We start from the raw sequence: 71,629 nt of genomic DNA, 5'->3' as shown, positions 1-71,629 counted from the left end.
TATAGAAGGAATTTTCTGAATTATTTTAGGAACCGAAATAGCTACCACCCCAAAGAGACATTGAACACCAAATTCCTCTCAAAGATGGCACTGAACCCATCAATGTCCAACCATACTATTATGTGTATTTCCAGAAGGCAGAGATAGAGACACAAGTGAATGAAATGCTCTGCTTTAGGCTCATTCGCCTAAGCACCAGCCTCTTCTCCTCTCATGTTTTCTTGGTTAGAAAAAAAGATGGGGCATGGTGGTTTTGCACAAATTCCCGCGCCCTCAATGATGTCACCATCAAGGATCGTTTCTCCATTCCCATGGTAGAAGATATGTTGCATGAATTGAACGAAGCAACTTACTTTACAAAACTAAACCTCATTACAGGCTACCATCAAGTCTGAGTGCAACCATCAGACATCCACAAGATAGCCTTCCGAACACACAATGGCCACTCCGAATATCTAGTAATTCCCTTTGAACTATATAATGCACCCTCTATATTCCAAGTTATAATGAATTCTATTTTTTGTCCATACTTATGAAAATTTGTTTTAATATTCTTTGACAACATTTTGGTGTATAGCCTCGATTGGGAGACTCACTTATCACATGTCAGAAAGTCTTTGATATATTGAGGCAACCTCAGTTCTTTATCAAGCAAAAAAAAATTATGTCTTCGGTAGCCAAGAACTGAAATATCTAGGTCATATTGTGACACCTGAGGGAGTAAAAGTGAATCAAGGGAAAATTTAAGCAACGCTCAAATGGCCAAAACCCCACAACATCACCAAACTACGGGGATTCATGGGCCTTACCGGTTATTACCGTAAGTTTGTGTGAAACTACCAGCTCATAACCGGGCCCTTGACAAACCTGCTCAAGAAAGGATCCTTTCAATGGGACGAGGAGCTGAGACAACATTCACATAACTCAAAAAAGCCATGACCTCCACACCTACTTTGGCACTTTCAAATTTCAATGAGCCATTCACCATTAAGGCCGATGCCTCCAGGAATGAAATTGGGGTCGTGCTCACCCAACATGGCAAGTCTATTGCTTATATGAGCTGAGCCTTAGGCACCTCCAAACTATCTTGGTCTACCTATGCGAGGGAAATGTTGGTCATGGTCGTGGCCATTCAAAACTGGTGGCCCTACCTCTTGGGACAGAAATTCTTCATCAAGACCGATCAACAAAGCCTTAAGTACCTAATGGATCAGAAAATCACCATTTTAGAATAGCAGAAATGAGTCTCCAAACTATTTGGATACGATTATGAGATATTATACAAGCTAGAAAAAAATAACTTGGCCACCGACGCACTATCACGACAAGCTGACGGGCTTGCACTTGATGCCTTGTTTACAACCAACACATCATTATAGGATCAGATAAAGGAAATAACTAAGAGTAACCCATCATGCAAAAATTAGAGAAACTTGCCCGAGATCACCGTGGTGTCCATATACCGAGAAAAAGGGCCTAGTATACTACAAACAACGAATTGTCCTTCCACCTAAGTTCGACATTATTCAACAATTGTTACAAGCCTACCACAACTCCCAAATGGGAGGCCACTCAAGGGTACTCCGCACTTACAAGCGATTGGTTCAATAGTTCTTTTAGCCTGCCATGTGCCAATCTTTTCAAGAATATATATCCACTTGTGATGTGTGCCAACGAGTCAAGTCAGAAACATTATCACCAATAGGATTGCTACAACCGCTCCTTATCCCATGCCAAGTTTGAGAGGACATAACAATGGATTTCATCAAAAGGTTGCCACCATATCAGGTTAAAAATATGATCTTAGTAGTTGTAGATTGTCTCAGTAAGCTTGCTCATTTTTTGGCTCTTACACATCCCTATATCGCCAAGGTAATTGCCAAAAAATTTGTAGAAGGCATAGTCAAGCTCCACGGTATGCCATGATCTATCGTAAGTGACCAAGATCCTATCTTCATTAGTCATTTTTGGAAGGAGTTCTTCAAAATGTCAGGCACCGAATTAAAAATTAGTCCTGCATATCACCCACAAACCAACGGGCAATCGGAAGTCGTCAATCGATGTGTGGAACAATATTTATGGTGCCTCACTCACTAACGACCAAATAGATGACAACTCCTTCTATCATGGGCAGAATTCTGGTACAACATCACTTACCACTCCTCAATCGGCATGACTCCCTTTTAAGATTTATATAGATTACCCCCACCCACTATGCCACGCTACATTGAAGGAACAACGACAGTAAATAAAGTTGATCAATAGCTCACAGCTAGAAATGATCTACTTAATCAACTAAAAGCTAATTTATAAGTAGCCAATAACCAGATGTAACAAACGGCAAACACCTTTAGGCATCATATAGAGTTCCAAGAAGGTGAGTGGGTATTTCTCTGGTTACAACCATATAGGCAATAAACCATTTTCAAACGAGCACTGTAGAAACTTGCATGTCATTTTTTTTCCCATATCAGATTGAGGAAAAAATCAGTCAAGTCACCTATCAACTCAAGCTCCCTTCCACATCTCGCATCTACCCGGTATTCCATGTGTCCCAGCTAAAAAAGAAAATTGGCGAGTCCACCCCTGCCACCACCGACCTACCCCTAACTAATGAAGAAAGTAATATCATTCTCCACCCAAAGGTAATTTTGGACACTCACTGGATCAAAAAGGGATCCTAATTTATTGAAGAAAACTTAGTGAAATGGAAGGCCTTAGCCATTGAAGACGCCACCTGGGAAAATGCTAAGGAATTGAGGGACCAATTCATCAACCTTGAGGACAAGGTTCCTCTTTAGGCAAGGAGTGATGATAGACCCCGATCAAGTCAAAGAATCGTTGTAAACAACCCAAATTATTTGGGTTGTTATACATAAGTAAAGCAGTTGAAGAAATAATCTGTAGAACAGTCCGCAACCAACAAAATAGACCCATAAGCAATCTAGGAAGATCCTGTGATCTGCTCATTCTCTTATCCACTTGCATTTCTGAATTTCTTTATAATTATCTACATCTTTTATGTTAATCCAGTACCTTAAAATTATGAAGATATTCATTGTAGCAAGCTCTATTTAAAGCGCTTCAATTCAGCAATAAAGACATGAACAATTTCCAAAAAAATCTTGGTATTTTATCACCATAAGCAGAAACTATCTCAGGTTATTTTACAGTTTTTATTGAGACCTATCATAAATATATATATGTTTGCACTCATTATTAGCACACACAGCACCCATTGAAAACTTATATACACCTATACACATCCAAACACTCATATATATATATATATATACATATTAAAACACCCATGCAGTTCTCTCTCTTTCACATATGCATATATGTCTATATAATAGTATCCTTATGTATTTGTGTTTATAAATATATATTTACTTGTGCTTGCACAATTAAGTTATATACGCACACACCCTACCACACGATTTTCATTACATATAAGTCAACACCACACACAAATGCATATGCACCTAATTTATGCATATGTCATCCTACACACATGCATTCATCTTACCTATATACTACATATATCACATATATCCATATGAAATCATATACTGCTCATTCAAAATAATTACCCACATAATCATATGTATATGTATATCAAGGCATACAGTTTGTAAACATACACTCTCACCCATTATCTCTTATATGTGTATCTATCGGCACACATACATATATTCGAATACACTCAGCATACACCTTCAACATTATTTTTAATTACACAAACACAATCGTCGGGAGTCATTCACACATTTTCACATACAGATGATAATTTGTAAAAAAACACATTCTAAAATCATCCATTAAACTTGGGTCCATTATTTTGAAATCAATAAATTATTTTACGAAAACATAAAATTTTCGAATGAAAATTAACTTAATTCTTACCAGAATCTCCAATGAAAGAAGAAATTGAAAAGCTTTCGAACAACTTTGTTCCATACGGTTGACTTTCTTTTCAATTTTCTATTCCCAATTTTCTGAAAAATTTCATATACATGATTAAGAATTTAATTTAAAAAAATAACTAAATATAAGGTGGACGAAGATTTACCAAAATCGGTATCGAATTCGAGCTTCTGATTTGAAAGAGTGCAGTTTTGATCTCTATCTCCGGTTCCCCAATTTTTAGCCTCGCATGGATCTTTGAACAGATTCGAAACGCCATGCCGTGGTCTGCCTCATGCTGATTAGGTCCACCCAACACGCTATTGCTTTTTCTTCTTTAGCAACGTGCCTCGCGCGTCACGAGCCTGACATTGCACACCACACACCGCGCACCCATCACTATGCACCACGCACAACTCTTCTCTTCCAGCCGTGCGTGTTGCAGGGCTTGGCATTGTGCACAACGCGCTAGGCACTGCGCACCGCGTGCAGCTCTTCTCTTCCAGCCGCGAGCATTGTGCGCCATGCTTCCTTCCTCCTCCTCCTTCTTCTTCCTATTATTATTATTCTTCTTCTTCTTCAGCGGCAGCGCACGCCTCGCGCCCGAGACCGCCCGCAGCTCCTTTTTTCTAGTCGTGTGTGCCGCTCGCCATGCTTCTTTTTCTTTTTTTTTTTAATCTTTTTTATTTTTATTTATTTATTTATTTTTATTTCTCGGCCTGTACCTAGGCTTCCTCCTCTCCCTTGGGCCTGGTTATTACATTTAATATAATAATTTTTTAAAACATTTTTCCTTAAATAGAGGAATATAGTCGAGAAAGCAAGTGTATAATTAGTGTTTCAAATAATAGCACAAGAGGTATGTGAACTAATATACATACAACCTTAAAATTAAGTAGGAAAATCTTTTTATTTTAGTTAATTTAATTGATCATATGTAATAATAGATAAGACATATATTAATAGAATGCATTATATAAATATAAAATAACAAGTTGCATTAGAAGAAATTTCACTACCAAACCTGAACCTAACCTTTATTAGTGAGAGAAATAAGCAAAACTCGATTACACATGTACCAGTTCAATTTCAATTAAAAAATAAAATAACTTGTTGAATCTTTATTATTGTATTTCTATTAAAAATTAAATTTTCTGTTGAAAGTTAAATACAAAATGAATATCTGTTAACTTAAAACATTTTGAAATAATCCATTTAAACAATTGGTTTAAGTAAATAAAACAGTGAATTTAATGGTTGAATAAATAATTTAAAATAAAGTAAGATTAATTAAGAGGTGAAAATTTTAGACAGGGTTTGATTCATTCAAACTGGTAATATATATATGTGTGTGTGTGTGTGTAGGTGGGCTGGACTAGAGAGACTGGACATGAGAGCTAGTGTAGATAGCTGGAAAGATATAAAGCAATAGCCCTGATTGAGTGCTTAGCTAAATTATATCAAATTTGAGGTGTCTGCTTCTTCCACTTTTATATTCTGCCACTCCACTTCTGCCATTCTCAATTTTCATCCACTCATTATCATAATTATTGACCCTATCTACTCTTTTTTCCTGCCTCTCCAATTAATTTGACTCTATATACATATATATATATATATATATATAATCATGCCCTGAATGTTTTCTACTTTATAGAATACATGGATATTTAAGTATGTTTTACATTAAATTAATCTTTCTATTTTTTTAAAAAATAATTAAGTTAAGTTAATCTTTCCGTTTCATTTTTTTTTATATCATATATTACGTATTAGACTTATTATTTGATCTGATATAAAATTTTAAATAATATTTATATTATTTTCTTTCTCTTTCTCACAATTTTTCTTTAATTTTTCCCTCATAAAAATACAAATATAATAATATAACGAAATTTACAAAAAATATCTTTGTATTCATCTTGGATTTCTCTTATCCCGCAAGAAACCTCTGCAGATAAGTATAAATTTGGAGACATATAACAATATTTAATTCAAACATCAAAAAAGGCCTTTGAGCCTAAATCGATAGATGCATGGAGGCAAATGCAAGCTTCGGCCTGTACTTTCATGGGAAGAAGAAGCTGCTGCAGCTCAATCGCATCTGCAACAAAACCAGAAACCCAACCCGTTTGGATGAAATTAGCTCCGACAAAGCTGTTTGAGTTTGATAGGTTAAGATGATGGTGGAGGCCGTCCCCAAGATCACGGCTGGAGTGATGGCAGGAGGCCGGTGCTACATGAGACGTTATGTCAAATGATATGTAATATTGGTGTTAAAAGTTAATTAATTACATAATAACACCATTGTTAATACTATTTGTGACTATTGATAAATTGATTCGAATATTTATAAAAAAAGTTATATTAATTTAACATAAAATCAAAGTTAAAACTAAATTAATATTAAAAAGAATACAAGAACCAAAAATATATTTAGAACTTTTGAAGATTACACTATTTTATCATCATTCAAATATTCTAGTCTTATTCAAATTAATTTGGTCTTGGTACCCTCCCAAAAATAAAAAGAGAAGGATTGAAAGAGAGCAGTCAGAATGTAAATGATCATTTAGACAGCCCCTGAGAACAGTAACATAATAACACTTGTTTTGTTTGGAAGGTCACAACACAGTGGTGCAGAAATAGATTGAATATAACAGCACATATGAAGGTGTCCATAGTCAAGTTAACGTCAAATATATTCTCATTGCTTCACGGTTGTGTATGTGTGTGTGTGTGTATATAAGTTTTATTGAAAACAACAAAAGAAATTTTCCACACAAGATATCTCTCTCTGCTAATCATGGTGTATATGTCTGTGTGTACATTTATATATATGTATGCATGTATGCCAAGACTACCCAAAACCCAGAAACAGAGACTATTCCTCTGCGCTTATAATTGGTGGACGAAACAAATGTGTACTGTGTGGTATGTGTTTTAAGTAAAATGGGCATGATGTGGAAATACCACCATCCCCATCTGTCTAGTTCTTTTCATAAAAGTCGGATGTCTCATTTTAAGCTTCTTTTCTCAAGTCCTTTTCACACCACTTCTCAATCTCTCCCCAGCCAGCTTGCTCCTGGAAAGCCCCCGCCATTATATACATATATATATATATGTATATTTACTTGAAATAGTTTTTTCTTCTTCCCCATTTGCACACAATTATAAGCTGCACTATAGCTGCTTGAGAGAGAAAATTATTGCGTCTTATAATTCATCCGAGTTTGTTAAGCTTTTAGGAAACATCTTTTTGTTTTTCTCTGAATAGAGTACTTAATACACATATATAAATATAGGCATAATTATATGGAAAATTGTGTATGCATACCTTGATTCTAAACATTTGGAAATATGGGAACATATTTTAGCCTTGGATTCTTAAGGCTTCTTCGTCACAGTTACATGAATGATTGATGGTTCTACCATAAACACAGTTGTGTTATAAGGCTTCTTTTTTTTTCTTAATTTCTTGTGTGTACCAAAAGAATTCATAATTATTATCTCAAAAAGATATTGGATAAGCGACAATATCACAAGCAATCTCTTTTGTTGCTTGCCTACTTATAATATTCAATATAATAAAATAAATATTTATTACCGTTATATTTTAGTTGTCAGTTTGTCACGAAATTATTGAATCAATCGAAAATTGAAAAATAATCAACTAAATGCATTGACGAATCTAAAATTTCAAATGATCTACATTTTGTTCTTATTTAATCTTTATAGATAACTAGATCATGGACGAGGAGATAATTCATCAACTTAAAACTAAACTCCCTTCAAAAAGAAAACAGAAAAAAAATATCAAATTGCATCCTCATGCTTTCTTCTGTTCAATAAACGAATTGACATTTTGATTATGTAAGTTTTTGTTCAAGAGTATTGTAACACACAAATATGAAATTTAAGCACATTATAACACTATATATTTATGAGAAAGTCTTATAAATATACAAGACTCATTAATCAAACAACTTCTAACAGTTCACACTTAGAGTTCCCTATGCATAGTTTTTTATTCAAAATCTAAAAAAAAAAGATATAATAATTTATGAACTTAACAACACGAAAATAACCAATCATTACTTGATAGTTAGTTCTATTATATAAAGAACAATAATGCATATACTTATATAATTATTAATTTTCAAAATAAATTTGTCTTATTCTTAATTTACACTTTTCTTATGAAAGCTCATCAGAAATTTGATTCAGGACATTTATACATTAAAAAAATCTTGTCTCCAGTATAAATTAAGATCATATCTAACCCTAATGGCACAATTCATAAAGTTATAAATGGTAAGTTATTTTGTCACAAACAACATAGTGCCAAAACTAGCTCTTACCATACTAATATAATGTTTAATCCTTATTGATTGTATTATAAATTATCTATTAATGTTTTACCTTTATTCGCAGGATCACAATGCACAATGTTTAATCTTCATTGATATGATCACGAATTTCACATAATAATATTAAGATACTGTAATTTTTTATCATTCATAAACTAAATTTTTTATCATTTATTTAAAATAACTTGAAATATTATGTTCTCATTATATACTTTTCAAATTTATGAAAAATATTATAATTCAAAAAATTATAGTGCTTTCAGTTATCAAAATAATTAACTTCAAGAAAGTAAATAAAGAAATATTTTCATTTTTGAATTGTAATTTAATAAAGTGTAAAATATTTATATATTCTATGACAACCTTTTTAAGTTCTTGAGTATTTATTCATATAATAATAGAATTTGAAATTTATAATTGCTAATGTATGTATATAAAAAATATATATTTATATGTTAGTCAAAACTAAAAAGATACTAAAGAAGCTACTTACTTCACTAGTAATTCTAATGCAATTAAAAAAAATATTTCAATTAAGCCAAATTATCAACTAAATCATATAATTTTCTCATTCATCTATATAAATCTAAGTCTATGCTTACTTATGTTACATGCTCAATCTTAATATTGTCTCAGAATCTCTAAGAGGTGGCTAACCTAGGTTTTTATGGATATATCAAAAAATTTTCAAAAATAATAATTTTAAATTTAACTTAATAATATTAAGAGCACGTAAAAAATATTTTCTATAATTTTTTAAAGTTCTAAACCCTTAGAAACTAAGCACACTCTTTATGATAATAAAATTATAAAATTTACAAAAAAATTAAAAAATATTTTATTACAAAAAAAAAATTACAAAAATATATAGAAAAATATAAGATAATTTTTTAAAAAATATATAAAACTTTGAAGTTCAAATTCATTCAGAAAGATCATGGTGAATCACACTCTTCACAACTTGAGAGTAAGATTCATTAAAATATCGAGAAAAATTGTTCAAATTAAGATGATCAAAACTTTAATTCATGTCACGATATCTCTTAATCCCGAATGAACTAGAACGTGAACTTGTTTAAAGATTTATCAAATCCATGTAGGAATCAACCAAAATAATGACTAGATATATACCTTTCAACATTGTCAATTGGACAAAAATCATGTGAGAATCCCTCAATTTGTTGTCTTTAACTTCAATTTTATTTTACCAATAGCTTGACTAATTGCGATTTTGGCATGGATTAAATATTTTCGATTGAGAGCTTTCCCATTATATAAAATTCACTATATAAATTTGCAAAAAACTAAAAAAAGAATCCTATGAAAATGTAAAAAAATACTTAAACTCTTATATATTATCTATCAATACAGAAAATTAGTTAATACTAATATTCATTTTTACTTCTTATTGTTGATGCCTTCCTCCTTTCGTGTTTATCAAAAGTCTCATCTAAAACTTATGTAAGAAAATAAATTTAAGTTCTAGGAGATTAATACTTATATTGGTTTACTAAAAGATAGTCTACGAAAATTTTAACACCTTAATATTTAATTAAATAATCTATGTCTTATTTTATTTATATATTACATATTATTTTTCTCTTTTGTTGATGATCCTTAAATGTATAAAACAAATTAGAATATTACATTTTTAAAAAAAGTAATTAATATTCAATTTATTAGTTAGAACTAGCTAATGTATTTAAAAAAAAGATTTACACTTTTGACTCATTATTTTAAAATTAGTTAATTTACACTAGAAGCTATTTTTAGAAAATATGATTTGTTATCAAATGATTAAAAAAAAGTACATTTACTCAAACGGAGCAAGAGTTAAAGAAGTTTAGAAATAGACAACATGCATAATAGGATTAAGAAATAGTAAATTGAATTATACTTTTTTAGAAAAATAAATTATGACAAAATCAAAATATTTTATCGTTATTGTGAAAGAATATACATCAAGAATTTGAATGGTAAAAATTATGTTATCTAAACTTTACATAAAAAATTATGTTATTGTTAAAACTTTATATAAATACTTAAATTATTATTTTATTAAAAAGTACAAAATACTTATTTGAGTTGAGGAAATGTACAAATACCATTGACATTTATCTAAGATCCATATAAGGTACAATCAAGACTAAAAATATTGCGATATAAAATAAAAATTACACATCTAACCAATAATACGAACAATAACATAAGAAGTAGCTTCTCACGTTTATAACTTAAGTCCATTACTAATAATTTAACTTTAAATTTTTTAGAATTAGGAGTTTAGTCAAAGACTTGTTAGACTTAATGGTTGTTGGTTTTAATATATTTTATCACAAGTTATGATGGATGGAGACTATAAACACAATAGAGATAATCATATAACCAAAAAAAATTTATGATATCTTGAAAAATAAATTGAAACAATTACTTCAAAATTTTAAACTAATAGGAAAGAATTTAATTAAATATTATTATAACACGTCCTATCATGCACAAGTCTAACAAACTAAAATCATGCATCAAGCGCATACCCAGCTTACTCTACGGGAGTCTTTTTGAATAGAAATGAGATTGTTAGTGTTTAAATAGTATACATATGTCCTTAATATCATATTAAACAGTAAATTGAAGTGATCATTCAAAATTTAAGACAATAGAAAATGATTAAAAAACAATTATTGTAACACGATCAATAAATTGATTTTTTTCTTGCCTACCTTAACTCGGCCTTGCTCGCATTGCCCTCCTCTCATACCCGCGCTCTCACTACCTCTCCATGAGCTTTCTAACAAGCCACTTTGATGATCAGTTAACAATTGGTTTAATCATTATTTTTTTTATTTTCTTAATTGTTAAATTATTTGAGATACAAAGTAAGGCAAAAGTTAGAGTTCTGTTAAAGAAGGGAAGAAGAAAATTCTTGAATTCAGGGTATTGATAGAGGGACAAGAGGTGTCTTACATAGAAGAAGTAATTGGGGGGCTATGAACAAAGTGGAAGTTAATTAGGATTGAGACAGTAAGTATTGGTGGAGATGAGTCACTATTGTATGAATTAACCCAAAGTATGCAACTGGTCAGAAAGAGGAAAGTGACATTTTGGTCACACACGGTCAAAGAAAGCATTACCTGCTGTACATAATCGATAAGAGTGCAAAAGTAGAGTCTAAATTGATATACGAATATGTATATGCATATAGAGATTGATAAATGTATATATATATATATGTATGTTGTACAACTGGTCCTCTTATCTCTCCCTAGCTAGGTTTTGTAGAGGTGGCCATCTCCCTTATAATATCGTTAGCCTTCTTACAGTCATTCCTGTTCACTCACACACACTCTCTCTCCTTTGTAGATGAAAAGAGAAGAAAGAAAGAAATTAAGAAAGTAAAAGAAATTAGGAAGGGTTGCTGTCAAGCAACTACCTGCACCCACGTGAAGTAGGGGCTTAATTCATATCATCTATTACCCTTCTTTCTCTTGTTTCCCACAGTATCCTCTGTTTCCTTCTCTCTCTCTCTCTCTCTCTCTCTCTCTCTCTCTCTCTCTCTCTCTCTCTCTCCCTCCCTCCTCTGGACACTTCATTTAACTTTTTATTTTTCTGTTAATTAAAATGATGAAGCAAAAGCTTTGTCTCCCAATAAATACCACCTTCTGGGTCAAACATTTTCCTCCTCTTCATTTTCTTCTACTAGTATTACTACTCAATAGCTAGGTTTTCATCAATTAGACCCTTAATTAGGAGCCATGTTTCCTTCTTCAGGCAACAACAGTACTTACAGTCCTTTTCCCTTCACCATCTCTGCGTCTTTTGCAGCCAATCAAAACCCTAACTCCACTCACGAGGAAAACTATCCCTCTCCATTCTTCCACTTCCCTTCCTCATTTCTTGACGATGATAATGAATTCCTCATGAATCAGTTGCTGCCACAACAACGGATCTTGAGCTCTGCACCTTGCAATCTTGTTTCAGATTATAACAGTACCCATGAGGTCAACAACAACAACAGTACTACCGTTGCCTCGACAGGGAGGAAGAGTACAAAGAACGTAACCAGCAGCGGCAAGAAGAGATCAAGTAAGGGTGGTAATGGGAATGGAGCTGCAAAACAGATGGTTCCTCGAAAGCGAAATGGGAAGAAGGACAGGCATAGCAAGATCTACACAGCTCAGGGCCCGAGAGACCGCCGAATGAGGTTGTCCCTTCAAATTGCTCGCAAGTTCTTTGATCTTCAGGACATGTTAGGCTTTGACAAGGCCAGCAAAACCATAGAGTGGCTCTTCTCCAAATCCAAGTCAGCAATCAAGGAGCTGACTGAGATCAGTATGCCCAGAGGAAAGAACACTACTGCTTACAGTGGGGGTGGAAAGAGTGCTTCCTCTACCTCCGAGAGTGAAGTGGTATCGGGAGGAATAATATTCAAGGACAGTACTTATAAGGAAATTAATGGACAAGACGAGGGAGATATTGCAGTGAATGAATCTTTTATGGGTGTAATTAATCCAAAAGGCGCAAAGAACAAAAAGTCCTGTCATAAAGCACCCGGATCCAATAATCTTGCCAGAGAATCCAGGGACAAGGCGAGAGCAAGGGCAAGGGAGAGAACAATGGAGAAGATGAAAATGAAAGGTGCCCTTGACCCAAACTACATTAAACAGTGTTCTGATCATGAAGCTGGAAACCCTAATGAATTTGAACACTTAGCTTCCAGCAAAGAACTGAAATCTTCTGGGAAGGCAGTCATTGAAGAAGAAGATCAAGAAGTGCAAGAACCCAGTCTTCACTTGCTGCAGCATCAAATGGATTCTGTTGGCATCATTGAGAAATTCCTTGGCATCATGAATTCAGACAGCAGTACTGTAGATTCTAGAGAGGCTAATTATCCAGATTATACAGGAAATTGGATGATTAACCGTGATGTTTCAACTTTGTGCGAAAGCATAAAGAGATCAAGTTCAACAGGTAACGTCGTCCAAGTGCAAAACCCTAGTTCCATTTTTATGATAAACCCAGATGCTCAGGAGGAAAACACCACTTCATTTTTCATGACCAACTCGGCTATGAAGGGAAGAAACCAGCATTCGTCTATTTTCTCAAATGCCCATGATCAGAGAAACCCTAGTTCAATCTTCATCTCCACCTCAAGTATAGGTTTGATGGGAAGCCATTTATCCTGCAGTTCCGACGCTGGTAATAAATATTGCAACTTATATTAATTAATTTCAGATTTTTAAGTACATGAACCAGAAGAATTTATTTGGATTATCAGCTTCCTTGTCAGGTGCATCCCTTGTTTGAATGGTGGAATTTTATGAGAATTGATGTATCACTTCTTTTTATAAGGAATTGATTGTGTTCTGTCCCTATCCTTTTTGTTTTATGAGTTGACCATTAATTTCCTTACTTTAATCATCATAATTAGATTAAATAATTTTTTATTTCAAATAACCAATCATCATGAGATCACCCAAATATAGGTTTTGCTTTCTTTCTTCTTTTTTCCTGGGGGAACAACACAGATATACATGTAGATTTAGTAGTTGCACTAAAATCTAAAAAGAAATTAATAAGAGAGAAGCTAGTTGCATGAAAGGCCAACGCAAATATATACATTTATGCCGCCTGTGTGTGCATATAAGTCTTAATAGTAGGCCTCTTATAATTCTTTGATTAATAACGTATAACAAGTACCAACTTAAAATTAACATGGAAATTACTAATCTCTTCATTCACTTACTTGGAAATTTCAAGTCATGTTATATGGCGATTCCTTCCAAGAAAACCATAAGTAGATTAAGAATGATGAATTAAATTATTTACAAGCAGAATTGAATAGCATAATCAGGTAATTTCCATTCAGCAAACTACTCCTGTCCTTCGCTCTAAAGTCTTTTCCATAATAGGCCTGCCTATTGGGGCACAGGACTGCATAGAACACGCATTGCTGTTTTTCGTTTCTCTTTTTTTGCCTGATATAGGAGAATCACTCTGCTGCTTCATGTTTCTTTTTTTCTTTGCATATATAATATATATATAAATGATCTTATTCTAACTCATGAGTCAACTATGTATTTATCAATATTGCAGTCTCTGATGTTGGTTTTGCAGCAACAATATTACTGATTAAACAAAAGCCAGTATTATTCAGCGTTAATTCCAGGTAAAACAAAAATATAATATTTTAGCACCTTTAATTATTAGCTTATCTACAATCGTCATCTTGAATTTCAATTTTTTAATGTAACTGCTTTAGTAGTAATTGATTTTTTTCAGTAGTAATTTCAATATTATTAAGGATGAAACCGTTAAATCAGTTGTCTAATGTATTCGGGAGATTCATGTTTGAAGTTTCAAGACGTAGGGTCCTGCATATATATATATAGTGCGTGTGTGTATATACAATTCTGTGAGCGTATATGATTCTGCAATGATAAATGATGACTAGTCATAGAAAAAGTTTGTGTGCAATCAAAAGAAATGCTACCAGATTAACCTAGATAATTAAACAACTGCAGTAATAATGTCAACCAGCATGCACAGACACACAAAGAAATATATATATATATATATATATATATGTATTTCAGTCATGAATATGTATAATATATGATTACAGCTATGTTTGAAACAGAAGGAAGATTTTTTTGACCTTACTTTCAAGAAGAAGATCTTTTTTTTAATTTATTTTGAAATATTCATGCTTGTTAGAATGGACAAAAATTGCATTGAAAAATACTAAAAAAAATTAACTTATTAAATGTAAATTTCTAACCGAATTCATAAAAATCATTTATTTATTTTGATATTTATATATATAATGACCCGATTTTCTCTTCTTCTCAACAACTAAGAAAAAAAAGGAAAAAAATAACCTTGAGTATGACCTTTACCTGCATGGTCCTGTGTATCACGAACCCTGCAGTACTTTGTGAATTGATGATAATCTAACTAATAATCTACTGGATATGATTCTAAGATCTGATGCATGTATACTGAAGTACAAAATTAATTAATGCTTGTCAAGAAATGAATTCAATCGTTTTTGTAATGTACAATGTATGCTTTTTGTACACATCCACATAAATACAAGTGTATCATGTATGCATGCACTCACCACTGTCCACTCCCCATACATGCATGACTCATGTACAACGAATCACAAAATACAGTGAGATTAATTAGATACTAACTGCTTAATTTCCTTCATGCAATCAACTTCTTTTGGGCTAACCAGAGCAATATAAGTACTTATATATGAGTTTAAGATATAAATTACTTTAGTTCTGAATTTGTCATTTTTCATCTGATGATTTGATCAGCTTTAGATCTTTCATAGGCTGAAATGTTTTTGGGATGCTGTGCTTTAGATTTTTACAGGGCAATCTTGATCTTTTCTAATCATATTCTTGAGCTTGTGCTACTGCCCTGTCCTTACTTGTCGATTAGCCTCAACTTTCCAGCTCCTTTTTGTTACCTTGCTATTGTATGCTTCAGGTATATCACCTAATATTCTGAATATTATTCTTGCAATGATAAATAAGTATTCTCTAATAATTCTTCATTTCTCTTCTTATCTAATCTATTTTCCTAACTGAAAATATCTGTATATGATTATGTATTTATATATTATATATACTCCTAACCCAGATAACAATATATATATATATCACCGTGCATCTATAATTTCCAAGAATACTGATTATTGTTAAGTATTAATTTAACTAACTGAGCATTAACCCAACTATCTCAATTAACCTAATTGTGTTAACCACATCTTATAGTTGATCTTGTAACCTAGCAAATCTTGTAATCATGAGTTTATTACATGTATATAAACTTTATACAAATTATATTAAGCACTTAATACAAAAAATAAAGAATTTATTTTAAAATTCTGAACTCTCTTCGGTCACAATATGATATTATAGTGGAATAGATAAATCTGTTGAAATCTAGAGCTTTTCTTGTTTGTTCATTTTTGCATTCCCTGTAGCCTTTTCTTTGATGATTTCTTTGTTTTTCTCCTTTTGACATCTTGACTATAAATTTTGAACTTTTTTATTCATTCTCATAACTTGGTAAATAAGTTATTGATGGTCTATTTTTCATGATCACTTGGGTAGCCCTTGTTTGATGTTAGTATCTCGGCCATTAAGGGAAGATAATTACACATCATGAACTCCGGGATGTCAATAGCACTCTTTGTAAAGAAGAAACTAAGGTTCATTAACAAAGAAATACCAAAGCCTTGTGACAATGATTAAAATCTTGTGAGTATATGGATGACGAACAACAATATGCTAATTTTATGAATTCTAAACCTAGTATTAAGAAAGATTTCTACAAGCATCATTTTCTTGGATTCTACTATGGATATATGGGATTATCTCAAAGATCGATTTCAATAAAAACAGCAAACCTATGATTTTTCAACTCAAGAAGGAGCTCGTGAATCTTGTTCAAGGTCAAGATACTGTAAGTATTTACTTTAATAATTGAAAATATTTTGGAAGAGCTAAGTAATTTACTAGTTTACATTTGTAGAAAGTGTACTTTTGTTGGTGTGCATAGATGGAATATGTTATGTCTTTTTTAGTAAGAATCAAATAAATTATTTGCACAAATTAGGAATTAAATGTTGTTTTTTGATCCTATATCCTCTATTAATAAAGTGTTTTTATTAGTTTTTAAAACGAGAAAATAGAAAAATATAAGTACAGAATTCACTAAGCCAAATGTTGCCTTGGTGATGAGAACCAGAAATGTAATAAGCAAGTGAATGATTAAATAAAAATCATAAGAGAGATCATTCATATTCCACCAATGTAATTTTTTTAGACATATAGTAGATATGTGTTATATATTGCATATTACTCTTTAGGTTATACACCCAAATAAAAATAATAGAATGTTGCTTAATTTAACCAAGTAAATACTTCTACTTTGAGTTTGCCTTATATCACAGATAGAAGAGATACTCAAGTTGTGAACTTCATCCAAAATCAACTTTAGGCAATGTCAATAACTTATGTCTATCTTATTTGTATTTGGCATCATCTACAAATATAGATACTAATGTCAAGGAAACTTCAATATCATATATAGGTACTTGTTTTTTTATGACTTTGAATCCGGTTTTCAATTCAACAAATAAGTGGATTATGGATTATGGAGCATTTAGATGTGTATTCACATTTATCTCTACTGAAAAATATAAGAGTAGTTCATAATATTGTGGTAATATTCCCTAATAATAGTATAGTTCCAATATAATTTTCTTGTGATGTCTTTATTATTCTACATACTTTATTAAAAAATATTCTATATATACTAAACTTTTAAGTACAATCCGAACTCTGCAGTAAAACTTACTAAAGATTCTTCACTTAAGATAATATTTGTACTTAGTCATTTTTGAATAGGACTCTAATTATCTTTTGGGTGAAAATGTAAAAGATATGTATATTTTTCATGTAGATATGTTGGAGAATATACAAGCTACTTTAATTTCTAGTTTTCCTATTCACACTTGGCATAATCGGCTTAGACATCTCTCTTCAAGAAGACATGATGTATTGAGAAGCTAGCCTCAATTGTATAAAGTTGTGACTAATACTCAACCTTGTTATGCTTTTCTCTTAGTTAAACAAAAGAGATTATCTTTTGCTTTTCATAATTATTTAGCTAAAAGATTGTTTATGATATCTAGAATCATTACAATATAAAATATCACAATAAACACGAATTTTCTTAACTATAGTAAATAATTCTACATGTTTAATTGGATCATGAAATATAAGTTTGATGTGATATGAATAAAACTATATTTTATGCCATCTTATAAACATTCTATTATTGCAGATAAATTTACAAAATCAAGTATCATTTAAATGATGTCATTAAATGAATGATGTATATAACAAGAAGAAGTTGACTTATGAGAGACTTCTTCTCCTATTGTAAAAATGATTATTCTTAAAGTGTTATTTTAGTTGGTGGCCTCATAACATTAGCAATAAATACAGTTGGATGTCAATAATGTTTGTCCTATGGTTATCTACATGAAGAAGTATATATGGAGTTGTCATCTAGTTATTGTAGATAGAAGAAGTCATTTAGAAGTAAACTAGTGTATAAATTGTATAAATCATTATGTGGCTTAAGGCAAGTGTCATGTAATGGAATTCAAAATTTTCTCAAGCTCTTTTAAGTAACAATTTTAAGTCATCTAAATCTAACTATTCATTTTTTATCAAATGATCTAATAATTTTTTTGTTGTTATTTTAGTCTATGTTGATAATATTATTATCACTTATCATTCTACTGATACTACCTGATCTTAAGTTGAAGGTTTTGTGAACATTGAAATACTTTTTTGGTCCAAAAATTACGAGATCTTCCAAGGGGATTAGTTTGTCTCAAAAGGATATACTCTTTAACTGCTTGATGAAATAGGAATGTCGGCTTATAAACCTATTTCAGTGCCTATAGATCCTAATATTTCTTTATATGATACTTACATCTCGTTCATCATTAGAAGTAAAATACAGGATTAGGTCATGACTACAAGTGAATCTATAGGAATTAACCAATTGCTACATAATTTTGCTATTCAATCTTCAAACTCAACTCTCTTACTTTGTGATAATCAACTTGCAAGTCACATTACTACTAATTTTATTTTTAATAAAAAAACCAACCATGTAAAGATTGATTGCTATTTTGTGAGAAACATATTGACTCACAAATATTTTACAGAACTATAGCTTTTAATGCTTTCATTAATTTGTTTTCAAAGATGTCTATGATTGAATATGTATAGTCCATCTTGAAGATGAGTGTTAAGTTAGTTAAATTAATAATATTAGTCATTAATTTAAATAATTCAACATTAACCCAATTATCTTGCTAAGTTAGTTAAATTAATAATATTGATCATTAATTTAACTATCCCAACTAACTCAAATGTGGTAACCTAACTAATTTTGTGACCGTAGATCTACTGCATGTATATAAACTTTGTACAAATTGTATTAAAAAATTAATTAAAAAATTGAGTTTCTTTTTTTTTTTTTTTTTTTTTGAAATTCTCATAGTTTCTTCTGTCACAACTATTATAAAGATTTCAAAGCTTAAATTTTTATAATAAGAAATTCATCAATTATTTCACAATATACACCGTGGTTTTTCTCACATTTAAAACTAGGTATACGTATATCATATATTAATTATATATATGACCGCTGGCAATGTCATCCTATTCTTTCTTCATTTGCATTTGTGTGAATGTGTAGCTCAAACTCAATTTCTCTACTTACTTTACTCTTGAATGACAACTAAAACTGGCTGAACATTTGTGTGTGTGTCTGTGTGTACATATATTTGTTCTCAATTATGTCTTATGCTTCTTTTAGTATCGCAAGACAAGAATATGTTTACAGAGATACGTATAGAAGCTCGGTTAAAACAAACACATATACGTATATATATATACATAGCTTCTCCACATGCAAGTAGAATAGGATGCCGAGTTTGTTTTTACACCGAATCATCATTCCAATGGCCGTGTGGGGATATGAGATCATATGAAGCTAAGCTAGCTAATTGATGCACTGCGAATATATTTGAGTTTGAAAATTCTATACAAATAGAAGCTACATGTATATATATTTACTTATATGTTTATATATGTAGGAGGGACTTAAAATAGTGCGAAAGGGACATGGTATACTTGAATATTAATGTATATGTGTATATATGGCTGGAAGAAACTGGGATAGGCATAGCAAATTATTGTATGTAACTAAGTGGGTATATTTTGAATGTGAATGTTAGTGAGGAAATATGTCCAAACTAGTCTGGACCATCATCAGATGTACGTTGAAATTTATATTTGTTTGTATTATTATTATTATTATTATTATTTTTAAATTTTTTTTTTTTTTACAAATTAATGACCTGCAATGGCGACCCACCTAATTAAGATATTGGGCCCACTTATGCTACTTCTGGCCCATATTCAATTATCACCCTTTGTTTCTTTTCCTCTTTATTATTACTATCATAGATTTGTATTTTTCATATTTCTTTTCCTTGTTTGTTTTTTTTTTTTTTTTATTTTAAAGAAATATATATTTTTGTTCTTGTTGAAGTTAGTAAATATAATTTATGATAAAAATATATATGAGATTAATTAATTAATTAATGAAGATGTAGAGAAAGATAGATGGGTACGTAAATACACGTGTGTATAATAAAAGATTGAAAAATGAAGAAGAAGAAAAAGAGAAAAAGGGTGGTGAGAGTTGCAGGTAGAGTAATGAAAGTAAGTGAAGTCTCAGGGTCTGAGCAATTAAGTTATATATAACGTTAAAAGTAATCAATTAGTGTATGCGGCAGGTCAGCAGAGCTCGTACAACGCCCATTCATCAAAAGCCAACAACTTTAGTTTTCCTGCCAACAACTGCTCCTTAATTAATTTTACTTTTCGTCCTTTTAACTTTTTAACTCATACTAATTAAGATTGTTATATATAATTATTAAATTTATATAATTGTTATATACACCTACATTGTTTTCTTTATGCCAACTTGATGTAGGTATATGTATATGTATGTATAAATATATATATATGTAGTATATAAATTGTGGGGAAAAAAAATAATAGAAAATTAGAAAGGGAATCTGGTTGATTCAATCTAATCAATTTAGCTACTCTTTTGGATTTTAAAAATATTTTAATAAAAATATATAACTCATTACCTAAATTTATAGAATATGCATACTTCACACTATAATATTTTAATTTATCAATAACATAATTTTTTAAAGGAAGATATGCAAATTTATGAATTGAATTCAACCAATATTATGAACTCAACTTTAATTTCCTTTCCAAAAACCCATCCTCAATTATTATGAACTTAACCCTACTCGTTCATATACAAATGAACGTGTAATTTTTCGTAAATGATCGATTAAAGTAAACCTAAATCTGCGATCAACAGCGCAAACATATAGATTACGTAACCGGGAAAATATACAAGGACGAATCACATGCAAATTATGTCATCGATGCATTAACATGTTCTTGTAGTGATCATGCACATATATATAAATATAGCACAGCCATATGTATACATGACCATATAAAAACAAAAACAAAGAGAAAAAGGAAATTTCCACTAACCTGAAAAAGGGTTTTGCAAAGATATATGTTCATCTTTTCAATCTCTAAGCTTCTTCCATTGCTGAGCTTGACAATGAAGGAGCACCAGTAAGTACACAAAACAAGTTGGCGTGAGGCCCATATCCCTACAAAACCAACACGGCCAACGATAAAAAAACTAAAATTGGAATACATAGATATAGAATTATATATATATATAATAATTAGCAGAGAAGAGAAGGGGAGAGTACCTGCATGAATGAAAATAAGCCAAAGAGAAAATGTAAATAGAAACAAAAGATAGCTAATGAAAGAGACTGTTCATAGCAAGCTGCACAGTTTGTAGCCACAAACCCGGAAAAGATAGAGATCTGTCAACACCTACATCTTTATCATAAACACAGATCCGCAGAGAGAGAGAGAGAGAAGGAGAAAGTTTGGATCTGAATGATGGGTTTTCTTTTTTCTGTATGCATATATATGCAAACATGTATATTATATACTGGCCGTGAAATTTCTTTAAAGATCAAAACAATAATCACTGACAAAGCGCCTGGCATGCAGTAGATTATAATGATTTTATACATTTCTAAAAAAGGTTCTTAATTACTTGGGATTTTCTCGTTTAATTAGGCAGAGACGTTGCGTGATCTGGTGGCAATATTAGGTTGCTATAGGGTTTTAATTTTATATATGTGTGTGAATATATAGGTTAATGGTGTACGGTCCCTGAAAATAATATATATGTGTTTGTCTGTCAAATTTGTTGGTTCAGCAATCTTTACAGTGCTGCCTACTTGATCTGCCAAAATCCAAGTACAGACACTGCCCAAAAGAAGTGGGTGGTGGCTTATTCTTTTTCCTTTTCTGCTCAATAAGTTCTAGGCTCATATATATATATATATAAACACACACACGCACACACATATATATACATATGCAGCTACAGTTTACAAATAAAGATAAACTAATTTTATCTTTATTTGCTCACGTTATTAAATTATCATACTGTAAACTTTATTAAGTTTTAGGGTTATCGCACTAAAAATTGATTTCATACACACTCAACAATTACTAATAATAATTTTTTTTTTTTTTTTAATTTTAGACTGAAGACTATCTTAAAATTTATTCTGTCTGCTGAATCGAATTGGAATGGTTAAAAAAATAATTCATTTTACACTAATTTATAATTAATTTTTTAAAATAATTTTTTGTAAAATTTTGCTCTGGTAGATTCGTATTCTAGATCCCCTACTTTTCAAACTGAAAACATGTATAATATGGTCTGATTAAGCCTAATTTTTGAGTTTAGATCAAATTATAAGGATTCCTAAATTAAGGAAAATAGTAATTTGTAATATTTTTAATTTGATATAGCTAAACAAATGTATTCACACGCTTCGAATTTAAATAATTTTAAATTTGAAATTGATTTACTTATTTAATTAAATGACCTTGTCTATTTATATATATATATATATATATATATATATATTAAATCATAAAAATAAATAAACAGGACTTGGATACTGACGATGCTCAAATTGAAACGACGTCGTCTTTGGTGATGTTGGTTTGTCTGGTTAATGATCTACGAATAGCGTAGCGATGAGCAACTATCAGCTTGGTGGCTAACTGGGCTCTTGTACCCAAACGGGGGGGTGGGGGGCCCATTTAGAAGCCTGTGAATAATTGCAGTGTGGATTCAAATGGACTTCAATATCTAGATTTTGCAGCCCATTGTTCTCTTCTTTTTGGTTGAATCATATACACTACGTTAATTAATAAAAACAACATACATATAATTAAAATATATTAAATATAATTATTTAAAATTTTGAGAATTTACTGGCCTGGTACACCTAAAAATTCATTATTTTTTTCAAGGATGATCTGTAATATTACCATTTACGGGATCAATAAAAACCATTTGAGTAGTGATCAAGAGATGGCTCTTGTATAATTAAACGACATAAAATGATGCATCTTTCACTTCTAGAATTTGGAAAAAGGATTCATCATTTCTTTTTCTTTTACTACATTTACTGGTAATTCATACATACATTGCTTTGTCCACAGAAAATATGGATTGCCGATTCCCCACACTCACTCAATAGCCTATAATATTTAATGGGCACACATATATACATACATATGTCTCTGGATCTTCCATTGTTGGAACCCACCATGAATCTATATGATGACAAGAGGGTATTACATTTAGACATTATTTACGTATGACTTAGAAGTTATATTGAAAAATATTATTCACAATAATAACCATAATCAACCATATTATAATTCAATATTTGAAATCTTGTTATGATGACTCTTTTTGTTTCTTGATTTCTAAGCAAGTTTCATTATTTTACAAAGGGTCTACCCCTCCAAATTCTCTCTTTCTCTCACATATATAGTTTCAAGGTGTGAATATACAAAAGTATTCTCAAGTCTTATATGAAACCCAAAAACAAAACCAATTTTTCAAACCCTCTCTTGTTGGTATTGTGTATATTTTTGGTTGATTAATTAGGTCAAAAACCCTCTCAAGAGAAATCTGTCAACTATTCAAATCTAAATCTCCCTTGATAATTATTTACTACTTCTCCATGCTTCCTCTTCTCACTCTATTTCTCTTACTCTTCCTCCATGAAAATCTCTCAACTGATCTTCTTCCTCATTCTTTGCCTTTCTCTCTTATTCTTCCTGCTTCATGACTTCTACACTTTCAAGATCAACCCTACAAACCTTACTATCATAACCTTTTCATCATCTCATCATAACCACCGTTTGATTCCCAGAAAAGTTCTATCAACCAAGTTTGACTTCACTCCCTTTCGACAAAACCAACGGCGCCATGATCGGAGACATCCACGGAAGACGTCGGATCACAAGAAGCTGCAACCTCAACCAGTTGACGACGAGATTGATCCCCGCTACGGCGTGGAAAAGCGTCTCGTCCCCACTGGACCAAACCCATTACACCATTGATGGTTTCTTCAAAAGGTCAGTGAAAACAAAAGGAAAAGAAACATAAAGAAATTAAGAAAAAGAAAGAGAAAGCTGAGAAATGGTAAGTACTGAAAGCTTATTTTGTATGGTGTTTCTATCGGGTGATCATCTCTCTCTCTTTCTTTCTTTTATAATACTGATTGATTCGTGAAATCATAATTCAGATTATTATGGATTATGGTATATGATGTTGAGATGGGTTTGAGTTTGTACATGTATTATATCAATTTGTTGTATAATATTTAACCATAAAAAGAAAATACGTATTGAGTTTTCATTCTTTTTTCTCCTGAGAACTTGTTTTAGTTAATTCATTAAAGTGCACGATAACCCTGGAAGGAGTACTTCATTTAATGATGAAAGTAATCTAATTAATTGTTATGATGGCACTTGATAAATCGTTTGTGAAATTAAATTTCAAAGCAAGGCATGAGTAGCTGTGACGGCACGGCAGGGAGATATGTATGTATATATATATATATTATATAGCAAAATGACAGAAATGAGATAGCTAGGTTGGTTGGTTGGTTAGGGTAAAACCTTTTGTTTTCTTTGAAGATTAACGAAAGCAATATGACAAAATTTGGTGCCATATGAACGTCTCTCTGGTCGGTAAAATCTACTTCCCCCTTTCTGACTGTTGGGTGTGCCATAAACAATCTATTAGCTTATTGTATGTATTCTGAACTTGAAGGATTTGTTTCCTAAGTAAAAATGTGCTGATTTAATTTCATACACACATGTACATATATGTAAAAACGACATCTATATGTATATGCATTGTATGAGCAAAAATTATTTTTTATTCTTTTTTAAAAAAAACAACCTTATTACCACATTTTTACAATTTACTTTTAACTACTATTTATGCATTTAAGAAAAACATAAATATTTTCATGATGTGGGTTTAAATTCTTTATAAGAAAAGGTTATATGGTCAAAATATAGCAGTAATCATGCTAAACAATATAACAGTTATTTGATATATGCACCACATATCTACCCTTTTACACACATATACAGTTTAACTTGGTGCTATACAATTTTGTTGGAGGAACAAGTCTAAAGAGTTGTACTCTCTCAGTCGCCCATTATCTAACTTATATCAACTTATTTTACATTATATATATACATATATATATATATATAGAGAGAGAGAGAGAGAGAGAGAGAGATGTCTCACCTAGGACCATCTACTTATTAAACTCCGATTGAATGAGCAATTTAACAGGTTTGATTATGAACCTAATAACTACTGATCTAATTTGATAAATATATATATCAAACTAGAAAGCATAAGAATTGGACAAACAGTCAAGCTAATAATTTCAATTAAAATTAATCAGTTCAACTTATAAAGTTTTATCATTTTGCCATTATTTTATTTTTATTTTTATTTTTCGATAATAAAATTTATATATTTAACCCAATTCTTTTTTTTCATATGTTTTAATATTGAAAATTATCAGTACCAGATACCCTTTTTTTTTAAAAAAAAATTTAATAAAAAATTTTATTGTATATATTTAACCAACCCAATAAACCACTAATTACATTAATAAATCAATTACTAGATATCTCAATAGATTTGTTAACCACCCTAGTTTTATTAACTATATCTACGTACCACTATTAATATATATACATATATATATATATATGAATAGGAATTTATAGATTTGGTATAATCTTTTGCCATAATTATAAATCGATTTAGTAGGGAAAAAAGAAGAAGGTCTTATAATTTCTTACCAATGTAATTGAATTAGGTATTTGGTGATGGTGAACGCCCATATATTTTTCCAGCTTAGAAGTGGACAGTAATAATAAATAATAATTACCAACATTTTGTAAGTAACAAGTAAATAACTTTCAAGCTTTATAATATCCATTCAATGATAATGTCTTTGAGGACATGATGTTTCCTTTATTATATTTATTTTGAGTTTAATTTTATCAATTACAATAGTATTAATTTATAATAATTAAGTTACTATAATGTACATATATCATCTTATAAATATTTAGTACGTAATTTGAATTTAAATCAAACTTAAATCATTTAGAATATATTATCATTTTGAATAGCGATCGAATTTAACGGGATAAAATTTGTCATGTATATAATAGTGATGAGTATTCGAGCATTAAAGGTGAGCAATTAACAAGCATTCTTGTGATGGGTAAGAAAGCAAATAGCATAGTGTATACAAAGGTGTATAATTGGTTTTCTCTTGGGGATGATAGTGGACATTCCAAATATTCACATAAAGTGTGTTCAGTTGTGGGGTAGCTTTATGCACAAATGCTTTTCATTTATGTCTTATTTGATAGGTATATTAGTTTAAAGGCTTGGTTTCTTGTGTTTGTATATATTGTGGAATAATATTGTTACTATTTTATATTTTTTTTGAAACATTCAAAATAATTTATGATAAAATTATATTTTTTAAAAAAAAATATATGTAATTTATATTGAGTCAGAAAAATAAGTCTTGTATAAATAAAGAAATCAAATAAACCAGAGATTTTAGAAGAATAAGTTTACTATCGAGTTTTTTAATTTTTTTTTATTACCGATTCAATAAAATTATGATCATTATTTTTTTTGCAAAAAAAAAGAAAAAAATTAAAATATGATATTATAATTTTAAGTATAATATTAGAGTATGATGTAACAGTCCGAACTTCAATGTTGGTGAGTACAGAGTTACCACAATATTTTCAACTAATAAAACAAATAAATATTAAATATACAGTAGAATCATATTTTAATACGCATCTCTTGTTACTGAATAATTATTTATTTATAAATATTTAAAACATCTAAATTAATTTATAATATTAAAATAAAAATTAATAAATTTTTTTTGGTCATCTTTTATTGATCTTGGACTTCCTCTACTTAGATGAGGGTGAATTGAAGTGAGTTTCACGAGCTCAATAAGAAAAAAAAAATTATAATAGAGACTTACGTACATACATTCATGCAATATATAAAATGTAATAATATTTATCATTAAAAAAATATCAAACAAACATCACAATCGAAATACACAATAAAAGAAATCATCACACGAAGCATATTTTAATCCTCACTTTTCTGATATAATTCTTGTTCTCATTTTAAATCATACTTATAAATTCATAGAGTTCTCAAACTAAAACAGACTTACTCAGACACACATATCACTCCACTCGGATTTATAAAGAAATTTAACATTTTTTTTCTTTTATACCCAGCTGAGTATTACAAATATTTCCCCTTCAAAACAATTTGGGTCCTCTAAAATCGCACATCAAAAAATTAGAATCACTCATCGCCCTACTTGGATAAATATTTTATTATGAGAGGTTTTCTCTCACTAGGGAGATGTCTATCTCTATAGGAGGATTTCTGTCACTTAGAAAAATTTATCTCGTGTGGAAATCTCCTCTTTTCTTATGAGATTTGATCTTTTAAAATTTTATTTGCGAGAACCTTAAAACAACCATTCATATATTCTAATATATTTCCGTCCACAGATACTACACTTGATCTTAGCCAAAAAGCTGAGAAAGATATGTTTGTTTAAAGGGGAATCTTTGATGTCTAATTGTTTTTATATTTCTCTAGTGTCATGTTAATGTTTCTATTACCAGAATATGTCCTTTAGAGATTTCGCTTACGAGTGTGTTTCTTAGTTTTAAAGATTAAGTTTAATGGTGTTTTATTCAAATTTTCTTGAAAATATTTAGTATAGTTAGAGAAATATTATTTCACCTAAGACCATATTAATCCTTAAGTTTCAAGTATCTAATTTAATTTATTAGTTTTCTAACTTTTAACAATTAAAATGTAATTGGTTGAAATAGACTTAAAGAGTTATAGAATCGATAATTGTCTTTGAAGATGATTAGGAATTCTTTTAATAGCACAGTCAATCATTAATTTTATTGCGAACAATTACATTTAATTATAATTCTCAAAAGTACACTCCAAGTTTTCAAGAATTTTAAGAGATTGCTCTTAAATATAACCTTAAGATACAAGTCACTAGTTTATCACACTATCAATTTACTCTTTTGTGTTTGAAGAAAAAAATCATCTTTGTGTGATGATGGTAGTTCATCACGCTTCTACTTTACTACTTTGATAAGAAACATGTTGAAAATTTTCTGAATAGTTGAATGAGAAGACAGCTCCTATGGTTATACCCCTCACCTACGGAATTTTCTAAGAGTACTAAAACTCTTATAAAAGAGGATTCTAGTTAGATGTTCAATTTATTTCCTAAGGATTTAGTTATTTGTTTCCATAGGATTCGAAATCACTATTGAAGTCTCTAAACGAAGTTGAAAAATAATTTTGGAACAGTAAGAGTATTTCTTTTCTTAGAGGGATGCAAGGAGAATTCTTAAAAAATTAAATCGTCATCTGATTCTTATCAGCTTAGGGTTTGTTATATGGAGTATATCTATTTAGGGGTTCTCTCATTTTGGAAATTTCTTCATAGTGGAAAATTTTCTCATTTGAGAGATTTTCTTTTCACCTAAGGGATTTCTCTTATTTAAGAAATGTTGCTCTCGTACCGGAAATCTCCCAGCTATGAATTTTTTTTTAATCTAAGAGAATCTTCTTACTACATAGGAAAATTTCTCACACTAGGGAATTTTTTTCCTTCTAAGGGATTTTTGTTGCAGTCATTTGGCTTTACGAGGTCTATAGGTCAATAAAAGATTAAGGCTCTAATGATTTTCCTTAACACTTATGAACTTCAACGATAATGGTTGGTTATGTATCATTGTCCGTTAACTTCAAGTTAAACTCCTAATTTGTGGAGTTCTAAGTTTGCCATCAAGTAGCCTATGTGGTTTCTATCGTTAAGCTTGTGGAATACTATTCCCCTATTATCGTTTAGACAAATAGTTCAGATGAGGTCTAAAATATTTTTTAAAGGTCATTCTCCTAAATTTTACTGGTCTTAAACCTCCTAAACTTCTTACACCTCATGTCACAAAGGTTGGTTCCGAGGAACGTGTGTTTTGATACCACGTGTAATAGCCCGAACCCCAATGTCAATGAGTAAGGATGTTAGCACAATATTTTCAACTAGTTGAATAAATAAATATTAAATATGTAGCAGAACTATACTTTAATATACATTACTTATGACTGGATAATTATTTATTTACAAATATTTGAGATATCTAAATTAATTTGTAATATTAAAATAAAAATTAATAAAATTTTCTTCATCATCTTTAATTGATTTTGAACTTTCTCTGACCTGGATGGAGAGTGAATTGAAGTGAACTTTAGGAGTTCAGTAAAAAAAAAGATTCTATAATGAAAATTTATATAGATACATTCACGTAATATATAAAACGTAATAATATTTATTATCAAGAAAATGTCAAATAAGTATCACAATCGAAATGCATAATAAAATAAATCATCACATGAAGTATATTCTAATCTCCACTCTTCTGATTTAATTATTGTTCTCAATTCAAATCACACTTATAGATTTACAGAGTTCTCAAATTAAAACAGACTTACTCAAATATACATATCATTCAACTCGCATTTACAAAGAAAATTAACGTTCTTTTTCTTTTCTTTTGTACTCAGCTGGCTATTACACATGAGGGTTATTGGAAATAAAATTTAAATTTAAATTTACACAAATATATTCGCATGAAAATTAGATTTAATCAAATTAAGTGTTGGTATTTGATTTGGATTAATAAGTGTTTTGTTTTATGATGACAAATCTAATTTTCTAGATTGAATAATCCAAGTTATATTTTCTAATCAAACTTTTGATTATTATATCAAATAATAGTATACTATTAGAATGTCTCCTAATATTTTACAACACAAAAAATTTTATTATCCTGTAAAAAAACTTTTATCATTAATTTATTATAAAAAATTTTAAGAAATAATAATAGTTTTTTTTAACCTAATTTTTTAAAAGAGAAACAATGAAAATTTTTATTTTGAATCTCTTACTCGTGGTATATATGAGCTGCATTCGATAGATTATCTTGGAGTATCTATATAAATTAAAAAAATATATCTGAAAATATTTTAATGAATAAATTAAACATTTTAGTTTATGAAATGTTTTTCTTACTTAATATTTATAAAAAGTAAAAAATTATTAAGTATAAAAAATGTAAATATATGAGAAAAATGATCTTTTAAGTTCTTCACAATATATTTATTATTATTGTAATTAATATATATATATATATATATATATATATGAATATGAATATGAATTAGTGAGGTGTAGAATAAAATACAAAATAAAAAATAAACACATCATATGTATTCACTAAAAGAAAATTCTCAATTGAACATATATATTCCCATAACATTAAACAGTAAATTGTGTGCATCAAATACGCATGATTATGTTATACCCATTCAACTCGCTTTCCTACAATTCATGATCCCAACATAATATATACGTAATTATTTACTAAAACATATAAATATTAATTCAGCATAAAGTTGCATTTGGTTTAATGCATAATTAAATTTATAACAAAATATTAAGTTATTGAATTATAATTATAATTATAATTTTCTTTTTATTTAAACTTATATTTTATTTATGTTACGTTCTTATTCTAATTCATAGAATAAAAATTTTAACAATTTTTTTTTTAAAAAATGATAAAATAAGATCAATAATTTAATTAAACAATATTCTTATTTATTACTTCGTTATTATTACCGTAACATTAATCCTTGCAAAGGTCACGTATGAATTATAAACCTAACAATTAGTTACTGGTAAGAACATGTGTAAACCTTGTTTAGATTTCTCAGCCCAAAAAGTTCTCCACCTTCCTCCCCAATTCAAAACCACTCTCTGAGAAAAGGAATCAGTAAATGGTTTCTTTGCTCGCTTCTTCCTTCCTCCCACTAACTCCTAATTCCACCCTTCCACATCGTTCCACAAAATCATGCTCAACGACATATCGATCTCTGTTCGTCTCAGTCTCTTCTTCTTCTTCTCCTTCTGTAGAGGACAAAGATAATGCTAATTCTTCTCAACGGTCAACAAGATTGATTACGTTTTTGGGCAAAGGTGGGTCTGGCAAGACCACCTCTGCTGTATTCGCTGCTCAGGTGTCTTTGAGTTTTAAAGTTGCTTTTCTCTTTTTCCTGTTGGGTTGATTTTGCGATTTTCTCAGCTGCAAATTATTGTGATGCAGTAACATTCAGTTGAATTCTTTCTGTTAGTGCGATCTAAAATTGTTATGATGCAGGAGAGTGCAATATAACACACTTTAGATTTTGGCTTGTGGGGTTTGAAGAGCATTTGTGTAGTGGGTTTCTTTGTACTAGATGGATTGGGTTTTAGTTGGTGATAAAGTTTTGGTTGTTAATATGAAAAAATCCTTTTTTTTTTTGTAGGAACTTTAGGAAACGAGTATTCATACATTCTTTCGTAACTTGTCAGAGTTGAAGTTGAACAGGAATGAATTTATGTTCTTAGTGAAGCTTTGGTGACTTTAAATTTGAGAACAGCTGCTTAATCTCTTCTCATCTTTCTTCTACCTAATTTATGCCATACAGCATTATGCAATAGCTGGATATAGTACATGCTTGGTGATACAAACACAAGACCCTACTGCAGAGTACCTTCTAGGGCATAAGATTGGACCTTCTCCTGTCACATGCAGCAACAACCTCTCAGCAGTTAGGTTGGAAACAACTAAAGTGGGTTCCTTTTGTTTGTTTGGCATGCACAATGAATCTTTAATTTTTATTTCTGGAAGTTCTGGACAGAGGATGAGCTATTCTTGAAAAATTGCAGATGCTTCTTGAACCTCTTGATCGGCTGAAGCAAGCAGATAAGCATCTTAATTTGACCCAAGGAATTCTTGAAGGGGTGGGTATGTACTATTGCATTGCATTTCATTGTAATGTCACCTAAACGGTTTAGTTTCCATGGATTTTTTATCTATGGATAACCTCTTTGGCATCAATCTTCTAAATAGGTGGTTGGTAAAGAGCTTGGTGTGCTCCTTGGTATGGATTCCATCTTTTCAGCATTAGCACTTGAGAGGCTTGTAGGGTTTCTTGGGAATGTCGCTCAAACAAACCACCAAAAGGATAAATTTGACATAGTAATATACGACGGTAGCAGCACTGAGGAAACTATACGGATGGTAGGAGCAAGCAGTAAAGGAAGGTGTGTGGGTGTGGCTTTCTGTTCCTCCCCTCTCACACTCCTTTACTCATCGGGCCTCACTAACATGATCATTGTAACATTAATATTATCAGACTTTACTTGAAATATTTGAGGAGCTTGGCCGAGAAGACTGATATTGGGAGATTGGTTAGTCCGTCACTACTGAGGCTTGTTGATGAGACCATGAGCATAAGCAGCAACAAGTCCCTTCTCAACGGAAAAATGAGTTCAGAAATATTGGACTCTCTGGAACGTTTATTGGAGGTATGGCTCTGATTTATTTGTCACTGTGGTAACATCCAATAAGATTCTGTATTGATTACAACCTGCAGAGAGGAGCTTCTGGCTTTTCAGAACCTTCTAAATTTGGCTGCTTTCTTGTGATGGACCCAAACAATCCAGCTTCAGTGGATTCTGCATTGCGATATTGGGGTTGTACCATCCAAGCTGGTGCACAGGTTTCTGGTGCAGTTGCTCCTGATTCTCCCAATTTGAACAGCGAATCCAAAGGAAAGGTCAAAGAAATGTTTTCGCCTTTGCCATTTGCTTTTACTCCGAATATCTCAGCAAGCAGCCCTCTAGACTGGAATGAAATACTTCTAAACAATGCCAGTGAAAATGCTAGATATGTCCTCAATCTTCCAACAAGTCGATGCATTAGCATGACACCACCAGTAAAGTTTGAGGCAGCCAAAAAATTAGTAACCCTTTTCATGCCAGGTTTTGATAAATCAGAAATCAAGTTATACCAAGTATGTTCATATCCTTGAATTCCATGTTTACCATATCTTTAACTTATGGTTTCTAGTTTTTACCTTTAATGAAATGTTAAGTGTTGCATATAGTAAATAATGTTCCTGCTTGGTTCAATTTACATACAATATGTTCCTAACTAATTCTTAATTCTAAACTTCATTTTAGTATCAATATGAATAAAATAGAATGTAATCTTTTGTGTCAAAGCTATCCTCCCCCCTCCACCACTTTGAATTCTTTGGAGGGTGGAATTTCAGTTCTTACTTCTAGGAATTAATTAGAACTGGAATGAGAATTTAATCAATAGGCTGTTAGTATCCTGAAAAAGCCTTTCAACCAAAGGATATGCAAGTAGTTAAACTTTTTATGGAGAAATTCTACAGGAAATTCCAGGTTTTGCAGAAGTAAATGATATTAAAGGCCATTTGGTTAATTTGACATGTTCTTCCTCAGTTAGCTGAAACAATCATCCCTTGGACATTTAGCTCTGTGGGTTACATTGTGATGTTAAACATATCTTCCTCTGCAGACAATGATTCTTTAGTCATCTGACTTGTGCAGTTTAGGGGAGGATCCGAGTTGTTGGTGGAAGCAGGGGACCAGAGACGAGTTATTCATCTGCCACCGGGAATTCAAGGAAAAGTTGGAGGTGCCAAATTTGTTGACAGAAATCTAGTAGTTACCATGATATGATGATTAATTGTAAAGCTTTCCCCTTGCATAGATCATGCTGCATTTTCATCCCTTAACGTGGGTGCAGAACTTGATGCTCCCGATATCAGTAATGAAATTTATGGTGCATTCTCTGGTAAATACTGGTATTATCTAAGTAACATATGGCAGTGGTGCATGGAGTTTAACTCATTGGTCTAGCCAAGCTGAGTACTTGTCAAAATCTGATTTTTCTTCAAGTCAGATAAGCATAGTGTTTATAGATTGTACATCACATCAATAAGCTTCCTCACGACACACCATTTTGGATCTTGAGACATGCTTTCCCAATACCCTCAATCTTCCAACTTTCACTATTTTTAACAGTAATGTGGAGAATGTCCCAGTATCAAAATATGCTTTCTAAAATGTATAGAGGTGCATAATCCATATCTCAATAGGGTCATTATTCTACCATGTTATTTATAATAATTCATCAACTAATTGCTGCTTGTACTAACTTAAGTATAGTGCGAGTATCAAACACTTCTTCAACCAATTGCTCCTCGGTACTAACTAAAGTACGGGTGTATCAAAATGTTGCTTCTTAAAGAAGTATCATAGGACAAGGTTTGTTCTTTATGTGCCAAGTTCACAAGCATGGCGAGATGTTCTCGTATATGGTTTATCCGTAAAAATGAAAAATTAGGAAGAAAATTTTTGAAAACTTTCTCACCTCTGTTTGACCTTTATATACTTATCAATTTTCTAAGTTATGAAGTAGTAATTTCTACAATCTCAATGTTCTCTCATTATTATTAAACTTCATTTCTTAAATACTAGCTATTTGTGTTAAACTGACAAACCTGTTTCATCTTATGTTTGAATTTTAAAATTCTTGCCCATTTAAAATTAATCTTCAGAATCTTGCTAAAATCAGAACCAGAATTAGTACTTGGGTTGAGTTTGGTTTGATTTTTAATTTCATTGAGTAGGAATTAAAATAAAATATAAATAAGTCATAATTTTCTGAAAACCATTTTACTAAGGATGTTGAATAAAAAAAACATTTTACTTCTAAGTTAATTTCATTTCAAATTAAGTTAGATATTTTATGATTTCATTTAGACAAGTTAACATTGAGTAAAAGTACCGACATAATTAGAAATTGTGGAACAACCCTTTTATTCTTGAAATCTATTTAACATGATTGTCTGCTTTTAAATATGAACTTCATCATGACGCAAAGAAGACTTTGCCATTAAACCAAGGTTGGTTCCTTAATCTAGTTAGTGATTTTTTAAAAAGAAGAATCTATAGAGTTAGTAATTTGCTTCATATAAAAATTGGCTTGAACTGAAAGGTTTTGAAGTATAAGGTGTGTTTTACTAATGAAATTGTAATTGTACAACATCCACTCTATATGATATGTAATTATGATTAGATGAAGAAATGAAATATAGAACTCCATATAAGAATGAACACGGAATAGGTAAAAGCCAAGGTAAAAAGGAACAAAACTCTTATGCTTCTGGTTTATTGCCTCCCTCCATTTGGCTATGGACACGGCTCCTTAGTTCTTCAAAGGCCTTCATGCTCTCTGCATCAAAGCCCCCGGCAAACTGCAGAAAGATCCCAATCAATATTTTACTTGCATATTTCAAAGGAAATTTCATCTAATACACATCCGAAATTTAGAGAATGAAATCCTAATTTGGTAGGTTCTCCTTCAGCAACATTGACACCCACCAAAATTCAATACTAAACACAAAATAGAAGTGGCCAGGGCAGTGTCCCATCTCTCTTTCTGTAAAACTTGAATATGGAATAAAATCAACCAAAACATGAAAGTATACGTACTTGGTGAACTCGGAAGGCAAAACGAACACCTTGCAGAAGCAAAAACTCTCTGTTTGGCTCTTTCTCAGGTCCATCCATTGCATCAAGTTCAGAAGCTACACGTTTCATGTACTTCCTTGCCAATTGCACAGACGAGAGCTTGATCTGCAATGGAGAAATAGAACATCTCAATTTTGTTGTGGCACAGAGACAACGTCTATAACCAGAGAAATTTTTATGCTTAGTTAAGACTCCAACAAGCATCAACGTAACTCTTAGGTTCTAAGATCACTTGACACAGGGAAGCTACAGTCTTTGCTGGCAAGTCATATCCTTGTAAAGTCAATTATCTATTACTAATGTAGTCAATTGTACAAATGGTGGAGCCAAACTTGCTATAGAATCCTCCTTATAGAGTCTGGATTTGCAGACAATTCTCTGGTAAGTATAACACAATTTCTGTTGCTTAAGTCCTAACTTGTACACAAAGATCTAACAACCAGCCCTAGAATTAGCAATGATGAGATCTGTTGAAGCTGGTAACAATACCTTGCCGATAAGCCCTGAATCTAGTAGCCAATTAGTTGGAATTCCAAATTCCCTATACCGTGAAATGGCCATATCCCTTGTACGTAAGAGGGCATATACACTTTGTTCCACTCTGCAAAGTATAAAAGAATAAAGAGAATGAATCAAGTTGTTGACAGGTAGTTATCTTCCAACTGTATAATTGTACAAAATGTTGAGGAAAATTTTCAACCTCAAAGCTCATGAATTGATATTAAACTCTGTAACATGATAGAGATTGGCATGTCACATTAGGATTTGGAAATATCATTTTTTCAGTCATCATTGTGATCTATCTAAAAAATAAATAACATCCGAAAGAAGAATGCACCTACTTTTCAAGTAGTCTGTACATCTTCTTCAAAGCAGCTTCACATGGGAGGTTGGGATCATCAATAAAAGAGGTGACTTGTTTTTCCAATTTAACTAGGTCCTGGTATTCAAAAGCTGCCTCTCTTAATGCATCAGCTTTTCCTTCAGGCCAGTCAAAGTGTTTGAGAACTGCCCGTTCATCAACCTAATTATAAGAAAGAGAAAAGCATAGATGTATTTAGTTTTTATGTTCATTTACTTGGTGCAACAAGATTTTGAAAAATAAAAAACATACATGTTTTTGTTCAAATGAATATTTTGAAATAAAAATTATGAAAATCCAAAGTGTGGTAAACGTGCAAAATTATATAATCATTCATCTTTCCTCAATATTGCTCTTCCATAATAAAAAGAGAATTTAGACCACAGATTATTTTGACAGATGAAAAAGCATAATTTAGCGGAAAATATTTATCGTTGCCTACCAAGAAGGAGAGTTCTTCATCTAGCCAGTTCACAAAAGCTACCAGATCTTCGATGTTGGTGAAGGAAGCTGCTCGCACTTCAGTTGCTAAGGACTGGACAAAATCACCTTGTGTTTCCACATCAGCTTTTACCTGAATCCAGCCCATAGATTTTAGTGTTAGGTTGAAGAACAAACTTCTATATTTCAAGGTCAAAATTAGATGACCTGTGAAAGGAGAAGGCTAAAGTTAACATACAGCTAAGAGGAATGTTGATCTGTTTTCAATCTCCCCAATCATGTTGCTTCTAGCATCCGATGATGTATTAGTTGATGAATGAAGTAAAGATGGTGTTTCTTTCTTTGACTCTCGCTTCATCAATGTCTGATAAAATTCAACAAGTTCGGGAGCTCGGTGAACTTTATCACCACTTCCTGCTCCTCTAGCTAAACTTCCAGGCAGGGGTGGAGGTGTGGGTGGTCCACCAGGAGGCGGAGGTGGGGGTGGTGGGGCACCTGGGGGAGGGGGTGGCGGTGGAGGCACCCCAATTGAAGTATTGGTATTTGTACCATTTGGAGCACCACCTGATGGTTTAGGAGGTGGCCTAGGCACTCTAGGAGGCCTCTTCTCAATCTCTGCAAGTTTCATCTTGCTTATCATTTGAGAATCAACAGCCTTACCATCAGATTGATCACCTGAATCACCAGAAGTAACTGCCTTTTCCTTTATTTGAGCAAGCTTTGGTGGTAGGATTACTCGTCTTTCTTTCTCTGCCTTGTCCCTAGATTCAAATTTAGAATTGTCACCAAACCTCTCAGCTCTTGCTTGATCTGCTTTTTGCTTAATCTGTTTCTCCCTTTCCATGGCCAACTTATGCCGGTCTTTATATGCAGGATATTTCTCCTCCATAACTCCATCAACCGTTTTTGACATTAACTGGAAAGATGATGCAACAGAATTGAGGGAGTCAGTTGAAGATGTTCTAACGCGAAGCTTTGGAGTTTCAGGAGAGTCAGCAGATTCCTGCTCCATTGCTCCAAAAGTAGTAATAGATACACTATCCCCTGCATTCCTCAGCATCAAGGTTTCTAATGGACCTCTTGGTCGATGACTCATGCTTACCCTGCTTGGTGAGCCTCCAGAGAAAGATCTTGAAGGAGATGAAAGTGCACTTGCATCATCTTTTGTCTTCCCCCATTTCTTCAGTTTTTGAATTAAGCTAGGCTTCTTACTAAGACTACTGTATCTACTAGTGGAACTATCAATAGAAGCATTATCAAAATCCTCACTCCCAGGTGATGAAGGATGAGAAAAGTTGCTTTCCATATCAGTATCCCCTTGCCCTCGTTCAGATCCTGCATATTCTAACATAAGTTGTTTAGCCCTTTCTCGTGACTTTGGACTCAAGCTCTTGTTTAGATCACGAGCTGATATTTTCCCTTCAGGTGTCTGGTAGTTCCGGAGCTCATACCTCAGGCACGCATTGACCCAACGGAGGTACACTAGCTCTTCAACTTCACTGAATCTGTTCATCTGAAGTCCTTCAACTTGCTTTAACAAGTCTTCATTTGCATGCCTTAAATTATTGACCTCTACTCTTGCTCTGGCAACCATTTCACTCTAAGAAAACAGAAGCCCAGGTATTGATTTGAGACATTAGCCAGGCACATTAGACAAGTGCATGATATATATGATCTATAAACTCCAACTGAAGCATTCAGCTTTAGACAAAAGTGATAAGGAAATTTGACAAAAATGACAGGTTAGTTGTAAAATCTGATTATCACGTGGAGACAGTTCAGATGCAGAGTTATTTGCTTAATAGAGTTACTTGCCACATATATCTGCTGTGCATGTCATTGATTACCCTAGATTTACCACTTTATCTCATAATTTTCTAGCTCATGAAAATTAGTAGTTAATAAATACAATAACTTAAGTGATTACCCAAAAAACAAAAAGTGCACTTCATTAAGTAACATTTCCTTTCTGAAAACAAAACAGCTTTTAAATGCCCCGTTTTAGAAGAGTAGTCATTTTGGCTATTCATGCATGGTTTCTCATCAACCCATCAATTTTACATGCCAAGTTATGGGGAAAAACTCATATTGTCTAGCCTTAATAGAAGAGCAAAAGCAGAAGGAGCAAACTCATATTGTTTGGCCATTTATGATAGGCTGGAAAACATTTCTTTCTGCTCCCAACATTAACCTAGTCAAGTCTGAATTGGTGAGATTGGGTGATAGGAGGAATGCTAATAGATTAGTTATGATTCTGGGATGCAGGAATATGGACCTACCACTCAAATATTTCAAGTTCCCATTAGGTGCTTAATATCAAGATGTGACGACTTGAGACCTGGTGTCTGTGAGGTCTGAAAAGAGTTGGTCTAAATGGAAGGAGAACTTTTTATCTAAAGGAGGAAGACTCATACTTTTTAAGAGCATTATGACCAACATTCTCATTTATTACATATCCATATTGACAGTTCTCATGAGTGTGGAGAAGAGATTGGAACCAATCCAGTGTAGATTTCTATGAGGAGACACGAAGGATAAAAAAAACATCATCTTGTGGTGTTGGATGAGGTTTGGATTTGAGATCTTTGGTAGAGTTTAATATGACTCTTCAAAAGAAATGACTTTGGTGATTGATGAAAGAAAATGGTAGTTTCTGGTGGAGGGTGATCGAAGTGAAGTTTGGGACCATAGATAGAGGATGGTAGATCAAGCTCCCATCTAGATTCCATGGGAATGGGATGTGGGAAAAATCTATATGGGCAAGAGTAATTTCTAAGATTGCATCAGCTGGAGGGTTGGCACAGGGAATATATATGATCAGCTTATGGCATGATGCCTAGTTGGAGGATGGAATACTCAGAGATCAATTCCCTTGGATCTATGCTATTACTCGGTACAAGAGTATCTTGATTCATGAGTCATATAGTGGCACTGTGGAGGAAGGGAGAGTGGACTGCAGAGATCACAAGAAATCACAATGATTAGGAAGTTAGGGAGTATGAGACTCTTCTTCTAGCCCTTGTTAGGGTTAGAACTAATGGGAGTAGAGACCAACCAGTTTGGATGCTTAATCCTAGAGTGACTTTCTCCATTAGATCTTTCTACAATCATTTGAATAAAAGAAGCCATGGGTACTAATTTTCCATTTCAGGAAATCTGAAAAGTTAATGCTCCATGTTGCTTTTTTTGCTTAGGAGGCTGGTAGAGCTTGTATTCTAACTCTGGACCAGAAATAAGAGAGTCAAAAAGTATGTTATTGATATTTCCCTTGCTACGTTTGGATGGTATGAAAAGGAAAAAATAAGAGAGCTTTTGAGGGCGTGAAAAATGATTTTGATATGCTAAAACATAGATGGTTCTAGACCCTAAGTTTTTTTTTATTATAGTCATCCTCTCTATTCATTTGAGGACTTTGGGAACTTTATTGGCATTTTGATTGATATGTAGATAACATTCTACATGGATTTGAACCCTCTTGGTGCATGTGGATGAATCATACCATACTATTTTTATTTCAAAAAAAAGATAGTAAAGAAAAATAGGATTTTTGTTACAGGAATGTTACCTCTGTCATATTGGAGAGGGATGTTATCTTTGCTTCAGCAGCATCCAGTTTAACAGTTAACTCTCTCTTTTCATGTTGAAGCTCTCTATTCTTCCTCTTAAGTTCCATAACTTCTACTTCTAACTCCTGAACGGCTTTCAGCTTCTTCTCCACCTCAGCATTTTTTTTTATGGCTTCTTCCTCTTTGGCCTGAAGACCAGAAACCTGTTGCTTGAGTAACAACAACTGTCCTTTTGTCTGGTTAGCATCAAGCTGTATTTGCCTCTGCAGCTCCTTGATCTTGTTCCTCGCTAACTCCAGCTCCTTCTTCACAGAAGCACTCCGTAAAATTTCTTCTTGAAGCTTTTTCCTCTCAGCTTGCAAGGAGTTTATAGTAATATTGAGCATGTCAATCTCAACTGTCTTGATCTTGAGCTGCCTTTGTAATTCAACAATATTCGTCTCCTGCTCCTTTAAGCCATAGTACTCGAGCAACTCGCCCTCTAGCTTTACTTCCCTCTCTTCCAATTCTTTCACTAAGTTGCGCAACCGCTCTAATTCACTTGCATTGTTTGCCATCTCAGTTTCATAAACTTTATCTTTCTCTGGTGCAGTGAATTTATTAGTAGGTAATGGGTATTCAATCTCCCCAGATAGAAGGTCTTCAAATTCAGGCAAAATGTCTTCATCATCAACATCTGGTGCATTACCATGAGCCCGGTTGAATATTCTGCTAATCAATTTAACCTCTTCTTCCTCCTCTTCCTCCTCCACCTGCAACGTTTGATCATTTAGAAGGGTAAACAATAATTGAGAATAGCTTCTATCTCCATATGGCAACATATGAAACATGGAGGTGATCACATTGTAAAACAATTATCAGTCGTTAGAAAATAAAATTGGGTAATAGTTTCAATATCAACTTACATCCTTCTCTTCGAGGTTATCAATAGAATACGTAAGCTGCTCTTTATTTCCACCCTCTTCAAAGCTTGCCTCGCCATTTTCTAAGTTCCAGCTCACATATAGAAGCACAGAGTAAGAGAATAAAATTTTCTATGGTAAAATTGATGGATGAAAATTTTCAATGGTTTTTCTTTGACATGAATAACAAAACAGAACATATGAATAACAAATAGCGAACTCAACGAGTAATAAAAACCTGAAGGCCTGCTTAAAGAAGCTGACGACTTGGAGGCATTGAGGTTGACCTGCTTAACTGCATAGGCTGCAATTGACGCAGCAACCAGGAAACCTAACCTGACTATCATGTAGGTATTGCTGATAGAAGAATTCTCTGCTTCCACTCATCTACAGAAATAAAGCAATCCCAGAACAGCCCACAACCCATTTCTCTTCAACCCCATTACTAACAAACTCAAGCCATCGTTTCCTTCAAACCCAGAATCAAAAGTTTCTGGATAAAAGCATACGAAGGATAATGTTACTGCAATTATCAAGAAAAACCCAGGTTTAAGAACTTGACCATATTTACATAAACTAATAGAAATATCCACCTGAAAACATTAATGTATCAGCAACATTATCATCTTATCAATTTTATGGGCCTTTCAAAAAAATTTCTTGTATGTATAAAAGTCCTCACTCAGTAGAATTCCGACATAACTGTCATGCTAAGAGCTACAGGAACCACTAATAACCAGTGGCCAGCTTTGCTCCAAAAGGATTGACAAATACGCATGTAGAATTGCTCTAAAAACTTACCATTTAGCTTTAGAGGAACCATAGACAGTTAAAACCAGCCAAATCCAAGAAGTGAAAGAGACATTAGCAACTGTAATTTTTCTCATTTTCCGCTAATCAGCTAGATTTTGTAAAGTGCCATAAAAGGAATATGTAACTAAGCATTTCACTTCACTTCTTGTTTAAGTTAACTTGTCATTGTAATATTACCACGAGATGGGTTTTAAATGGGGTAACAGAAGTTCTGAATGAAAATTTCAGTTGGATAAATATTTGTAGGAGTTCACCGAATTAAACTTTCTACTTAGTGAAACCCAACTCAGACAGGATATTAAATGACAGACCAAATCACAACCGTCAACTCTACCTCCTATGTGGATAATTAATTTCTATTAGCACAACATCCACACAAGAAATCTTTGATTAAGGATCTTCATTATCGTCTGGTTCTGATTCAAAGAGCATAAATTTATAGCCATCAGATCAAGTTTGTCCTGCAGGGAGAGAAGACCTACATAGTACTGATCTTGGACTAAAAAAACGCAGATTATCCAACTACATCATGACATGAGTAGTGAGGACAGATTAACAAGCCGTGGGTCCCTTCCAAAGGAGTTTTCTTTTCTTATGCTACCCACAAGAATCAGAAAAAGAGAAAAGTAAAGTGAGGCTGAAATTTAATTCCCAGCCTTTTAGTTACTGGACGCGAGCGCATATCAAGATGTAGCCAAACATAAAAGAAGGCAAACCAAACTTTTAGGAGGGGTTGACCTCACATGTTTGGTTTCTTGGCTCTAATCTAAAACCCTAGTAAAAATTAGCTCTCTGCTTGTTAAGCCAAACAGTTGTTGGAGAAGATAATGTTAAAGTACATCCCTTTCATCTGTCTCTTTCTTTCCTTTGGCTTCTTCTGAAATGAAAGAAGTGGGATTAGCATATACAGATATGAATGAATTCATAACCACACTTCTACTGTAGAAGGAAAAAGAAAATCAATAACCCCACTTAACAAAACCATAAAAAGAAAATATTCACTGCTCCACATCTTCCTTTTTATTTTAACTATTCAGTGAGGAAAGTTATTTCATTATGAACAATTATTATAGTAATTACTCGGTTAAATTAATAAAGCACGAATTAAATAAGAGTACAGTAAGCAGATAATATAAATTAAGAGAAAAATGTGAAACCCCAATAAATCTTCACTGAATTTTTACTCGTAATGAAAAAAGAAAAAAAATAATAATCTCCCCTGAAAGATGCAAACAAAATGAAGAGCTAGGATTCCATAAGCGATGGTGACACATGGTGCCAGCGAGCGGCAGACAAGTGGACACCACGTGGTTTTATTGATCGTGATATCCCCATTGTCCGGCCGATGAATTTGTAGGCGTGAACTTCTGAAAGAATGAATGGGAAAGAAACAGATAAAAATCCTTTTCTTTTTATATCTAGTAGTGGGCTCCATTAGCAGAGTAACAGCTGAAGAAAATATTATCCAAAACGCCCAGAGGCTTCTGGGTCTCGAATGATTTGCTTGTTTTTCAGAATCGTGTTTGTTTGTTGACATAAAAATAAAATGGTGAGAAAAGGGTCAAAAGAGAGAAATTACAGATCTTCTTTCACAAGAAATTGGAGTCCTAACAAACAGCTCTTATAGAGAGGAAGACGATACTTCCTTATTCACTGCATCTCTCATGAATTTCATCATACACATGGCCTGCCATTTGTGCCTACTACGTAGACCCAAACTCCGTGTGCAATTGAAGAGTAAGTTACACGGGGGAAAGAGAAAAATTAAGCATACCTGCTAAAGATCAGGATAGTTTTCAAATGTGGTTTATGGGAAAACGAAGAAATCGCTGCAAAAATTACCTCCCATGTAATTTCTTGTGAAAGAAGATCAATGGGTGAGGCATTGAAGTGCCAATGCAATGCGAACTATTTATTGGCCCCTGATCTTTTACTTCAGAATTCCATCAAAACTGCTGTTGATAACAAAAATTGACTAATCCGTTTCATTTCGTCATTATGGGTATTAAAGATAATAATAATAGATTTTCCCATTAGCGTCCCTAATTTCTAATCACCATAGTAAGACTGTTCTACTTTTGGAAACATGATCTACCTCTTTCCCCTTTTGTTCTAGCCGTTTAGCGGTAAAGGCTATTCTTAATCCAGTGTTTATAAATGAAGATTAATTATTGTTATAAACACTGATACTGAGATATCCACCAACAAATCAGACACTGCACAGTATCCCATTATCCATTCCATATTCAACTTAAAATTAAATTAAACATTCTTTTGATTTCTCATTGTATACAAATCCATTGTAATCGACTCAAATATGCACATAAATATCAAGTACAATGAATTTATGTATCTTAAGTAATCTAAAACTATTATGAGAATAAAACAATCTTACTAAAAGCAATTGAGGCAACCATACACAATTACGTCAAGAAAATACTAACCCCAAAAAATATGGAGAAACAAACAATGTGCTATCTCATGAACCTCGTTGCGACGCTCTCTAACATATAAAGCATATTCAACTCAATTTTCACTCAGAACTTTAAAATATTTTTGTTACATAGACAATCAATACACAAGTAATTCCCATGAAAACCTACTTCAAATGACTATGTTTTTCCGCGATATAACAAGCCAATCCAGCAGTAATTTCCATGAAAGCCTGCATCAAGATTGCTCAATTATTCTACAAGTTCAGTTAGAAATAAAATAGCAGAAGTGCTCCTCATTTACATCACCAATATTCGTATTAATTTACTCAATTGCTTGATCGACTTTTAATAGATACATCGCAAGAGAAAAAAAAAAAATTATCAAAAAGCCTTCTTACCGGAGCATCACAAGTGGAAAGTTATAAGAAAAACCTTATTTTACTTAAATCCAAACAGAGACCTTCTACATAGATCCTCAAGCAATAACTTTCCTGAGCTATCCCCATATGCACTCTACTATTAAGGGATTAAGAAATTTAAGCTTGGTCATCCCATTTCCATCTCCGTCCCACCTCCTCAAGAACCTTGGCTCGAGCTTGACTTTTCCTAGCTTCATCTTCCACCCATGATCTGCATTAATTATCTCAAATGATGAGAGAAAATTTCACCTACAAAAACTCAATAAAGAAGTAGCAACTCTTCTGCAATCATTCCAAAGTTGAGAAAGGTCCAAACAATTCAAATAGACGCAATGTTTGGAACAAATTCAAAAATATTGTGAAATTCATTTGCAAATATAGAGTTATTTCAACTAAGAACATGACAAAAAATTAACCTAATATACAGAATTCTATTTGGGATTGGAACAATGATCTCCAAATTTCATCAATTTGACGGAATTTATAATACATCATTCTAATTTTATATAAAATTTTAGACAATGCTGTCTTTTTATCATTTTAGAAGAATCTTACTGTTTTCTAATTGAAAATGAGAGGATTTGTAAATGAATTCGACAAAGCTTTCGGGTTTGTTCTAGACATGGTCTTAAGAATTTTTTTTTATTTGGGGAGATAGGAGAGCTATAAGTTATCCTAATGGAAATTGGCACCAGACGCACTATTTTCAATAGGCACTAGGGTTTGTTTTTCTCAAGTGTGATCTCATAATTATAAATAAAAACTAGAAATTTAATAGTAAATGATATATGAGTAAGGCGCCCAAATTTAGATGGGAGCACCACATAAAGTCCCTATAACTATATTAGTGAAGTTTATTTCTCAAATTTCTGCAATATAATATTATATTTACCTAAGAATCCGAATAGCTTCTTTCTCAGCTTCAAGTATAGATTTTTTATCAAGCAGTTCTTCTTGCCTTGACAGCAGATCACTGAGCATATACTGTAATTTACCCTTCTCAGCCACGTAGGTAGCACTCTCAGATGCAAGCCTTTCAGACATCTGATCAACCTCTTCTTTCAGACTGAAAAGTAACTGTCTCTGACAATCCATGGCTGCCTTTTCTTTTAAGTGTTCCGCAAACTGCTTCTCTTGAATAGTCTTCTCTTCTTCTAAATCACGAAGCATCTCATGATAAAGATTTTCCACCTCGGATCCACGTTGCCTCTCTTCATACAATTTCTCATCCCAGAACTTTCGTATATCTCCTTTATCAAGCAACTGGAACCTAACCTGGTCCATCTCAGCTTGCCTTGACAAATTCTCTGCTTCTTGTCTTAATAATTCAGTAGAGACTGCTTCCACCATTCTGCCACTTGTCAATGCAACTGCTGCCTGTGCCTTCGTTGAAGGTTTATTTGGTTGAAGTCGCTTGCTCTGCCCTAAAAAATTCAAACTTTGACATGAAATCACCGTCTTATATGTGATTGGCTGGAATTTCAATTTTACATGAAATAAAACGATTAATTTCCCAGCACAGAATAGACTAAAACATAGACGAGAACATAAAGGATGCAGTCACTCGTGAACGCGAGCTTATTGTGCTGAACATTTTCTCCATGTTTTTTTTTTTTGAAATAAAAGAGTGGTATATATTAACATTGTTACCAAGGGGGTACCACCCATCTATTATGCGTTTACATTTCAATTAGGTAGTCAATGACATCCTCAAAATTTTCTAAGTTTTTGATGTCATGGCCAAGGAACATATACCCAAAAGTATGAATCCTTCCGTCGCTAATGTTAACAAAATATTTTTCAATCATCTCAAAAGCTCTTGCATTTCTCGCATTCCATACCACTCAAAAGATCGAGAGAGGGATAAGAGATAGGTGATTCTTTTTTTTGCACAGCCCCACCCATGCCCACGTTTCGTCTTTCACAGAACCCACCATTACCCACTGTATCCCAAACAGCCTGTAGATCATGGTCAATAAACTATACACCATTGGGCACCACAGTAATAGGTGGTTGCATGATTCTGCACTTGACTTACACATAAAACAACGGTTTACCATGCACCAGCCCCTTTTCATCAGCATCTCAGTTGTCAAAATGCCACCCTTGCATGCTTCCCATATAAAGAATGCCATTCTTGATGGTACATTTCTCTTCCAAATCTGTTTAAATGGGAAGACAGGAGGACCACTAATCATCCCATTAATTAGCTGTCTGTAAAATAATTTGACTGAAAAAGATTCATTTTTTTCAAGCTTCCAATACCTTTGATCTGGCTGGTTGGCCAGATTAGAATGGGACACATAAAACAGCAATTGTTGATATTCATCCACTTCCTAGTCATTCAAGTTCACCATCTTGTGCAATTCAGAAAGTTTTGCCTTCCCATTACAATCTTCTTCCAAAGGCTTCTACCATGAGGTCTCACAGCTCCTCTACTGTCATCTCCCACACTTCCTGCACCCCATCTAACCTCCACCACCCTCTTCCATAGAAAATCTCCTTCACTATTGTACCTCCACAACCATTTGTCATGTGATGCATTATTCATTTGTACCATGGATCTTAATCCCAAACCTCCCACGCCAAACGGTCTTATTACATCCTCCTATCTCACCAAGTGGTACCTTCGTTTATCCACCTCATCACCTCATAAGAACCGGCATTGGATCATTTCAATTTTCTTGGCAATCTTGGCTGGAATGATTAGTACAGAGAGGAAATATATAGGTAGATTGGCCAATGTGCTTTTAATCAAAGTGAGTTGACCACCCTAGATAGTTAGTGCCTCTTCCAACCCACAAGTCTCCTCTCAAACAGTTGGGTCCCTTTTCCTCCCATGTTTATAGTTATTATATGAATAATACACTACGGCAAGTCTCCATAGCTTTACTTTTTTGTTTTCCCTGTACATAGGTTTTGGCTTGCGTTTGTTCTCGACACATTGCTATTCATTCCACTGGCTAAAGAAAATCTCATTTCATTATTTTCAGTAGTGATCGACAACAACATGCTTTCACATAAGTCACCACTAACAAGTAAGCTCCAAAAATAATGTGAAGTTCTAAAGTAATATTACTCTGGCTGAATGCAAGTTCACTTCATATTTATGGATCATAAGTTTTCTAATGACCAAAAAACCCTAATCCAATAGCAAATAGTGTGAAAGGATCTAGGCAAAAACATTGCATGGAGACGTTGAGGAGAATAGAGAGATATTGAGGATACCAAAAACTCTTCGGATTATGCTCTTCTCACCGGCTGCCATGTCCATAAAAAGTTCTGGAGATGCATCAGAAGAAATCTCCTTCACATCCATATAATCCACTTTTGTTCTTGATATCTGGACTGCAACCGAGTCAGGTTTTAAGAGCCTTGAAAGATTTGTGAAGCATTAACTTAATTCATTGTTTAAATAAAACCAAGGAACATGTCAACAAAGATTAGATTAAAAAGTTTCTTGTATCTCTTCTTTTCTCAAAAAAAAAAAAATCTTTGTACCTCCTCTATAATTCCCGGCTTCAATTCATACTCTAGTTGGGCTTTCCAATTTATCAAATCCTTTCGAGAGATAAACCTACAGCACCAGAAATGTTTCAGTACATGATAGTGATTAACAACCAGTTATAAAGCTGAAATGTGATACCTTTCAGGAAAAAAATTGATGCTTCGTGGGCCATTTGAACTGCTAGAGTTGAATGTGTTCCCTGGCAGCTTGCTGCAAATGATACCTGCCTCTGCTAGTGCTAAAGTACATACCAAAAATCCACCAATAAGATCTTTTATCATAAACACCCTTGACAAGGCATGCAAGAACCAACAGCAAGAATTAGAACTTTTACCTTGTATGGACTCAAAATCTGGGTCCTCAACACCGACATCATCAAATGCAACAACTAACGACCCAGATAAAGATACTGACGGATTGATCCTCTGCGTCATATTCCTGCAAGCCAAAAATTTTCAGAGCCAAAGTACTAAAATATTTAACATATTCTGAAAATTTTACCATCAAGAATTCAAGGAAAATTATTACCTCTCCAATAATGAGTTTGTATGCACTAGCCATCTTGCATATTCACGTCTAGTGCACAATTCATCAGCCCTTACACCATCTTCAACTATCTGTATACTTCATTTACAGTTAAGTCATGCTTATAACTGGACCTAAAGCTCTATCAACATATAGAACATGCTTCTAGAATCGAACCTTCAGTTTCTTTAAAACCAATAAAGCTTCCTGTTGAGTAGGATCTACACCAATTGATACAATAACCCGTTCAACTTTTTCTACAGGTGCTGAAGGATTTGAAGAACATATTAGAAATATATATGTCAAAAATTATAATGAGGAATTCATGAAATTTTTGTCTATGTTGTTGCAAAAATAAGAATTGTAGATTTTCAGGCCCCTCGTGATTTTTTTCTTTTAATTTGGTCAGTCCACAAAGATTGCACCATCAGAAACTTCTCAAGAAAATGCGACCCCCATTCATAGAAGGCAAGTTTCCTTCATAACAAGACCCCAAGCCTCCAGTTTTATAGATATATGTTCTCTTTATCCTCTTTAGAACAAGGTGGAGTGGAAGGAGTGGTATAAGTAAGCCAAAGCATGTTTTTGCAGTTTATTTACAGAGAATGCATTCACAAACAATCTTTTAAAAAGATTACCGATCTTTGGAACATATATCGCTAACCTTTAAAGATGGTCTGAAAAAATGAACCATGACCCTATATTCTTTTTCAAGCAAAAATTTGCATCTTGAAGCTAAAAGTATTAGAATAGATCTCAACCCAGTATCTTAGATGATAAATACACAAAATAACCATTTTGAACTTTTTAACAATGTTTCTTGTTTCCTACTGTTAACCACATTATGCATTTAAGTAAAGCATAGATAATATAAGCCACCTGCCTTTAGTGTAAAGTTAAAAACACAGGTGCAGGTTGAAAGAATCTATCAATGAAGAATTAATAATCTTCATGGTACCAAATGCAGGTTAATTATGTACTGATTTGCTTATCATTCACTTCCACTAAAAGAACTCTCTTTGAGTTTAAACTTAGTAGCATTAGAGATAAACAATAACATTTGAAAACTGTTTGATTTACATGTACCTGAAGTAACAGTTCCATTAGTAGCATCAGGTTGATGTTCCAAGCCTGCCTCAGACACCATCCTCTTCTCATCAGCTAAAATAGGCTCCTCTCTTTCTCTTTTAGTATCTCTCGTCTCAGTCCAACTTAAAACTCCATGTAAAGTATGTATTGGACTACTGAACTGAAACCTAAACCCTGCAAATAGCATGCAATAATTCTACTTATACGCCAATTCATTGTCTGAAACCAGCACATTAAACAAACAATCAGAAACCCATTTGCACGAGATAACTCATTAATAAAGTTAAAACTAGAACACAGGTTTACCATAAACCAACAAATTAAGGCAACTTTTGCTTGAAATACGAACCTTTCCTTGAGATTAAGAAGTAAGCAACAGTAGCCAGAAGAACAGCCAGTGAAGACCCTATTCCGCCTATCACAATGGTGCGAATTCCTAAGTAAAACGCCAATTCCCATCAGTAGTTTATCAAGAAAATAAAGGGATCTGAAAAATGATATTAGACATAAGTTTAATTCAAAACAAAACTTAAAAGAGAAAGGGAAAAAAAACCTCGGCTCTTCTTCTGGTATTGAAGAGGAGTATCAACAATTGCCCAACCACCGTACTTGTTGTCAATTGATTTGGGCTCAGGAGGAAACCAGGAGAGATCGAGGCGATTTGACTGAGTGAGAGAAGCAGAGAGATGCAGAATTCTAGGGATTTTGGACCTAGAATTTAGAACAAATGATCCCGAGGAAGTGAAGAATAACAGATTGCGACGCCGTCGTAGAAGGGAGGGAATGTCTGCGGGGACGACGAGAGAAGAATTGGGCATAGCAAATGAGCACATTTCTTCCGGTTTGGGTTGAAGAGAATTTAGGGTTTGGATTTGGAGTTCAGATTAGCAGGTAGCATCGTAGCATTGTCTGTTTTTCTTCGTTAGTGAAGCATAAGGTTGAACCGGGAAGACGGCAGTATCTTCATGTTTTCCCCCGAGAACGTTGTGTTTTCTTGAGACGCAAGTGGGCAATTTAATCTTTTCAGATAAATCTTTAATTATAATGTTTAAGAGGAAGTTGACAAAATACCATATTTTTATATAATTAAAATTAATTATATAATATATAAATTACAGTTAATTAAAATTTTAACTTTATTTTTATATTTAAAAATTTTAAATTCTAAATAAATAACTGTTATATATATATACATTATTTAAATTATTTTTATATTTTAAAAGATAAAAAAGATAAATATTACGTATACTAAATTTTATTTTTTTATTTTAAATTTAAATAGATAATATTTAAAATTTTATCTCTATATAATATATATAATTATAATTATCAGATTAAATTTTTTTCATATTTTAAAATTTAAATGGATAATATCTAATATTTTATTTTTATATAGAATATATATTTATAATTAATATTAGTATTATGTTATTTCAAAAAAATAAGAAAATGTCATGTAGAATTTTTCAGTAATCTTTTTTTACATGTTAATTATTATTTTTGATTATTTTTTATCTTCTTAATATATATAAATTTTTAATATATGATGTTTAATTTAGTAGATAAGATTATTTAACTCATTAATATGTTAATGAAACTATAATGATCAAATTTGACTAAATTTCAGCTAATTTTGATCTATGACAGTTGAATTATTTTAATTAAGGTAGACACAACGGGTTAAAATTTAACCTAATTTTTTATTTCTAAAAAAATTGATATGATCTTTTTTTTTTAATTTTGCTTCACTAATTTTATTTAACTATAAATAAAAAAAAGAATAAAAATATAATTATGAACCATTTGTTTAAAGTTAATGAAATTAGTTAAGGCGGGATTATATTTATTACTATAGCTAAGGACAATAAATAATTATCACAATTAGAACAGAAATATTTTGACAATACTGATAGCATTAGAAAAGATAATGTTATGATAATAATAATTTTTTATGTACTTTGAATTATTATGTATAAAATAAAATAAAATAAATTTATTCTTGAGACTAAAATCAAATATCTTAAATAAATTCAATAATTATTGTACAAAAAAAATTATAAAAAAAATATAATATTTTTGATAGTATTACTTAAATAAAAATTTAAAATTTATCTCAAATTTTTGGATCGATTTTGGATGAAACAATAAAAACTAAGTAAAATTGTAATATAATTTATATAGTTTAAGTTCTAGAAAACATATGTTGATAATATATATTTTAAGTTTAGAAGATTCTTAGGTAATATATTTTTATTATTTGTTTTGTTCTAATAATTCATTATTTAACAAATATTTATGTAGCTCTATATAAAGATTTATAAGAAAAGAAAATCTGTCAGTTGTCAAACTCATTGAAGTGATATGAAGAATGAAAGAATTTGGTATAAATTTTTGAATATTTAGTTAATAAAGTTTGGTTAAATAAAGAACAATATGATTTTGCATAGTAAAAATTATAGAGATATGTAGAGGATAAAAGCTGAGCATTCAAGTTTCAATTTTGGATTTTAGGTGTTACATGTCTAGCGGAAATAAAGAATTCATAAGGGTTTCTAATTTTTACAAAGAAACAATTGATAAGAAACCAAATTTTAGGGCATTATAGAATCTAGATGTGAAGAGAATGAAGCACACGATGTGCTTGATAATGGAAGACATTTTCATTATTTTTAACGTTTTGCGGCCAACGAGAGATTTATTTGGTTCGAAGAAGCAGTTGGGATTGTTGAATGAGAGTATTGCTTGAACACAAAGATGACACAAGAATCCACATACTACCAAATAAGAGCATATAGATTTAGCTTAGACTTACTTGCATCTCAAGTGATAGTAAGGAAGACATACATATGAACTATTTGCATTGTAAATGACTCAATAACCTTTGAACAATATAAGAAAAAGATTTCTAAATAAGGAAGTTGGTGTAACACCCAATTTATTTTTTTTATTTTTTATTTTTTTCTTATTTATTTTAATATATATATTAGAATTTTAGTTTAATTTTTTAATATTTAATTTATAAAATTTTAATTTAATTTAATTTAATTTAATGAAAATAAAAATAATAATAATGATAAAATATGGTAAAATTATTTTTTGGATTTAATTGAAATTGATTTTGAAAAAAATGGGTGAAAATTTAGATTCTGGTGGTGTTTTTGAAAAGAAAATCGGAAATCGATGGTCAAAACGCAATTTAGAAAAGTTGTGTCATGTCAGCAGCCACGTTAGCAGCCCAGTCAGCGGCTCCGGCCAACCAGAACACGCCGCGTGGTAAGGAAGCTGACGCGGGAGACCACGCGGATGGAGCCACGTGAGCGATCAGCGTGCACGCGATCGAACGGTTCAAATCTCACGCGTGCGGACGGCCCAGATCTCACGCGCACGGACGGCCCAGATCTCACGCGTACAGACAGCCCAGATTGAATCACGCACTGACGGTCCAGATCGCATCGCGATGGACAGTCCAGATTTATTCTTATTTTAATGGCGATCGGACTGCCCAGATTAAATCGTGATGGACGGCTTAGATTAAAAAGGAAATGTTATAAATAACCTCACCCACACCTAACCCCAAACCCTAGCCGCCTGTAACGACCCCGGAAATATTAAAATGAAATGAGTATTTAAATATATCAAATGCGGAAGCGAGATCAAAATTTCAGTTAACATCCCTTACACGAAAACCAAAAACGTACTTAAAATATAAAAGGTTAAACTAACTAAAAGAGAAACTCGAAAATAAAGCTATGAGTATGACTACAGAGTCTCTAGGCATCCCTTTCGTCGTCCTCCTGCGGAACGGGCTCGGGAACCATATCTTCCTGATCTGAAATGGTTAAATAAGGAGTGAGCTACACTAGCCCAGTAAGAACATCACGATATCTCACCGTCACGGAGGTAAAGGTGGGTAGAAAACACAAAGGACCCATGGAGCATGTTTTACAACAAATCCTTTTATTTATGATAAAACCTTTACCATCCACTTACCTCGGTGGAATTTATGAAACAATATAAGAAAAACAATAACATTATCATAATCATAGAATAATATAAGCTGTAAAACATAACACTTATCACGCCTCTTGTAATTCAATCATTATACAACATATCTTTTTCTCATTTACCAGCCTACTAGTATCCGTGGGGGTCCATAGGGGTCCCGCTACCCGTTAACCTTTAACATTCATAATCAGTTTCCAGGGCCGTCCCCATACCCCGTCCGGTATGGGCGCCAAAACCATAAACTGAGATACCCCGTCCGGTATGAGGGTGAAACGGGCCGTCCCCATACCCCGTCCGGTATGGGCGCCAAAACCATAAGATCTCCATACCCCGTCCGGCATGTGAGACCACAATCCCGGTAGGGTTCCCTACGGACCCGGTCCGTCCACCATCTCCCAGGATATCTAGTCAGGCTGACCCCCATAATACAATTATCAGTCTACACAATCTTTCATTTTCCTTTTCCTCAGTCAGCATCATCAATTCACATTTAAACAAGCAAATCGTAATTCATGCCAAACAGACAACATACAGTATCAGTTTTTCAGTCATTCAATCCATAATTAATAAAAACGTAGTATATGCACACAAATCTGTAAAATGAACACATCAAACCTCACTTTGCATTTAAAGCTGTAAACAGACCAAATAACAGTAAATCACCAATCACACTAGACTCGGGCTCCATTAGCCACCTTAAGCAATTTCACACATTCGTTAATTCAAGAAATACCGTTTTATCATTTTGAACTTTAATACCGTGATAGGAAATAGGGTGAGGGGTCCTTACCTGTTTTCGGGATTCGAATACGATTCACAGTGCGCCTACAGGCTGTTCATAATTTTCCCTGAATTTTTTCCGGAGAACCGAAACGCACTAACGGTACCTGCACGTGTTCCAAAAAATCTCAAATTAGGCTCAGGGCCCCTTTTTGGCCAATATCGCAACTCCAGCACGGCGGCTCCGCCGTGCTCCGGCGGATTCGCCTCGGGTTGGCTGTTTTCGACCGTTTTCGGCCGAATTCGGTCACACTCGCATCGGTCCCTGCGAGAAAACAACTCTAGGGCCCTCGGGAGGCCAAAAAATCACAGAAAAACGGAGCTTACCGGCGGCGGCGCTCTCGGGTGCGGCGGCTCTCCGACGAGGTTCGTGTTTTGGTGATTCGGCTCCAGTTAACCTGTAGAGAAAAGAATGGTGATCACGGTGATATAAAAATTGCATCAAACGGAGGCCGGGAAGGGCCTCGTCGGAGGCAAAAACCGAGAAGGGACGCGGTGGCGTCGTTGGTCTTCGGCCGCGTATTCCGGTCGTTTGGCCGGGATTTTGGCTCCGATTTGGCCACATGAGGAATCAGCGTGGAAAAACGAGTCGGGGGTATGAAATTTACCTCGATCGGCGGTCGGAAATTTCCCCGGCGCGGCGGCGGGTGGCGGCGGCCGGCTTCTGGTTTGTCTTCTCCGGCAAGCGGCAGGCGGCTAGGGTTTGTGGTCTGGTGTGGGGGTTCTATTTATAACCCCTTGCCTTTTGATCTCAGCCGTCCATTTTGTTTTAATCTGAGCCGTTCATTTTTGATTGAATCTGGGCCGTCCGTGCGATTGCATCTAGGCCGTCCGATCGCGCTCACGCGGATCGCCAACGTGGCCCGTTCCGGAGTGACGTGGTCTTGCCACGTAGCAGGCCCCGGTTGGCCGGGATTGCTGACCGGGCCTGCTGACGTGGCTGCCGACGTGGCTTTTTTTTTCGGCTCCTTTTCTCCGGGCGCTACACCGCCGGTGCCCTCGCCGGAGAAGAAGAACCAGTCGCCGGAGAAGCCAGTCGCCGAAGGAGCCGGCGGCCGCCACCCGCCACCGCACCAGAGGGTTTTTCGATTGCCAAATGAGGTAAATTTTCTCCCCTTGGCTCATTTTTCGAAGTTGAATCCGCCTATGGCCAAATTGGAGCCAAATCACCAGCCAATCAGTCAGAAAACACCGTCGAAGTCCAGCAGCGCGCCGCCGCGGCTTCCTTCGATTTTTGCCTCCGATGAGGCCCTTTCCGGTTCCCGTTTGATGCAATTTTTACACCACTGTGATCACTATCCTTTTCTATACAGGTTGACCGGAGTAAAATATCAAACCGCGACTCGCGCCGGAGAAGCCGCCGCACCTGAGTGCTCCGCCGCCGGTAAGTCTCGATTTTTCTTTATTTTTTGGTCCACCGAGGGCCCTATGGTTGTTTTATCGCAGGAACTAATGCAAGTTTTGCCGAATTCGACTGAAAACGGCCAACCCGAGGCGGAATGCCGCCGCGGGCGGCGGTGCCGTCACCGGAGCACGGCGGAGCTGCCGTGCCGGAATTCTGATATTGGCCGAAAAGGGACCTTGGGTCTGATTTGGGATTTTTGGAACACGTGCAGGTACCGGTAGTGCGTTTCAATTTCTCGAAAAAAATTCAGAGAATTTAGGAACAGCCTGTAGGCGCACTGTAAAACCGATTTCAGACCCCGAAACAAGTAAGGATTTCTCACCCTATTTTCTATCACAGTATTAAAGCCTAATAAATGATAAAACAGTATTTTATGACTTTATAGATATGTATAATTGATTGAGGTTGCCAATGGAGCCCGAATCTGATATATTGTCGGTCAGTTGTTGGTTGATCTATTTTTCAGTATTAAATGTAGTATGGTATTTGATGTATTTATTTTATGGTTTCGTATGCATGAATCATGATTTTTTTTATTATAGTTTGAATTATGGTGAACCCGATGTTGTGTTATTTTGTTTAGTGTTCATTATTGGTTTACGTCTTTATGTATGATTAAATAATTGAGACCAAGAAAAATGAGAAAAAAGATATGTGAAGTGATAAATGGATAATGTGGACAGTCTGACTAGATATCCTGGAAGATGGTGGACGGACCGGATCCGTAGGGAACCCTACCGGGAACGTGGTCTCTCATATCGAACGGGATATGAAAACCTTATGTGTTTTTGCGCCCATACCGGATGAGGTATGGAGACGGCCTGTTTCACTCTCGTATTGGACGGGATATGGAGACCTTATGTGTTTTGGCGCCCATACCGGACGGGGGGGTATGGGGACGGCCTGTTTCACCCTCATACCGGACGGGGTATTGAAGTTTATGGTTTTGGCACCCATACCGAACGGAGTATGGGGACGGCCCTGGAATCAGCTTATTAATGTTAATAGTTCACGTGTAGCGGGGACCCCCCTATGGATCCTCATGAATACTAGTAGGCTGGTAAAAGAGGAAATTTGTTGTCTAATTATTGCAGTGCAAAAGTATGACATGTGTTATGCTACTAAGTGTATATGATATTATGATGGTTATAATGCTATTGTCTTCATATGTTATTTTCACAAATCTCATCATGGTAAGTGGACAGTAAATGTTTTTATTATTAATAAATGAGTTTGTTATAAATTATGCTCAATTGGTTGTTTCTGTTTTCTACTAACCTTTATTTCTGTGGCAGTGAGATTGTAACGGCCCCGGAAAATATTAAAAAGAAATGAGTATTTAAATATATCGAATGCGGAAGCGAGATCAAAATTTTAGTTAACATCCCTTACACGAAAAACCAAAAACGTACTTAAAATATAAAAGATTAAACTAACTAAGAGAGGAACTCGAAAATAAGACTATGAGTATGACTACAGAGTCTCTAGGTATCCCCTTCGTCGTCCTCCTGCGGAACGGGCTCGGGAACCATGTCTTCCTGATCTGAAATGGTTAAATAAGGAGTGAGCTACACTAGCCCAGCAAGAACATCACGATATCTCACCGTCACGGAGGTAAAGGTGGGTAGAAAAACACAAAAAGACCAATGGAGCACAATTTACCATAAACTCGTTTGTTAACATGAAAACCTTTACCATCCACTTACCTTGGTGGAATTTATGAAAACAATATGAGAAAAACAATAACATCATCATAATCATTGAATAATCTAAGCTGTAAAACATAACACTTATCACGCCTCTTGTAATTCAATCATTGTACAACATCTCCCTTTTTCTCATTTACCAGCCTACTAGTATCCGTGGGGGTCCATAGGGGTTCCGCTACCCGTTAACCTTTAACATTCATAATCAGTTTCCAGGGCCGTCCCCATACCCCGTCCGGTATGGGCGCCAAAACCATGAACCTCAATACCCCGTCCGGTATGAGGGTGAAACGGGCCGTCCCCATACCCCGTCCGGTATGGGCGCCAAAACCATAAACCTCAATACCCCGTCCGGTATGAGGGTGAAACGGGCCGTCCCCATACCCCGTCCGGTATGGGCGCCAAAACCATAAGATCTCCATACCCCGTCCGGCATGTGAGACCACAATCCCGGTAGGGTTCCCTACGGACCCGGTCCGTCCACCATCTCCCAGGATATCTAGTCAGGCTGACCCCCATAATACAATTATCAGTCTATACAATCTTTCATTTTCCTTTTCCTCAATCAGCATCATCAATTCACATTTAAACAAGCAAATCGTAATTCATACCAAACAGACAACATACAGTATCAGTTTTTTCAGTCATTCAACCCATAATTAATAAAAACGTAGTACATGCACACAAATCTGTAAAATGAACACATCAAACCTCATTCTGCATTTAAAGCTGTAAACAGGCCAAATAACAGTAAACCACCAATCACACTAGACTCGGGCTCCATTAGCTACCTTAAGCAATTTCACACATGCATTAATTCAAGAAATACCGTTTTATCATTTTGAACTTTAATACCGTGATAGGAAATAAGGTGAGGGGTCCTTACTTGTTTTCGAGATCCGAATACGATTCACAGTGCGCCTGCAGGCTGTCCCTAATTTTCCCTGAATTTTTCTCGGGGAACTGAAACACACTAACAGTACCTGCACGTGTTCCAAAAAAATTCCAAATTAGGCCCAGGGCCTCTTTCGGCCCAAATCGCAACTCCGGCACGGCGGCTCCGCCGTGCTCCGGCGACGGCGCCGCCGCTGGCGGCGGCGAGTCGCCTCGGGTTGGCTGTTTTCGGCCGTTTTCGGCCGAATTCGGCCACACTCGCATTGGTCCTTGTCAGAAAAGAACCTTAGGGCCCTCGGGGGGCCAAAAAATCACGGAAAAACGGAGCTTACCGGCGGCGGCGCTCTCGGGTGCAGCGGCTCTCCGGCGAGGTTCGTGTTTTGGTGATTCGGCTCCGGTCAACCTGTAGAGAAAAGAATGGTGATCACGGTGATATAAAAATTGCATCGAACGGAGGCCGGGAAGGGCCTCGTCGGAGGCAAAAACCGAGAGGGGGCGCGGCGGCGCCGCTGGGCTTCGGCCGAGTATTCCGGCCGTTTGGCCGGGATTTCGGTTTCGATTTGGCCATAGGAGGAATCAGTGGGGAAAAACGAGTCGGGGGTATGAAATTTACCTCGATCGGCGGTCGGAAATTTCCCCGGTGCGGCGGCCGGCCTCTGGTTCGTCTTCTCCGGCGAGCGGCTGGCGGCTAGGGTTTGTGGTCTGGTGTGGGGGTTCTATTTATAACCCCTTGCCTTTTGATCACAGCCGTTCATTTTGTTTTAATCTGGGCCGTTCGTTTTTGATTGAATCTGGGCCGTCCGTGCGATTGAATCTGGGCCGTCCGATCGCGTGATTGATCTGGGCCGTCGGATCGCACCCACGCGGATCGCCAACGTGGCTCCTTTCGGAGTGACGCGATCTTGCCACGTGTCAGGCCCTGGTTGGCCGGGACTGCTGACGTGGCTGCTGACGCGGCTGCTGACGTGGCCCCCCCCCTTTTTTTTTTTTTTTTTTTTTTTTTTTTTTTTTTTTTTTTTTTTTTTTTTTTTTTTTTTCCTCCTCCTTTCCGGGTGCTACAACTCTCCCCCCCATAAAGAAATTTGGTCCCCAAATTTGCCTCATTACTCTTGATCAAACAGATGAGGATATTGGGCCCTAAATTCTGATTCCAGCTCCCAAGTCGCCTCCCTAGGTGTGTGGTTCTGCCACAAGACTTTTACAAATGATATTTCCCGGTTACGGAGTATTCTGCTTTCTCGGTCTGTGATACTGACCGGTACTTCTTCATAAGACAAGTCCTCTCGGAGTGAAAGCGGTTCATGAGCCACGACATGAGAAGGGTCCGGATTGTACTTGCGCAGCATGGATACATGAAACACATTGTGAACCCGGGAGAGCTCAGGGGGCAGTGCAAGTCTGTAGGCAGTGGTACCAATCTTGTCTAAGATTTCAAAGGGTCCAATGTATCTGGGGTTTAATTTTCCCCTTCTGCCGAACCTACTAATTCCCTTGAAGGGGGTGACTTTAAGAAACACACGGTCACCTTTCTCAAAGGCCAGGTCTCTCCTCCGGGTATCAGCATAGCTCTTTTGCCTACTCTGAGCTGTCTGGATGTTCTTCTTGATCTTAACTATCTTGGACGTGGTTTCTTCCACCAAATCCGGGCCAAACAATCTTCTATCGCCCACTTCCTCCCAACAAATCGGTGACCTGCACGGACGCCCGTATAGCGCCTCGTATGGGGCCATGCCGATGCTTGCTTGGTAACTGTTGTTGTAGGCAAACTCTATCAGGGGTAGGTGGTCGTCCCAATGGCCTCCGGAGTCAAGGACACAAGCTCGGAGCATATCCTCCAGTGTACGGATTGTCCTCTCTGATTGTCCATCGGTTTGGGGGTGGAAGGCAGTACTAAGGGACAGCTTTGTTCCCATAGCTTGCTGGAAACTATTCCAGAACCGAGAAGTGAATCTGGGATCCCTGTCGGACACCACTGTTACTGGGACCCCATGCAGTCTGACTATTTCCCGGACATACATTCTTGCCAACTTGTCCAACGAATCAGTCATTCTGATGGCCAGGAAGTGGGAAGTCTTAGTGAGTCGATCAACAATTACCCATATGGCATCGTGTCCCGATCGTGCCTTGGGTAGTCCCGATACGAAGTCCATAGTGATGTGTTCCCACTTCCATTCTGGAATCGGCAAAGGCTGAAGCAACCCCCCTGGGCGTTGATGTTCTGCCTTGACCTGCTGACATACCAAGCACTTAGATACAAAGTCGGCTATATCTCTCTTCATCCCATTCCACCAGAATCGGGGTCGCATAGTTTGGTACATTTTTGTACTTCCTGGATGCATGGCGAACCTTGAACTATGGGACTCTGTCATGATGTCTCTTTTTAATTCATTGTCGTCTGGGACACACATTCTGTCCTTGAAACGAATCAATCCGTCGGCAGAGATCTGAAATTCTGAGTTTACTCCTTGTTCTGCATCCTTCTTGCGGTTTACTAGGGCGGGGTCGACTGACTGGGCTTCCTTTATTCTTTGGATTAACTCGGGTTGGACTGCTAGGTGGCTCAAACATGTGGCCCTCTTCAGATCTTGCAGTCGAACCTGCTGCGTAGCCCCAATGGACCTGCATTCCGAAACCATCAGATGGGCTAGGGTGCCTGCACTCTTCCTACTGAGGGCATCGGCTACTACGTTGCCCTTACCTGGATGGTATAGGATGTCACAATCATAGTCCTTGAGGAGTTCCATCCACCTTCTCTGACGCATGTTGAGATCCTTCTGAGTGAAGATGTGCTTCAAACTCTTATGATCGGTGTAGATCTGAAAGGTCTCTCCATACAAATAATGGCGCCAGATTTTCAAGGCGTGTATGATTGCGGCAAGCTCCAAGTCATGGGTAGGATAGTTCTTCTCATGATTCTTTAGCTGTCTAGACCCATATGCTATAACCTTTCCATGCTGCATCAGGACACAACCCAGGCCCAGATAGGAGGCATCACTATAAACTGTATACCCTCCTGATCCACTCGGTAGAGCCAGCACGGGTGCAGTAGTCAGTCGCTTCTTCAATTCTGAAAAACTCCTTTCGCAGTTCTCATTCCAATCAAACTTTGCATTCTTCTTTGTGAGTCGGGTTAGAGGGGCCGCTAGACTGGAGAACCCTTCGACAAACCGGCGGTAATAACCCACCATCCCTAGGAAACTGCGATTTTCCTTAACTGTTGTCAGCCTTTCCCAACCAAGTACCGCTTCAACCTTTTCGGGGTTCACCGACACCCCTTCCTTCGATATAACATGTCCTAGGAAGGCGGTTTGCTCGAGCCAAAATCCACACTTGCTCAACTTTGCATACAACTTCTTTTCCCTGAGTACCTGGAGGACTTGGGCAAGATGATGAGCATGTTCTTCTCTACTTTTTGAGTAGACTAAGATATCATCGATGAACACGATGACAAATTTATCCAAAAACTCTCTGAAGATTCTGTTCATTAGATCCAAAAAGATGGCCGGGGCGTTGGTTAGCCCAAACGGCATAACCAGGAACTCATAGTGTCCGTACCTGGTTCGGAATGCCGTCTTGGGGATGTCTTCTGCTCTCACTTTTACCTGATGGTAACCTGATCGTAGATCTATTTTAGAAAAGACCTGTGCACCCTGCAACTGATCGAAAAGGTCATCAATCCGGGGAAGAGGGTACTTGTTTTTTTTAATTGTTACCTTGTTTATCCTTCTATAATCAATACACAGTCTCAACGTTCCATCCCCTTTTTTTTTGCAAAAGTAACCCCGGCACCCCATGGGGAAATGCTGTGTCTAATGAAGCCACTGTTTTGTAGCTCAGTGATTTGTTTCCTTAGCTCTTCCATCTCGATGCGGCTCATTTGGTAAGGAGCTACCGAGATGGGCTGGGTTCCTGGCTGTAAGTCTATGGTGAACTCGACCTCTCTGTCCCCTGGTAGACCGGGCAGTTCATCCGGAAATACGTCTAGAAAGTCTCGGACTACTGGAATCTCTTGGATACAAACTTCTTTCTTGGGTTTACCTAGTTAGGGAAAATACAATATTAAGGCACTGGGAATTAAGAAGAAAAGAATTTGTCATTAGGGAAAATCAGTACCGAATAATTTTATTAACTTGTAAATGGCTCCTCGTTGGGAGGATTAAATACAATCTTTTTGTTAAAGCAATCTATAGTGGCGTGATACACCGCTAGCCAATCCATTCCTAGGATTACATCAAAATCCCATGTGTCTAACCCTATCAGGTCTACCCTCAATTTCCTATCTGCTATCTCCACGACACATGCCCTGTAGACAACCTCTCCTAGCAATGTCTCCCCTACTAGCATGTAGGAGGCAATGGCAGCCCTCTGCTCAGGAACTACTCCCAAGGTCTCGAAAGCTCTTTCAGTCTCTGCCAGCTAGTATTGGGCCTCTTCAAAAGAGGATCCCCCTGCAAAAGTAGAAGGGTTCAGTCTTCTGTACCTCTCTATGAAGCCGGGGTCGATCAAGGAAGTAGCGGGGTCCCGAGGTAGAGGAACTTGGGCCGGCTGAGGGTTAACTGGGGGACCCTGTGGTGGCACCTGCTGATGTGGTGGGGGTACTGGAATGTGCTGTGGCGACGCCTGCTGGTACCGTGGCTGTGGTACAGGGTCGTACCGCGGCTGTGGCGCCGGGTGGTACTGTGGAGGAACAGGCTCCTGCCGGGGTGGCTCGAGATCAGCCTACTGTAGCGGGGGCTCAACCTGCGCTAGCGGAGGAGGTCCGGGTAACTCCCTTCTCTCCTCTTGCCTTTGCTGGGCAGTTACGAGAGCCTCCACCATCTCAAATAGTCTGTCTAAATCCTCCCGAAGCGAATTATCTTGGGCCGCTTGGTTTAGTGGGGGCCTTCCTCTCCTCATTCCCGTGTACTCGTCTTCACAAGTAATGATTGAGTAACGATATATCGATGAGTATTACTCTAAGGCACTATTGTGTAAGGGATGGGTCCGAGGAAACCTGGCTCTGATACCAACTGTAACGGCCCCGGAAAATATTAAAAAGAAATGAGTATTTAAATATATCGAATGCGGAAGCGAGATCAAAATTTTAGTTAACATCCCTTACACGAAAAACCAAAAACGTACTTAAAATATAAAAGATTAAACTAACTAAGAGAGGAACTCGAAAATAAGACTATGAGTATGACTACAGAGTCTCTAGGTATCCCCTTCGTCGTCCTCCTGCGGAACGGGCTCGGGAACCATGTCTTCCTGATCTGAAATGGTTAAATAAGGAGTGAGCTACACTAGCCCAGCAAGAACATCACGATATCTCACCGTCACGGAGGTAAAGGTGGGTAGAAAAACACAAAAAGACCAATGGAGCACAATTTACCATAAACTCGTTTGTTAACATGAAAACCTTTACCATCCACTTACCTTGGTGGAATTTATGAAAACAATATGAGAAAAACAATAACATCATCATAATCATTGAATAATCTAAGCTGTAAAACATAACACTTATCACGCCTCTTGTAATTCAATCATTGTACAACATCTCCCTTTTTCTCATTTACCAGCCTACTAGTATCCGTGGGGGTCCATAGGGGTTCCGCTACCCGTTAACCTTTAACATTCATAATCAGTTTCCAGGGCCGTCCCCATACCCCGTCCGGTATGGGCGCCAAAACCATGAACCTCAATACCCCGTCCGGTATGAGGGTGAAACGGGCCGTCCCCATACCCCGTCCGGTATGGGCGCCAAAACCATAAACCTCAATACCCCGTCCGGTATGAGGGTGAAACGGGCCGTCCCCATACCCCGTCCGGTATGGGCGCCAAAACCATAAGATCTCCATACCCCGTCCGGCATGTGAGACCACAATCCCGGTAGGGTTCCCTACGGACCCGGTCCGTCCACCATCTCCCAGGATATCTAGTCAGGCTGACCCCCATAATACAATTATCAGTCTATACAATCTTTCATTTTCCTTTTCCTCAATCAGCATCATCAATTCACATTTAAACAAGCAAATCGTAATTCATACCAAACAGACAACATACAGTATCAGTTTTTTCAGTCATTCAACCCATAATTAATAAAAACGTAGTACATGCACACAAATCTGTAAAATGAACACATCAAACCTCATTCTGCATTTAAAGCTGTAAACAGGCCAAATAACAGTAAACCACCAATCACACTAGACTCGGGCTCCATTAGCTACCTTAAGCAATTTCACACATGCATTAATTCAAGAAATACCGTTTTATCATTTTGAACTTTAATACCGTGATAGGAAATAAGGTGAGGGGTCCTTACTTGTTTTCGAGATCCGAATACGATTCACAGTGCGCCTGCAGGCTGTCCCTAATTTTCCCTGAATTTTTCTCGGGGAACTGAAACACACTAACAGTACCTGCACGTGTTCCAAAAAAATTCCAAATTAGGCCCAGGGCCTCTTTCGGCCCAAATCGCAACTCCGGCACGGCGGCTCCGCCGTGCTCCGGCGACGGCGCCGCCGCTGGCGGCGGCGAGTCGCCTCGGGTTGGCTGTTTTCGGCCGTTTTCGGCCGAATTCGGCCACACTCGCATTGGTCCTTGTCAGAAAAGAACCTTAGGGCCCTCGGGGGGCCAAAAAATCACGGAAAAACGGAGCTTACCGGCGGCGGCGCTCTCGGGTGCAGCGGCTCTCCGGCGAGGTTCGTGTTTTGGTGATTCGGCTCCGGTCAACCTGTAGAGAAAAGAATGGTGATCACGGTGATATAAAAATTGCATCGAACGGAGGCCGGGAAGGGCCTCGTCGGAGGCAAAAACCGAGAGGGGGCGCGGCGGCGCCGCTGGGCTTCGGCCGAGTATTCCGGCCGTTTGGCCGGGATTTCGGTTTCGATTTGGCCATAGGAGGAATCAGTGGGGAAAAACGAGTCGGGGGTATGAAATTTACCTCGATCGGCGGTCGGAAATTTCCCCGGTGCGGCGGCGAGCGGCGGCGGGTGGCGGCGGTCGGCCTCTGGTTCGTCTTCTCCGGCGAGCGGCTGGCGGCTAGGGTTTGTGGTCTGGTGTGGGGGTTCTATTTATAACCCCTTGCCTTTTGATCACAGCCGTTCATTTTGTTTTAATCTGGGCCGTTCGTTTTTGATTGAATCTGGGCCGTCCGTGCGATTGAATCTGGGCCGTCCGATCGCGTGATTGATCTGGGCCGTCGGATCGCACCCACGCGGATCGCCAACGTGGCTCCTTTCGGAGTGACGCGATCTTGCCACGTGTCAGGCCCTGGTTGGCCGGGACTGCTGACGTGGCTGCTGACGCGGCTGCTGACGTGGCCCCCCCCCCCCCTTTTTTTTTTTTTTTTTTTTTTTTTTTTTTTTTTTTTTTTTTTTTTTTTTTTTTTTTTTTTCCTCCTCCTTTCCGGGAGATAGTGTGATGTCTTTACTGAGTTAGTGTAACTTATTCTTTACTTAACCATTTCAGATCAGAAAGACGTGATTTCCGAGCCCGTTCCGCAGGAAGACGGTGAGTTAAACGTTTAGAGACTTTATAGTTCTATTTATAGTTTTTATTTCGAGTATTTCTTTTAATTAGTTTATTCTTTCATATGTTGGATACGTTTTTTATTATTGTGTAAGGGATGTTAATCAGAATTTTTATTTCGGTTCCGCATTTAAGATTTTTAATACATACATCTTCACTTAAATTTTCGGGATCGTTACAGTTGGTGCAGTTAAGAGTTTCACTAACATGATTTTCATGTTCAAAACAACAATGGAAAAGTATGAATATTTAGAAGTCATGCAGAAGAGAGATGAGGTGAAGATAAAGTAGGAGGAAGTTTCTACGTAGGAACTCTTGAAAAGTTACTAGGCTGCTCTAATTACATATAAACGATAGTTCAGTAAAATTCATTATCCAGGTGTTTCTGTATTCATTTGTTAATGCTACAGTATATGAGACTTCATCTTTAGGTAAAAATCAAGATAATAACAAGAATAAACTCCAAATGTGCACTTCAACAAAATGAGAATGAAAAGACATACATTCCAAAAATAAACTGACTGTAATTATATCAGAATGAAGATTATTCTCTTCATTACCTATATGTACTTTATACTATATCCTAATAGATATATCCTGGAGAAAAGAAATTAGCAACTGATTGTGATTTAAGGGAGTCATTATCATATTATCAAAGGTAATTTAAAGATACCTTGTCCCGTCCATATCAACTTACAAAATAAGTAGTATATGCGCCTCAAATAAGTCTCAGTTTATAAAATAAAAAAAAAAAAAAAAAATCTTGTAGCTCAAAGTAAAAAAGGAAAAGAAAACCCATGAAGATTTTATTTCTTGATCCTCAAAAAAAAAAAAAAAAAAAAAAACAGAAAACAGAAACAATACCTCTGGTACAGTGATGAGGAATGGTAATTTATGTACAGAAAATTAAATAATACGGGTAAAGATTCATGAAGAAGATAAGGGATTGGCATGGGAGGATGCGTAAATGAGTTTGGTTTGAAAAGAGTGACCTTTAGGGGAAGCAGCCGCTAATATTACAATACCACCGAGCACAGCCAAGCCCAGGCCTAGACCATTAACAACCATGGACTCAGGGCAATGTTTAGGCAAATTCCTATTTGCTTGCAACAAGGTCAGCTTCTCCAAGAGCCCTGTCTCTGCCGTGGCCACGGCTAACCCGTATGCATATAGACCGAGGAATATGTGCCATGGCAACACTCTCACCCTTGATTGGCATGGGAGGATGCGTAAATGAGTTTGGTTTGAAAAGAGTGACCTTTAGGGGAAGCAGCCGCTACTATTACAATACCACCGAGCACAGCCAAGCCCAGGCCTAGACCATTAACAACCATGGACTCAGGGCAATGTTTAGGCAAATTCCTATTTGCTTGCAACAAGGTCAGCTTCTCCAAGAGCCCTGTCTCTGCCGTGGCCACGGCTAACCCGTATGCATATAGACCGAGGAATATGTGCCATGGCAACACTCTCACCCTTGATGCCCGTGCCTCTCCTCTGTGCCAAAAGCTCATGAATCCCATCATCCACTGCATTCTCATAATTTGAACATCTCTATCAGTAATATTTACTTCAAAAGTTGATGATTTCATATGTTAGTAAGGGTTTTAAATGAAATTTTTTTCCACTTTCAGTTCAAAATCAAGGGAATCTTTTGGGATTAAAACCCAACTCAATCCTCGAAATTATGTCGAAAAAAAAATTACGATAAAAGTTTTGGATAAATTATCAAAATAATCTTACAGTTTGATTGCTAACTTTTTTATCACAATTTATTTCATAAAATCTTTTTATTTATTTCAACAATTCATTTTTTTTTTTGTTTTTAACAAAAAAAAATAAGCTTGAAATAATTAAATTAGATTTAGGTACTTAAAAATTTGATTTTGGTTGATTATTTATTAATTTAATTAATTAATTAAAATTTATTTTTTAATTTTTTAACACATTCAAATATGATCTAAACTATTTTAATTTTATCTATTCAAAAAAAAAAAAAAAAAAACTACATGTTCAGAACAAACAAAAAATATTAGGAAGTAAAATGTAATAAGAAACGTTAAAGATCAAAACTATAACAAAAGTAAAATTTGAAAACTAAAGTGATAATTTGCCATAAACTATTTTGTTTGATTAAGAAGTAATCTAAAATACATGAGCTTGTTCGCTCAAGTGCACCGGATGAAATGGGTATCCAGATTCCTGGCCCGTTTGTTTTCTTTAGCATATGTTTCCTCAAAAACTATTGTTGAGCAGAACTTACATTTATCATCTATATCTATATTATATTATACATACGTGATAATAATATATATTGACTACGCTACCAATAATTCATTGTGTTGCTTCCCAAGTTATGCTAAAGGCCACAGGTGGACCACAATGGCCTGTAAATCATTACCATTTCCTCACAGAAAAATCTCCCAGCAACGAAGAGAAAGAACAGATAGAATTATGAGACTAAATGATACATCAAAGGCCTTTACTCTTTTTTCCTTCTTCAAGTAGAAAATAAACGTTTAACCATAAATGTGGTTATGCATGAATTTTCTGAAAACATGGTTATATATAAAGAGACAAAGTTAAATTATAAATTACCTGAGCTCCAAAGAGGCAAATACAGATCAATCCCATCCAAGAATGCAGGCTGTAGAAGTTAGCTACAATCCCATTCTCCCCATGAAACTTCGTCCAAATCCCAAACACCCCACAAGCCAAAGCTACTCCTTGAAGACACAGGTGTACTGATTTCTTCAAATTTCTAGAACCAGGAAACCACCTGTGAATCAAAATAGCTGCAACCAGCAACAAATTTCAAAAATCACCACTCTCTTCCTCTTCATCTTCAACAAAAATAAACCCCTACATTACTTGCTTACCTTCTCCGCTTACGACTATCAAACCGATCACCATTAACAAAGGATGAAGAACCTGTTAACAAAATCCAACCCGCCATTTTCAGATGCAAATGAAACTGGTGTTGTGGAGAAATATGAGAGAGTAGGAGTAGCTAGTAATTACCGCGTAAACTAACTGTTCTTGTGAAGAAGAATGGGGGATGAAACTGGACTTGAAAGCAAGAGCCCATGAAAGCACCAGAGCTGCAACTATGAGTCCTGAAATTCTGGCAAACAAGAGAAGTGGAAAGAGTGTAGCCATTTTGGTTTTTGAGGAGGGAGACGACCGACAGAGGAGATTTGCCTTTTAGATCTACAGCAGTGTAGCTACTGTAACACTCACTCAAGTTGAGCAACCTGATTAATTAAAACTAATCTTTTTCCAATAATTAATTATTTGGATTATATACTTAAAATAATCCTGTATTTTATAAACCTTAAGTTTAACGTTTAATTATAATTATGGAGTATAAAAAGGCAATGAGCTTAACGCACGTAAGCTCACTATTTTTAACCGTTGGATCAACGGTTTGATTATTTTTGCTGAATGGATCTACGGCTTCGTCAACGGACATAACAACAAAAAAATGTTTGCAACATCACATGATATTTTATATTTACTTTTAAATATTTGATTATATCCCTAATAATAATACTTTAATGTATCAAGAATAGTTTATGACGTACGGTCGTTCTCCTCTTGTTTAGTCAAATTATGATTAAATATGAAAATCATAATATAATATTATTACTCCAATTATATAAACAACCATTTAATATGATTAAATATTAATTTTTATTTTCAAATAAATAAAAAAATAAAGATTCCCTGATTTAGTTTTCAATTTTTTTTTCTAATTATCATTTTAATTATTTCAATTTCTTAAATCAAGTATAAATATTTCAAATTTTTTTAAAATTAAATATTAAAATTATTTCGTGCATATACATAGAGTTAAATATAATATGCTAGCTGCAAATTTTTACGGTAATGGCCCATTTAGTTGTTCTCTGAATTTGGGTAAGCCTAGATTTTGGGCTCGTGATCAAGGTTGCATTTTTTATTATTCTTAATTTAATTTTTATATTAACAAGATTCTCATAATGTACTATGCGCAAAAACAATTTTATTGTTATATAAAAATTATAATATAAGTATTATCAAATGTGAATAAAATCATATAAAAATATTAAAAAAATTATTTAAAATATGTAATTTTATGAAAGAGTTGCAAAATGAATGAGATATGAAATATATATATATATAATATTAAGAATTTATATAATGTATAATTCCAACTAAAAATGAATCACAGATTGTATTTCCATTCTCATTTTATGTTTAAAATATTTAAATACATAAATATTATATATTATTATATTAAATTATTACATATAAATAGATAATTGATAAAAATATTATCATATTAATTTAATTTGATATATTTAAAACTGTGTACTGTAAAGATAAGTGGATAATTGTCGTATATATTTTTATATTAAATACAAAATTATTTTAGAGAAAAAAAAAAATTAGGATGTTATGTTGAATGTAATTTGAACACACGACCTTTGAATTTTCAGTTTGAGGTTTCTTCAATTAAATTATCTCATTAATTAATTTTCAAAAAATTATATCATGTAAATTAAATATTTTTTCATGTGAAAATTTAAGGTTAAAGTTTTATTATTAAAGAATTCAAGGTGTTATAAGTCTCTAAATTATGTTCTAATTAAGTATATTAGTTTAATATAAGAACTGAAAGTGTATGGGTCATAATTTAACTAAAATGAACCAAATATAAAATTAGATTTAAACGTTAAAGTAAGATGTAAACAATGGGGATTTGAAAGGTACTCGGCAACCAAAAACAATACAACAAGACCTTTTCATATATATATATAT

The 71,629-nt window shown here is 34.9% G+C and overlaps 6 protein-coding genes, 3 long non-coding RNA genes and 1 pseudogene across 9 annotated transcripts in view; 3 read left to right on the top strand and 7 right to left on the bottom strand.

Moving 5' to 3' along the window:
• Positions 1–4,498, bottom strand: part of LOC148268725 (uncharacterized) — a 6,492-nt gene extending 1,994 nt beyond the window's left edge. The window contains exons 1-2 of the long non-coding RNA XR_015816714.1: positions 4,073–4,498; positions 3,907–3,998 (exon numbers count right to left, since the gene is read on the bottom strand). This is a non-coding gene — a long non-coding RNA (uncharacterized LOC148268725). The remainder of the gene's footprint in view (positions 1–3,906; positions 3,999–4,072) is intronic.
• Positions 4,499–11,522: 7,024 nt separating this feature from the next.
• Positions 11,523–16,237, top strand: TCP12 (TCP domain protein 12). The gene has a single exon (XM_088213056.1). The coding sequence runs from the start codon at positions 12,029–12,031 to the stop codon at positions 13,496–13,498; it is 1,470 nt and encodes a 489-aa protein (XP_088069182.1). The 5' UTR covers positions 11,523–12,028; the 3' UTR covers positions 13,499–16,237.
• Positions 16,238–20,472: 4,235 nt separating this feature from the next.
• LOC148268724 (uncharacterized) lies at positions 20,473–22,110 on the bottom strand. Its single transcript, XR_015816713.1, has 3 exons — positions 21,703–22,110; positions 21,473–21,597; positions 20,473–20,746 (listed from the first exon to the last, which is right to left on the bottom strand). It is a non-coding gene; the product is annotated as an uncharacterized LOC148268724 (long non-coding RNA).
• A 1,447-nt stretch (positions 22,111–23,557) lies between these two features.
• Positions 23,558–24,746, top strand: CLE12 (CLAVATA3/ESR-RELATED 12). The gene has a single exon (XM_088212303.1). It carries the CDS (start codon positions 24,104–24,106, stop codon positions 24,443–24,445), a length of 342 nt encoding a protein of 113 aa, XP_088068429.1. The 5' UTR covers positions 23,558–24,103; the 3' UTR covers positions 24,446–24,746.
• A 3,181-nt stretch (positions 24,747–27,927) lies between these two features.
• Positions 27,928–28,031, bottom strand: LOC148268722 (U2 spliceosomal RNA; annotated as a pseudogene).
• A 3,220-nt stretch (positions 28,032–31,251) lies between these two features.
• Positions 31,252–34,233, top strand: LOC110824212 (P-loop containing nucleoside triphosphate hydrolases superfamily protein). Its single transcript, XM_022054785.2, has 7 exons — positions 31,252–31,595; positions 32,046–32,189; positions 32,287–32,361; positions 32,471–32,664; positions 32,757–32,928; positions 32,997–33,416; positions 33,982–34,233. Exons 1-7 carry the CDS (start codon positions 31,356–31,358, stop codon positions 34,111–34,113), a joined length of 1,377 nt encoding a protein of 458 aa, XP_021910477.1. The 5' UTR covers positions 31,252–31,355; the 3' UTR covers positions 34,114–34,233.
• A 1,195-nt stretch (positions 34,234–35,428) lies between these two features.
• CHUP1 (Hydroxyproline-rich glycoprotein family protein) lies at positions 35,429–42,478 on the bottom strand. The gene is made up of 10 exons (XM_088213054.1): positions 42,335–42,478; positions 41,980–42,234; positions 41,745–41,824; positions 40,839–41,591; positions 37,512–38,873; positions 37,275–37,406; positions 36,813–36,994; positions 36,460–36,571; positions 35,932–36,075; positions 35,429–35,693 (listed from the first exon to the last, which is right to left on the bottom strand). Exons 2-10 carry the CDS (start codon positions 42,086–42,088, stop codon positions 35,595–35,597), a joined length of 2,973 nt encoding a protein of 990 aa, XP_088069180.1. The 5' UTR covers positions 42,089–42,234; positions 42,335–42,478; the 3' UTR covers positions 35,429–35,594.
• Positions 42,479–45,058: 2,580 nt separating this feature from the next.
• On the bottom strand, positions 45,059–51,551 carry LOC110825624 (SLH domain protein). Its single transcript, XM_022056098.2, has 11 exons — positions 51,084–51,551; positions 50,880–50,966; positions 50,528–50,704; positions 49,619–49,707; positions 49,445–49,533; positions 49,251–49,354; positions 49,055–49,154; positions 48,910–48,985; positions 48,637–48,751; positions 46,301–46,832; positions 45,059–45,619 (listed from the first exon to the last, which is right to left on the bottom strand). Exons 1-11 carry the CDS (start codon positions 51,361–51,363, stop codon positions 45,526–45,528), a joined length of 1,743 nt encoding a protein of 580 aa, XP_021911790.1. The 5' UTR covers positions 51,364–51,551; the 3' UTR covers positions 45,059–45,525.
• LOC148268721 (uncharacterized) lies at positions 47,125–48,630 on the bottom strand. Its single transcript, XR_015816918.1, has 2 exons — positions 47,674–48,630; positions 47,125–47,570 (listed from the first exon to the last, which is right to left on the bottom strand). It is a non-coding gene; the product is annotated as an uncharacterized LOC148268721 (long non-coding RNA).
• Positions 51,552–67,605: 16,054 nt separating the features above from the next.
• Positions 67,606–70,071, bottom strand: LOC110824172 (Cytochrome b561/ferric reductase transmembrane protein family). Its single transcript, XM_022054736.2, has 4 exons — positions 69,848–70,071; positions 69,706–69,757; positions 69,425–69,621; positions 67,606–68,355 (listed from the first exon to the last, which is right to left on the bottom strand). The coding sequence occupies exons 1-4, from the start codon at positions 69,983–69,985 to the stop codon at positions 68,032–68,034; spliced, it is 711 nt and encodes a 236-aa protein (XP_021910428.2). The 5' UTR covers positions 69,986–70,071; the 3' UTR covers positions 67,606–68,031.
• Between the last annotated feature and the right edge of the window lie 1,558 nt (positions 70,072–71,629).

Source organism: Carica papaya, chromosome 2 (genome assembly GCF_054855325.1).
Source record: "Carica papaya isolate Zhongbai chromosome 2, ASM5485532v1, whole genome shotgun sequence".
NCBI classification, from domain to species: domain Eukaryota; kingdom Viridiplantae; phylum Streptophyta; class Magnoliopsida; order Brassicales; family Caricaceae; genus Carica; species Carica papaya.
The sequence above is the reverse complement of the archived record's forward strand: the minus strand, read 5'-3'. Positions and strand labels throughout refer to the sequence as shown.

Excerpts from the sequence above, each read along its gene's own strand:
- LOC110824212 (XM_022054785.2), top strand. The coding sequence starts at position 31,356 with ATGGTTTCTTTGCTCGCTTCTTCCTTCCTCCCACTAACTCCTAATTCC. Across the intron at positions 32,929-32,996 it reads CTCTGGAACGTTTATTGGAG|AGAGGAGCTTCTGGCTTTTC; the intron begins GTATGGCTCTGA and ends TACAACCTGCAG. Across the intron at positions 33,417-33,981 it reads CAGAAATCAAGTTATACCAA|TTTAGGGGAGGATCCGAGTT; the intron begins GTATGTTCATAT and ends TGACTTGTGCAG.
- CHUP1 (XM_088213054.1), bottom strand. The coding sequence starts at position 42,088 with ATGATAGTCAGGTTAGGTTTCCTGGTTGCTGCGTCAATTGCAGCCTAT. Across the intron at positions 41,592-41,744 it reads ATAACCTCGAAGAGAAGGAT|GTGGAGGAGGAAGAGGAGGA; the intron begins GTAAGTTGATAT and ends CAAACGTTGCAG. Across the intron at positions 36,076-36,459 it reads ATTCAGGGCTTATCGGCAAG|ATCAAGCTCTCGTCTGTGCA; the intron begins GTATTGTTACCA and ends TCTCCATTGCAG.
- TCP12 (XM_088213056.1), top strand. The coding sequence starts at position 12,029 with ATGTTTCCTTCTTCAGGCAACAACAGTACTTACAGTCCTTTTCCCTTC.
- LOC110824172 (XM_022054736.2), bottom strand. The coding sequence starts at position 69,985 with ATGGCTACACTCTTTCCACTTCTCTTGTTTGCCAGAATTTCAGGACTC. Across the intron at positions 69,622-69,705 it reads GATAGTCGTAAGCGGAGAAG|CTATTTTGATTCACAGGTGG; the intron begins GTAAGCAAGTAA and ends TGCTGGTTGCAG. Across the intron at positions 68,356-69,424 it reads TTTGCCTCTTTGGAGCTCAG|TGGATGATGGGATTCATGAG; the intron begins GTAATTTATAAT and ends ATGAGAATGCAG.
- CLE12 (XM_088212303.1), top strand. The coding sequence starts at position 24,104 with ATGAAAATCTCTCAACTGATCTTCTTCCTCATTCTTTGCCTTTCTCTC.
- LOC110825624 (XM_022056098.2), bottom strand. The coding sequence starts at position 51,363 with ATGTGCTCATTTGCTATGCCCAATTCTTCTCTCGTCGTCCCCGCAGAC. Across the intron at positions 49,355-49,444 it reads ACAAACTCATTATTGGAGAG|GAATATGACGCAGAGGATCA; the intron begins GTAATAATTTTC and ends TTTGGCTTGCAG. Across the intron at positions 49,155-49,250 it reads AGATTTTGAGTCCATACAAG|CACTAGCAGAGGCAGGTATC; the intron begins GTAAAAGTTCTA and ends TATGTACTTTAG.